Source organism: Triticum aestivum, chromosome 7B, assembly GCF_018294505.1.
Source record: "Triticum aestivum cultivar Chinese Spring chromosome 7B, IWGSC CS RefSeq v2.1, whole genome shotgun sequence".
Lineage (NCBI taxonomy): Eukaryota > Viridiplantae > Streptophyta > Magnoliopsida > Poales > Poaceae > Triticum > Triticum aestivum.
This window is the reverse complement of record NC_057813.1, coordinates 452,598,821-452,670,909: the sequence shown is the minus strand read 5'-3', so window position 1 is coordinate 452,670,909 and position 72,089 is coordinate 452,598,821.

The following is a 72,089-nucleotide window of genomic DNA, read 5'->3' as shown; positions in this document are numbered from 1 at the left end:
TGGATATTCAAGGAATTCAGACTAACAACATTGCAATCATGCTCATCATTCAAATATTTAGTGCCAAACATTTTAAAGATTTCTTTTTCTAGCACTTGAGCACAATTATCGTTTCCATCATACTCACGAAAGATATTAAAAAGGTGAAGCGTATGAGACAAACTCAACTCCATTTTTTGTAGTTTTCTTTTATAAACTAGACTAGTGCTAAAACAAGAAACAAAAAGATCCGATTGCAAGATCTAAAGATATACTTTCAAGCGCAAACCTCCCCGGCAACGGCGCCAGAAAAGAGCTTGATGTCTACTACACAACCTTCTTCTTGTAGACGTTGTTGGGCCTGCGAGTGCACAGGTTTGTAGGACAGTAGCAAATTTCCCTCAAGTGGATGACCTAAGGTTTATCAATCCGTAGGAGGCGTAGGATGAAGATGGTCTCTCTCAAACAACCCTACAACCAAATAACAAAGAGTCTCTTGTGTCCCCAACACACGCAATACAATGGTAAATTGTATAGGTGCACTAGTTCGGCGAAGAAATGAAGATACAAGTGCAAAATAGATAGTATATGTAGGTTTTTCTAATCTTAAAATATAAAAACAGAAAGGTAGCGAGCGATAAAAGTGAGTGTAAACGGTATTGCAATGATAGGAAACAAGGCCTAGGGTTCATACTTTCACTAGTGTAAGTTCTCTCAACAATAATAACATAGATAGAACATATGACAAGCCCTCAACATGCAACAAAGAGTCACTCCAAAGCCACTAATAGCGGAGAACAAACGTAAAGATTATGGTCGGGTACGAAACCACCACAAAGCTATTCTTTCGGATCGATTTATAAAAGAGTTCGTACTAGAATAACACCTTAAGACACAAATCAACCAAAACCCTAATGTCACCTAGATACTCCATTGTCACCTCAAGTATCCGTGGGCATGATTATACGATATGCATCACACAATCTCAGATTCATCCAACCAACATAAAAGTACTTCAAAGAGTGCCCCAAAGCTACTATCGGAGAGTCAAGAACGTGTGCCAACCCCTATGCATAGGTTCCCAAGTGTCACGAAACCCGCAAGTTGATCACCAAAACATACATCAAGTGGATCAATAGAATAACCCATTGTCACCACGGTTATCCCATGCAAGACATACATCAAGTGTTCATAAAAGACTCAATCCGATAAGATAACTTCAAAAGGGGAAACTCAATTCATCACAAGAGAGTAGAGGGGGAGAAACATCATAAGATCCAACTACAGTAGCAAAGCTCAGGATACATCAAGATCGTGCCATAGAGGAACACGAGAGAGAACATGAGAGAGAGAGAGAGATCAAACACATAGCTACTGGTACATACCCTCAGCCCCGAGGGTGAACTACTCTCTCCTTGTCATGGATAGCACCGGGATGATGAAGATGGCCTCCGGTGATGGGATCACCCTCCGGCAGGGTGCCGGAACAGGGTCCCGATTGGTTTTTGGTGGCTACAGAGGCTTGCGACGGCTGAACTCCCGATCTATTTTCTATTCTAGAAGTTTTAGGGTACGTAGGTATATATGGGTGCAGGGGGTACGTCGGTGGACCTCCGGGTTTCTCACGAGGTAGGGGGCGCGCCCAGGGGGGTTCCCTCCACCCTCGTGGGCAGCCCGGGACTCCCCTGGCGTGCACTCCAAGCCCATCAGGTTGGTTTCCTTCCAAAATTAACTTCTCCAGTTGATTTCGTTCCGTTTTGACTCCGTCTGATATTCCTTTTCCTTGAAACACTGAAATAGGCATAAAACAACAAATCTGGGCTGGGCCTCCGGTTAATAGGTTAGTCCCAAAAATAATATAAAAGTGGATAATAAAGCCCAATATTGCCTAAAACAGTAGATAAAGTAGCATGGAGCAATAAAAAATTATAGATACGTTGGAGACGTATCAGTCGGCTCCGCGGGTTGGCGGAGGAGGCGATCCCGGGTTTCGGCAAGTCTGCCATCTAGGATCCTACGGGCCCAGATGGCCTCGATATGCTCTAAGGGGGGCAAATTTCAATCTGAAGATGACGGACGAGTTGGTGGCCACCTTAGCAAGGTGGCCAAGGGGAATGGCCTCAAGCACAGAGAAATAACAACTGGAAGAACTGGGGGGGGGGGATGGAGTCCGCACCTGGCTTGAGGTTCCTGCCTGTCGCCCGAAGCTCGGTACGCTCGGGGACGGACATGGCCGGGAGGTCAGCCGGACGGGCCGCATCGAGGCGGGCATTGCGGCGGGAGGCAGTCCCCAGCGTCGAGTTGGAGCGGCTCCGCCGAGCGTATGACACCATCCATGGGGGGTGCGAGGTGACAAGAGTAGTCACGATGTTAGGCACCATCACAGACAATAGCCTCAGAGAGGCGAGGGGGGTCTTCAGCGGCCACCCAGAGAGGAGGTGGGGAGGCGACGAGCTCAGGGATGCCCACGGCCGGACCCTCTATGGGTGGAGGAGCAGCCGGGGTTGGCGGGTGTGGGCCGTCATCGCCATCGCCAGTGGGATCCGAGGGGGCGGTTCGGGAGGGGGCGAGGGCGGTGGGCACGACAGATCCATGCGCTGGGCGGAGTCGGCGGATGGGGAGCATGGAGATGAGGGCGGGAGGACGAGCAAGCCCACACTAGAGATGTCGCTGGATGCATCCGACATGGGTGGAGAAGCTGGCGGGGGGGGGGGCAACCGAAGAGCGGCCTGGAGGTAGGTGGCCGTCACTCGGGTGCGCCCGGACCCAAAGCCGCCATGGCCTGGAGGAGGGTTGGACGGCTCGCGGGAGGGGGAGTGGGAGTGCTCCGACAGCTCCTCCTCATCGTCCAGATCGTCATGGCGAGAAGGGCGTGGGCGTCGGTGTTGGGAGTCATTGAGGGAGTCCTGGATTAGGGGGTATCCGGACAGTCGGACTATATACTTTGGCCGGACTGTTGGACCGTGAAGGTACAAGACTCAAGACTTCGTCCCGTGTCCGGATGGGACTCTCCTTTGCGTGGAAGACAAGCTTGGCGATCCGGATATTATATTTCCTTCTTTGTAACTGACTCCATGTAAACCCTAGCCCTCTCCGGTGTCTATATAAACCGAATGGTTTAGTCCTTAGAGGGACAATCATAATCATCATAGGCTAGCTTCTAGGGTTTAGCCTCTACGATCTCGTGGTAGATCAACTCTTGTAATACCCATATCATCAATATCAATCAAGCAGGAAGTAGGGTTTTACCTCCATCGAGAGGGCCCGAACCTGGGTAAAACATCATGTCCCTTGCCTCCTGTTACCATTAGCCTTAGACGCACAGATTGGGACCCCCTACGCGAGATCCGCTGGTTTTGACACCGACATTGGTGCTTTCATTGAGAGTTCCTTTGTGTCCTCGCTGCAAGGCTCGATGGCCCGTATCGTTGTCAAGGATAACATCACCTCTGGGGAGCGCTGGCTGCAGGCCAAACTCTCCGACTAGGCGGCTTCATCATGGTCGCCCAATCGGCTGTCGCACCGATGATGACCTCTCGGGTCATCACGAATAGCCTCCACGTCAATTCGGAACTCGCCGAACAGATGGACCCAATGGAGCTCTCCTCCCTTAATGAGCTCTTGGATTGCATCGCTGCTTTGGGAGTCGCCACAGACTATGACCGAATTGGGCTTAAACCCGACCAAAGGGATATTAAATCCCCACCGGTCACCCATGAGATAGTGGTAGTGGAGGAGCCACGTACGGATTATCCCTCTATTTTGAGGACGAATTATGTCCGGATCACCGAGCTCCCTGAGCCGGACACCCGCTCACGGGAGGACATGGCCTAGACCCTGGACCTAGAGTCGGGTATCGGGCCGAAAAAATCGGGCAGCACCCCGGATCCTGAGCTATCAAGCCCGGAAGCTCCTCTGCCCCTGGGCTTTAGATCGGATCAGAGTCTAGACTCAGCTAAACCCACCCACCCTGACTTAAACTGTCTCTCCCATATCAAACAAGAGCCCCAAGAGACTGTACATCTCTACTGGGCCAGATTCCTCCTTGTGTTAAACAAGATCAAAGACTATCGTGAGGAAGACGCAATCTCACTTTTCTGCAAAAATTGCACGAACAAAGGGATCCTTAATGCTATAAGCCGCCGTGACATAGTACACTTTGCTGACCTAGCAGCCATAGTACAGAAGTACTGTGTGATGGAAAGCGCCTAGAAAACCCAAACAGAATTTTGGGATAGTCCGGCTCTCACTAAAACCTTTGTCCGAGCTAAACGGGTGAACTCTCGTAAGTCAGTCGATCCAATCCCCAAGAGATCAAAGCCCACCCCAAGGCATGGAGCCGTATTGGAAGAATGGATCAATGGGCCATGTAAACTCCACAGCACGCCGGACACTACACCAACACATAGCCTTAGAGCATGTTGGATACTTCGGCAGGTAGCAAAAAGTGGCGAGCATCTTCTTGTAAGCCATAAAGCAGAACAACATCCCGCCAAAGAAAACACTATGGTACTAACAGTCTTCGAGACTTTCGCCTCAAACAATAGGCGCAAGTGAGTTCATCGAAACTCCGCTGAAATCTGCCACGTGGCAAAAATAAATCCGTGGAATGACACTGCTATAACTTTTAGTGCCAGTGATGAACCTCAATTCCAGACAGTCCGGGCACCAGCCGCTTTGGTCCTTAGCCCAATCATGGATGACTTTTGACTCACTAAAGTACTCATGGATGGCAGAAGCGGATTAAACTTGATCTACGAAGAAACACTCAACAAGATGGAAATTGATAAAAGCCGCATTGAGCAAAGCGGCACAACCTTCAGGGGAATCATCCCTAGTCGGGAAGCACGGTGTGCGGGAAAAATCACACTCGATGTGGTATTCGGCACTCCGGAGAATTACAGGTCCGAAGAAATCACATTCCAAGTGGCTCCTTTCAGCAGCAGATACCACGCTCTTTTAGGGCGGGACGCGTTCACAAGCTTTCAAGCTATACCCCATTACGAGTACATGAAGCTTAAAATGCCCGGACCCAATGGAATCATCACTCTAGCCAGTGATCCAGATGTCGCACTTCACACCGAAAACAAAACCGCAGCACTAGCCCTGGAAGCATTATCCAAAGCTCTAGCAGCCGAAGAACTAACAACACTGTGCGCCACCGTGGATAGGGACGACGTGATACTCGACAAGCAACCCAAGTCCACCTCATTTAAACCCACAGACGAGATAGTTAAATTCCAGGTCCATCCAACGGACCCCACGAAGACAGCTTCCATCAGGACACAGTTGAGCCCCACAATGGACGCTGCACTCCGAGACTTCCTACGTGAGAATTGGGACATTTTCGCCTGGCACCCTTCAGACATGCCGGGCATCCCACGCAGACTGGCCGAACATAGCCTCAATATACTAAAAGGATACAAGCCCGTCAAACAGACTCTTAGGTGCTTCTCAGAGCCCAAACGACAAGCCATGGGAGAAGAGTTAGCCTAGCTACTTGAGGCCGGATTCATCAGAGATATCAAGCATCCGGATTGGCTAGCAAATCTGGTAATGATACCGAAGAAGGACAATCATGGCGCCTATGCGTCAACTTCAAAGACCTTAACAAGGCTTGCCCCAAGGATCCCTTCCTTCTCCCTCGCATCGACCAAATCATTGACGCCACCACAGGACATGACTCACTGTGCTTCCTCGACGCATACTCTGGATACCATCAAATAAAGATGGCAGAGTCCGACCAAGCTGCAACAGCCTTCATAACACCATATGGTCCTTTCTGCTTCAACACTATGTCTTTCGGGCTCAAAAACACCGGCGCAACCTATCAACACATGATTCGAACATGCCTGGAGAAGCAAATCGGCAAAACAGTGGAGGCATACGTGGACGACGTGGTCATAAAAACAAGACACGTCGAAACCCTAATAGATGACCTGAGGCTTACATTCGATAACCTCCAAACATACGACATCAAGCTAAACCCGGAAAAATGTGTTTTTGGTGTGCCCTCTGGGAAGTTGCTCGGCTTCATCGTTTCCAATAGAGGAATTGAAGTGAATCTGGCAAAAATCTGAGCTCTGTCGCAGTTGGCAATCCCAACAGACCTCAAGCATATCCAAAAACTAGCTGGATGCGTGGCTGCCTTAAGCCGCTTTATCTCCCGATTAGGAGAAAAGGCATTACCTCTTTACCGCCTTTTTCGGCGCACCGAACACTTCGTGAGGACGGATGCAGCCGCAGCCGGACTGGACGAAATAAAGACCTTATTGGCTAGTAATCCAGTCCTCACAGTGCCAAATACCGGCGAACCTATGCTATTGTATATAGCTGCAACACATCAAGTTGTAAACGCAGTGCTCGTCGTTGAACGAGAGGCTGACGGATACAAATTCCCGCTCCAGAAGCCGGTATATTACGTATCCACGGTCCTCACCCCATGCAAATCCCGATACCCACACTATCAAAATATAGCATACGCGGTCTTCATGGCATCCCGGAAGCTACGACACTACTTCCAAGAGTGTTCGATTACGGTGGCCTCCGAAGTACCACTCAACGACATAATAAATAACCGCGATGCTACGGGCCAGATTGCTAAATGGGCCATCGAGCTCCTTCCGTTCGACATAACATACAAACCACGGCGGGCCATTAAGTCACAAGTACTGGCTGACTTTGCCGCCGAATGGACAGAAGCTGAACTCCCTAAAGAGTACGGCGCATACTCTAACTGGATTATGCACTTCGACGGCTCTAAAATGCTGGCCGGATTGGGAGCAGGTGTAGTCCTGACGTCCCCCACCGGAGACACGGTCCAATATTTACTCCAAATATTATACACAGACTCCAACAACGCAGCCGAAGACGAGGCTCTGTTGCATGGTCTTCGGATGGCAGTCTCTATGGGCATTCAACGCCTGGAGGTGCGTGGGGATTCAAACCTCGCAATATCACAAATAAACGGAGACTTTGATGCCAAGGATCCAAAAATGGCGGCCTACCATAATGCTGTCCTCAAAATGTCAACTCGGTTCGAGGGGCTCGAATTCCACCATCTGGCTCGAGAAAACAATCAAGCGACGGATATCCTCGCCCGCATCAGCGCTAAACGCGACCCCGTCCCACCTAACATATTCCTAGAAAGGCTGTTCAAGCCATCCGTGGTATGGGAAGGGGAGTCCGGCAATACTAGCATGGATCCGAATACACCCCCAGATTCTGAACCATCAGACGTAATCGGAGGCCCCGCCATCGAAATAACACCCTCGGCCCATGAAATCATGGCTGTAATCGCCTCGTGGACTGAGCCTTTCTTGGCCTACCTGAATAGGCAAGAGCTCCCCGAGGACCAAAATGAAGCATGTTGCATCGTGCGGTGTTCCAAAGCCTACGAGGTCCATGAGGGGGAACTCTATAAGAAAAGTGCGACCGGAGTGCTCCAAAGATGCATCTCCGAAGAGGAAGGGCGGCAGCTCTTAGCTGAAATCCATGCCAGACTCGGCGGACACCACGCTGCGGCTCGGGCACTTGTCAGAAAGGCCTTCCGCACAGGCTTTTATTGGCCTACAGCCCAAGCATATGCACAAGACCTTGTCCAACAATGCGTCGGTTGCCAGCTCTTTGCCAATCAGAGCCACATGCCCCCTACCGCTCTCCAAACAATCCCCATCACTTGGCCCTTTGCGGTCTGGGGGCTGGATATGGTCGGACCCCTTAAGGGGGGAAGCCATAAGAAAAAATACTTATTGGTCATGGTGGACAAGTTCACCAAATGGATAGAAGCCAAACCAGTCAAAACGGCCGAATCCAGACCAGTGATAGACTTCATATCTGGGGTTGTACACCGATACGGCGTCTCCCATAGCATCATCACTAACAATGGCTCAAACTTCACAGCCGATGAAGTGAAAACTTGGTGCGGAAACATGGGGATCAAGCTCGATTACGCCTCCGTCTATCATCCCCAAACAAACGTCCAGGTCGAACGTGCAAATGATCTCATCATGAGCGGCATCAAACCCAGACTAGTGCGATCCTTGACAGAATCGGACACGCACTGGGTCGAGGAGCTCGACTCTTTACTCTGGGGGCTGTGGACCACGCCTAATCGCACCACCGGATAGACACCATTTTTTATGATGTATGATATATCTCCGTCGTATCTATAATTTTTGATTGTTCCATGCCAATATTATTCACTTTCATATACTTCTTGGCAACTTTTTATATTATTTTTGGGACTAACATATTGATCCAGTGCCCAGTGTCCGTTCCTGTCTGTTGCATGTTTTTTGTTTCACTGAGACCCAATATCAAGCAGAGTCCAAACGGGATAAAAACGGATGGAGATTTTTTTGGAATATTTATGATTTTTGGGAAGTAAAATCACGTGAAACGGTGTCCGAGGTGGTCACGAGGTAGGGGGCTCACCCTACCCCCCAGGCGCGCCCCTGGACCTCGTGGTCCACCCGTAAGGCGGTTGATGCTCTTCTTCTGGCGCAAGAAAGATAATTTTATGAGAAAGATCTGGGCGAAAGATTCACCCCAATCGGAGTTACGGATCTCCGGATATTTAAGAAACGGTGAAGGGGTAGAATCAGAGAACGCAAAAATAGAGAGATAGATCCAATCTCGGAGGGGCTCTCGCCCCTCCCACGCCATGGGAGCCAAGGACCAGAGGGGAAACCCTTCTCCCATCTAGGGAGGAGGTCAAGGAAGAAGAAGAAGAAGGGGGGCTCTCTCCCCCTTGCTTCCGGTGGCGCCGGAACGCCACCGGGGGCCATCATCATCACCGCGATCTTCACCAACACCGCCGTCATCTTCACCAACATCTCCATCACCTTCCCCCTTCTATCCAGCGGTCCACTCTCCCGCATCCCGCTGTACCCTCTACTTGAACATGGTGCTTTATGCTTCATATTATTACCCAATGATGTGTTGCCATCCTATGATGTCTGAGTAGATTTTCATTGTCCTATCGGTGATTGATGAATTGCTATGATTGGTTTGAGTTGCATGTTTTATTATTAGTGCTGTCCTATTGTGCCCTCCGTGTCGTGCAAGCGTGAGGGATTCCCGCTGTAGGGTTTGCAATATGTTTATGATTTGCTTATGGTGGGTGGCGTGAGTGACAGATGCACAAACCCGAGTAAGTAGGTTGTTTGCGTATGGGATAAAGGGGACTTGATGCTTTAATGCTATGGTTGGGTTTTACCTTAATGAATCTTTAGTAGTTGCGGATGCTTGCTAGAGTTCCAATCATAAGTGCATAGAATTCCAAGTAAGGGATGATGTGTTAGCTTATGCCTCTCCCTCAAATAGAATTGCAATAGCGATTACCGGTCTAGTAACATAGTCAATTGCTTAGGGACAATTCCACAACTCCTACCACCACTTTTCCACACTCGCTTTATTTACTTTATTGCATCTTTATCTAAACAGCCCCTAGTTTATATTTACTTGTTCTTTATTATCTAGCAAACCTATCCAACAACACCTACAAAGTACTTCTAGTTTCTTACTTGTTCTAGGTAAAGTAAACATTAAGCGTGCGTAGAGTTGTATCGGTGGTCGATAGAACTTTAGGGAATATTTGTTCTACCTTTAGCTCCTCGTTGGTTTCGACACTCTTACTTATTGAAAATTGTTGCCATCCCCTATACTTGTGGGTTATCAAGACCTTTTTCTGGCGCCGTTGCCGAGGAGTCATAGCGTGGGGTGAATATTCTCGCGTGTGCTTGTTTGCTTTATCACTAAGTAATTTTTATTTTCTGTTCTTAGTTGTTCTCTATCTTTAGTTATGGATATGGAACGCAAAATACCAAGAAAAAATTAGTTGTACTTGCTACTCATGAGGATGGGGTAACTCCTAAAACCCTCGATTCTCATTATGCGAAAGATATTGTGTACTACTTTGATAATCCTGAGAAAACCCCATTCAACTTTATAATGGGAGACACGTTGGATCAACGTGAATACTTTAGGGATTATCGCTCGACACAAAAAGGGAAACTATTATGGGATCAATTTATTATGTTGCGTTGGTATGCCTGGGCTCTATGCTTGAGATATGATATTACTTGTTGCTCTAGGATGGAGGCTCCACACCTTCCATTTTCATGCAAATTTAATGCTAATGAAACCTTAGCTTCTTATGCTAATGGTATATATGATTACTATGATGTGGAACAAATAGAAGAATTTGTTGCTTCTAAGGCTGCTTATGAAATTGAATCTTTGTTTGGAAAGTATGAAGCTTTAGATGATGATGTTTATAGGCCTGAAAATCTTGCTATACTTAGATATTGCTATGCAAATTATGAATACAATTACTATATTAATGCACTTATTAAGAAAGTCTCCGCTATCCAAGAAGAGATTAATATTTTGCAGGAATCTATGGAAGAAGAAGTTGATGAAACTGTGAGCTCATTGGATGAAAAAGATGAGGAGGAGAGCGAAGAACAAGAGGAGGAAGAGCGGATTGATCACCCGTGCCCACCTTCTAATGAGAGTAACCCTCCAACTCATACATTGTTTAATTCCCCTTCGTGCTTACCAAAGGATGACTGCTATGATGATTGCTATGATCCCATTGATTCTCTTGAAATATCCCTTTTTGATGATGCTTGTGGCCAAGATGCCAATATGAATTATGCTTATGGAGATGAACTTGCTATAGTTCCTTATGTTAAACATGAAATTGTTGCTATTGCAACCACGCATAATAGTCCTATTATCTTTTTGAATTCTCCCAACTGCACTATATCGGAGAAGTATGTGCTTATTAAGGATTATATTGATGGGTTGCCTTTTACCATTGCACATGATGGTTTTGATGAATGTAATATGCATGTGCTTTCTGCTCCTACTTGCAATTATTATGAGAGAGGAACTACATCTCCGCCTCTTTATGTTTCCAACACGATGAAATTGCAAGAAACTGCTTATACTATGCATTGGCCTTTACTATGTGTGCATGAATTGTTCTTTTATGACATGGCGATGCATAGGAAGAGAGTTAGACTTCGTCATTACATGATTTATGTTACTTTGTGCTCACTGCTAAATTACAAATCATTGTTAATTAAAATTGGCTTTGATATACCTTGGGATCCGGGTGGATTCACTACTTGAGCACTAAATGCCTAGCTTAATGGATTTAAAGAAAGCGCTGCCAGGGAGACAACCCGGAAGATTTAGAGAGTCATTTATTTCTGTTGAGTGCTTTTATATAGTTTAAAAGCAAAAATAAAATAAAGAGGGGAACCCAAAACTTTTCAAAAAGAAAAGTGAAAGTGAGCGAGACGAGCATTGTGAAAGTGGGGGACGTCCTTAAACTTGTTCAGGCCCATGGGAACTTTGTGAATCTTAATTACTGAAACTTTAAATCAAAAATAATTATCCACTTGTATAATTCCATTGTATTATAAAAATAATGTGCCAAGGTTTGCCTTTAGGATGTTTACAATGCTTGTTGGTTTGTACGGTGCTGGACAGAAACTTTGGCTGTAGTGCACGATTTTACATTTTTAACTGGAACGTCAATTGGTTCTGATTCTTTTTGCACTGTCTTGCTATACAACTTGTTTAGTTTTCCTAATTTTGGTAGAATTTTTGGGGTACCAGAAGTCTGGTGGATGTTCAGATTACTACAGACTGTTCTGTTTTTGACAGATTCTGTTTTTGATGCATAGGTTGCTTGTTTTGATGAATCTATCAATTTATATCAGTGGATTAAGCCATGGAAAAGTTATATTACAGTATACACAATGCAAAAACAAAATATGAATTGGTTTTCAACAGTACTTAGAGTGGTGATTTGCTTTATTATACTAACTGATCTTACCGAGTTTTCTGTTGAAGTTTTGTGTGGATGTAGTGTCTAATCGAGGATGTTTCGATATGAGAAGAAGGAAGAGAGGCAAGAGCTCAAGTTTGGGGATGCTCGAGGCACCCCAAGTAAATATTCAAGGAGACTCAAGCGTCTAAGCTTGGGGATGCTGGGGAGGCATCCCCTCTTTCTTCAACAAGTATCGGTATGTTTCAGATTCGTTTTGTTCATGCATTATGTGCAAGTCTTGGAGCGTCTTTTGCAATTAGGTTTTTATTTTTAGTTTATGCACCATGCTGGTATGAGATAATCCTTGGTTGATTTATATAATGCTCATTGCACTTCACTTAAATCTTTTGAGTATGGCTTTATAGAATGCTTCATGTGCTTCACTTATATCATTTGAAGTTTGGATTGCCTGTTTCTCTTCACATAGAAAACCGTCATTTGTAGAATGCTCTTTTGCTTCACTTATATTTGTTAGAGCGTGGCCATATCTTTTGTAGAAAGAATTAAACTCTGTTGCTTTACTTATATCTATTTAGAGAGATGACAGGAATTGGTCATTCACATGGTTAGTCATAAAATCCTACATAAACTTGTAGATCGCTGAATATGATATGTTTGATTCCTTGCAGTAGTTTTGCGATATAAAGATGGTGATATTAGATTTATGCTAGTGGGTGGTTGTGGATTGTAGAGACACTTGTGTTGAGGTTTGCAAGTCTCGTAGCATGTACGTATGGTAACCGTTGTGTGACAAATTTGAAGCATGGGGTGTTTCTTTGATTGTCTTCCTTATGAGTGGCGGTCGGGGATGAGCGATGGTCTTTTCCTACCAATCTACCCCCCTAGGGGCATGCATAGTAGTACTTTGCTTCAAGGGCTAATAAACTTTTGCAATAAGTATATGAGTTCTTTATGACTAATGTGAGTCCATGGATTATACGCACTTTTACCTTTCCACCATTGCTAGCCTCTGCGGTACCGTGCATTGCCCTTTCTCACCTCGAGAGTTGGTGCAAACTTTGCCAGTGCATCCAAACCCCGTGATACGATACTCTCTGTCACACACCGAAGAGGCTAGCAAAGGTGGAAAGGTAAAAGTGCGTATAATCCATGGAGTCCACATTAGTCAAAAGAGCTCATATACTTATTGCAAAAATTTAGAAGTCATCAAAAATCAAGTACTACGCGCATGCTCCTAGGGGGATAGATTGGTAGGAAAATATCATCGCTTGTCCCCGACCGCCACTCATAAGGATGCACAAGCAAGGTAAACTTCATGTTTCAAATTTGTTACACAACTTTAACCATACATGCATGCTACAGGATTTGCAAACTTCAACACAAGTATTTCTCAAATTCATAATCACCCAACTAGCATGACTTTGATATTATCACCTCCATATCTCAAAACAATTATCAAGCATCAAACTTATCTTAGTATTCAATTCACTCAAAAGAAAGTTTCACATATCTTGAACACCAAGTATATTAACATTAAGCAAATTACCATGCTATTTAAAGACTCTCAAAATAATCTAAGTGAAGCATGAGAGATCAAAGAGTTTGTTTACAACAAATCCACCACCGTGCTCTAAAAGATCTAAGTGAAGTACTAGAGCAAAAATTATCAAGCTCAAAAGATATAAGTGAAACACTATGAGCAGAATTATCAAGCTCAAAAGATATAAGTGAAGCACATAGAGTATTCTAACAAATTCCAATTTGTGTAAGGATCTCTCTCATTAAAGAATTTCAGATCTTGATACTTATTCAAACAGCAAGCAAAGCTAAAGGAAACTACAATGCAAGGATAGCACAACTCACGTGAAGAAGCAAAAACTTAGGCTCAACCGATACTAACCGATAGTTGTTGAAGAAGAAAGGTGGGATGCCTACCGGGGCATCCCCAAGCTTATATGCTTGAGACTTCTTGAAATATTATCTTGGGGTGCCTTGGGCATCCCCAAGCTTGAACTTTTGTGTCTCCTTAATTCCTCTCATATCATGGTTCTCTTTTTATCAAAAGCTTCATTCACAACAAACTCAACAAGAACTCGTGAGATAGGTTAGTATAAACCAATGCAAAACCTTATCATTTTCTACTATAACAAATCACTTAAATTATTATTCAACAATGCATACTAAATGCCTCTGTATATTTAATACTCCTATCCTCAAATAGAATCATTAAACAAGCAAACATATGCAAACAATGCAACCATAATTGCAATCTGTCAAAACAGTACAGTCTGTAAAGAATGCAAGAGTATCAATACTTCCCTGACTCCAAAAATTATGAACTAAAATTCCCACTGTAATAATTTTTTCAGAGATAAAAATGCAAAAATATTCAACATTAGACCACGCTCTGACTTTTCTAGGGAATTTTTTCAACAGCGGTAAACTTTCTGTTTTCAAACAGCAACATGTATACTAGCAAAATAAGCATGGCAAAGGCTATCCTTGACTTTTTTATTGAAACTAAAGAATCAAAACATTATTCTAACTAACAGAAAGCAAAAACTAACAAAAGAAAATGACGCTCCAAGCAAAACACATATCATGTGGTGAATAAAAATAGAGCTCCAAGTAAAGTTACCGATGAACGAGGACGAAAGAGGGGATGCCTTCCGGGGCATCCCCAAGCTGAGTTGCTTGGTTGTCCTTGAATATTACCTTGGGTTGCCTTGGGCATCCCCAAGCTTAGGCTCTTGCCACTCCTTATTCCATAGTCCATCAAATCCTTACCCAAAACTTGAAAACTTCAACCACACAAAACTCAACACAAAACTTTGTAAGCTCCGTTAGTATAAGAAAATAAAACAACCACTTAGGTACTGTAATGAACTCATTCTAAATTCATATTGGTGTAATATCTACTGTATTCTAACTTCTCTATGGTTCATACCACTTAATACTAGCCATAGATGCATCAAAATAAGCAAACAACACATAGAAAACAGAATCTGTCAAAAACAGAACAGTCTGTAGTGATCTGTATAAAACGTATACTTCTGGATACCCAAAAATTATGAAATAAATTGCTGGACCTGAGAAATTTGTCTATTAATCATCGGCAAAAAGAATCAACCTAAAAGCATGCTCCAGTAAAAAATGGCAGCTAATCTCATGAGTGCTAAAGTTTCTGTTTTTCACAGCAAGATCACATAAACTTCACCCAAGTCTTCCCAAAGGTTCTACTTGGCACTTTATTGAAACAAAAGCTATAAAACATGATTAATACAGTAGCATAATCATGTTGACACACAAAAACAGTAATGATAAATATTGGGTTGTCTCCCAACAAGCGCTTTTCTTTAATGCCTTTTTAGCTAGGCATGATGATGGCAATGATGCTCACATAAAAGATAAGAATTGAAACATAACGGGAGCATCATGAAGCATATGACTAGCACATTTAAGTCTAACCCACTTCCTATGCATAGGGATTTTGTGAGCAAACAACTTATGGGAACAATAATCAACTAGCATAGGAAGGTAAAACAAGCATAGCTTCAAGATTTTAAGAACATAGAGAGGAAACTTGACATTATTGCAATTCCTACAAGCATATGTTCCTCCCTCATAAAAAATTTAAGTAGCATCATGAATGAATTCAACAATATAACCATCACCTAAAGCATTCTTTTCATGATCTACAAGCATAGAAAATTTTCTACTCTCCACATAAGCAAACTTGTTCTTTATAGCATACGTATCATCACAATAATCATCATAAATAGGAGGCATGCTTTCATCATAGTAAATTTGCTCATCAAAGCTTGGGGGACAAAAAATATCATCTCCATCAAACATAGCTTCCCCAAGCTTGTGGCTTTGCATATCATTAGCATCATGTATATTCAAGGAATTCATACTAACAACATTGCAATCATGCTCATCATTCAAAGATTTAGTGCCAAACATTTTAGAGATTTCTTCTTCTAGCACTTGAGCACAATTATCCTTTCCATCATACTCACGAAAGATATTAAAAAGGTGAATCCAATGAGACAAACTCAACTCTATTTTTTGTAGTTTTCTTTTATAAACTAGACTAGTGCTAAAAAAAGAAACAAAAAGATTCGATTGCAAGATCTAAAGATATACCTTCAAGCACTCACCTCCCTGGCAACGGCGCCAGAAAAGAGCTTGATGTCTACTATACAACCTTCTTATTGTAGACGTTGTTGGGCCTGCAAGTGCACAGGTTTGTAGGACAGTAGCAAATTTCCCTCAAGTGGATGACCTAAGGTTTATCAACCGTAGGAGGCGTAGGATGAAGATGGTCTCTCTCAAGCAACCCTACAATCAAATAACAAAAAGTCTCTTGTGTACCCAACACACCCAATACAATGGTAAATTGTATAGGTGCACTAGTTCGGCGAAGAGATGAAGATACAAGTGCAGAATAGATAGTAGATATAGGTTTTTGTAATCTGAAATTATAAAAACAGCAAGGTAACGAGCGGTAAAAGTGAGCGTAAACGGTATTGCAATGATAGGAAACAAGGCCTAGGGTTCATACTTTCACTAGTGTAAGTTCTCTCAACAATAATAACATAGATAGAACATATGACAAGCCCTCAACATGCGACAAAGAGTCACTCCAAAGCCGCTAATAGCGGAGAACAAACATAGAGATTATGGTCGGGTACGAAACCACCACAAAGCTATTCTTTTGGATTGATCTATAAAAGAGTTCGTACTAGAATAACACCTTAAGACACAAATCAACCAAAACCCTAATGTCACCTAGATACTCCATTGTCACCTCAAGTATCCGTGGGCATGATTATACGATATGCATCACACAATCTCATATTCATCCAACCAACATAAAAGTACTTCAAAGAGTGCCCCAAAGCTACTACCGGAGAGTCAAGAACGTGTGCCAACCCCTATGCATAGGTTCCCAAGTGTCACGAAACCCGCAAGTTGATCACCAAAACATACATCAAGTGGATCAATAGAATAACCCATTGTCACCACGGTTATCCCACGCAAGACATACATCAAGTGTTCATAAAAGACTCAATCCGATAATATAACTTCAATAGGGGAAACTCAATTCATCACAAGAGAGTAGAGGGGGAGAAACATCATAAGATCCCACTACAATAGCAAAGCTCGGGATACATCAAGATCGTGCCATAGAGGAACACGAGAGAGAGAGATCAAACACATAGCTACTGGTACATACCCTCAGCCCCGAGGGTGAACTACTCCCTCCTTGTCATGGATAGCGCCGGGATGATGAAGATGGCCTCCGGTGATGGGATCCCCCTCTGGCAGGGTGCCAGAACAGGGTCCCGACTGGTTTTTGGTGGCTACAGAGGCTTGCGGCGGCGGAACTCCCGATCTATCTTCTGTTCTGGAAGTTTTAGGGTACGTAGGTATATATGGGTGCTGGGGGTACGTTGGTGGACCTCCGTGTTGCTCACGAGGTAGGGGGCGCGCCCTCCACCCTCGTGGGCAGCCCAGGACTCCCCTGGCGTGCACTCCAAGCCCATCATGTTGGTTTCCTTCCAAAATTAACTTCTCCAGTTGATTTCGTTCCGTTTTGACTCCGTCTGATATTCCTTTTCCTCAAAACACTGAAATAGGCATAAAACAGCAAATCTGGGTTGGGCCTCCGGTTAATAGGTTGGTCCCAAAAATTATATAAAAGTGGATAATAAAGCCCAATATTGCCTAAAACAGTAGATAAAGTAGCATGGAGCAATAAAAAAATTATAGATACGTTGGAGACGTATCACTTACTAACTGGTACATTTCCGTACAATTGAGACAAATGTTACCAGATGAGGCCTTCTGGAATTCCTCTAACTTGGCAACCGTGCCCTCAGCTAGGTCTTGCACTCCTCCAGCTCTCGAGACAATTGGGCATTCTTATCTACAAGGACTTGTGCATAAATTGATCCTTAAAACAGTTGTTCCAACAGTTTCAAGTCTCAGGGGCTACTGCTATACATGCTTATCAAATTTTATTACCCGTATATCTTTGGCATACTGGTCCGTCGCTCGGGCAAGCCCGCCTTGAGCAGCTCAGATGTATGCGTCTCCCGAATTGAAAGCATTAAATGCCTCTTCGGAAAAGATGTTGTTGCGAAGTACGGCCCGTCGGCGCCGGTGATTCATGGCGCTCTCTACTTCGGAATTCGTGGCGGAGAGCATATCCGCATCCTTTGTCGGAGGACAATTCGGCATCGGCCCTGTGTCCGCCTCCTCTCTCGAAACCGGTTGTGGAATCCGGCTGGTGGAGGCGTGATTGGCAGGATCTCCGGATATAGTCCGGCTACTCCTTTTTCTGCCAGGACACAAAGGACGCTGTTACATTTCAAACACAATAATCACAGAGCAGGTTTTTACCATACCTCTGTAGCGGCGTTTCGGCCCTAACTGCCTTCCTCTTAAGCCTGCCCGATCCGGACACCCTTTGCCGACGAGCCCCCAGGGGCTCGGCGCCGCGTTCCGACGGTCGTCTCTACAAAAAATACGATATTTCAGGCATGACATCAGAAAGGAGTCCTCTTCAAAGGATAGGGTTTTGGCCTTGCTTACACGCGATGAAGGCAGCAGTCCGGGATAGTCGGCGATAATAGCCACCGAGGCACCATCACAGCTGGCCTGATAAAATGTCCCATTGACAAGCTCCACAGTAATATCCAGATCTTCTTCAAGTCCGGCATCGAAGACCCTTCCGGGGTCCTCTAGCTGCGGGGAGGGGCTGCTAAACCCTTCTACGGCCCTCCTCAGTTCCTTCTCAGAAATGTTGAGGTAAATAATCATGACGAAGGACGCCATAATGAATGGAGCGGGGGGAAGAAGTGGTGACTTACCCAGCTTGGGGGGTTGTACATAGAAAACCCATCCCGCGGTTTAATATGAAGGAATTATTCTTCTTCTCCTTTATACAAATCGGATAATATCCTCGCCAGAGCAGTGGCAGAGTCCGGACCTTTATGACCACAGCAGGTGGCATCATCTTCCCCGTTGTAATGCCACATGGGCTTCCCCCTATATTGAAACGGCTGCACTCCCCACATTATGCATATTGCCATAACCTCGACTATTGTCGGCCCTGATTTGGCCAGTATCTTTATCCTACTCATCAGGAAGTGTACTTCTCTGGTATCCTCCTCTTGAGGGCCCTGAGGGCGCCAACTTCGGCATGCCTTCGGCGGAGCATTACTGAACTCCGGGAGACCAGCCCGGACTGGATCCGGAAGGGGAACGTCGTCAACATAAAACCACTCTGAGGGCCAGTTCTCAGGTGCCTTCCTGGGAGTACCGGACAAGTATCCGGTCTCGGCGACGCGCCATACTTCGGCTCCGCCCACTTGACATATGGATTCCCCCTGGTTGCGAGGGACGAGGCAGAACAACTTCTTCCATAACCCAAAGTGAGCCTCACAGCCTAGAAATAATTCACAAAGGGCAACGTATCCTGCTATATGCAGCACGGAGGTAGGGGTGAAGTTGTGCAACTGGAGGTCGTAGAACTCCAAGAGCCCGCGAAGGAACGGGTGGATTGGAAACCCGATGCCCCTTAGCAGATGCGGGATGAGGCATATTCGCTCCTCTGGGGATGGATTAGGAGATCTCTCTGCTTGCTCCCCGCCATTATAGGTGGCTAGTCCGGCTTGGACGGGGACCATGAACGCCGGAGGGAGAAACCCTTGGGTTTGTAACTCTATCAAACGGCTTTGAGGAACTGAACACTCTTCCCAGTCACCTGGCTTGAAGCGAAGGGAATGAGAAGAAGAGTCGCGGCGGCCGGCCATGTTGGAATGGTTTTTTCTGGAGCGCTCTGTTGGGTGCTCGCTCAAGGGGAAGAGGGTGAAGCTTGGATCTGAGAATACCCGTCTCTTCAAATAGACGGTTTGCCTGCCGTACCGGGGGTGGCAAATGCAAAAATTCCTCGGCTCCTTGTATTTACTCGACGCATGGAGATGGTCATTATTGAAGCACAGAAGCTGAGGAGTACAACATTGATGGGAAGCCGGACACTATTTGTTGCAACAGGTACTTTGGAGTATTCGGAGATGGAACCCGCCTTGCAATGCCGAAGACAGAACTACGCGCCGGACTCATCGTCATTGAAGCCTGGTTCAGGGGCTACTGAGGGAGTCCTGGATTAGGGGGTATCTGGACAGCCGGACTATATACTTTGGCCGGACTGTTGGACCGTGAAGATACAAGACTCAAGACTTCGTCCCGTGTCCGGATGGGACTCTCCTTTGCGTGGAAGACAAGCTTGGCGATCTGGATATTATATTTCCTTCTTTGTAACCGACTCCATGTAAACCCTAGCCCTCTCCGGTGTCTATATAAACCGGAGGATTTAGTCCTTAGAGGGACAATCATAATCATCATAGTCTAGCTTCTAGGGTTTAGCCTCTAGAATCTCGTGGTAGATCAAATCTTGTAATACCCATATCATCAATATCAATCAAGCAGGAAGTAGGGTTTTACCTCCATTAAGAGGGCCCGAACCTGGGTAAAACATTGTGTCCCTTGCCTCCTGTTACCATTAGCCTTAGACGCACAGATCGGGACCCCCTACCCGAGATCCACCGGTTTTGACACCGAAAGTCGTCGCCACCACCCCCCCCCCCATAGTGACCGTCATCAGAGAAGCGGGGGAGGCCGACATGGTTCGGCGGCTCGGGGCAGATCTTGAGGCCGAATCCCTGGTCGTTGAAGAAAACACGGATGGAGGCGCGAAGCTTGGAGGAGTCCAGGGATTGCACCTTGACCCGGACCTCATCCTCCTTGCGAAGCGAGAGCTCATCGATTACCACCACCTTGCTGAGGATCTTGGACATATTGCGGATTGCCCGCTCGGACCAGGCGATATCGGGGAGGCTGGTGAGGATCCAAGCCGTGTCCAGAACCACCACCGCCTTGGGATTCCACTTCAGCTCAGAGATGTCCACCACCAGTTGGTTGAGGACCAAGGTGATGTTGCCGCTGCGGGTGCAGTACACCATACTAATTGCGTCCGAGAAGACCACCGTCAAGGTGTTGGTGGAGGTGGGGGAAACCTGCCAGTCCCACTCGCACCGACAAAGGTGGTTGAGCTCAGCCTCGATCATCTCAGGAGATGTGACGCCCTCACCCACGACAGTGATGATCGCCATGAGCAAGGGGGTGGGCGGTGGGAAGTCCGACACATCAGTGTCGAAGAAGCCCCTGCCCTCAATGTCGTGGCCATACATCATGAGCTCCTCGGTCACCAGGCAGTCCGGGCAAAGGACCATGGGGTGACTGGAGTCATTGCAGAGGTAGCACATTGGTGGGTTGGGGCACGCGACCAAGAAGTGCCCACAGAGCCCACAATTGAAGCACGGGATGGAGTCCTGAGAGGTGCCGACGCCCACGGGGGCAGCCGCCGTGGCAGGGGGACGGGAGCAGTGGGAGGCCGGGCAGGGCCCTTCTTTTTCTTATTATTAGCGCCCTAGCGCACGCGGTTGCCATTGCCCCCATTTGCCGGCGAGAAGGAGGGTTGGTTTTGGGCGGTTGGTACCGACGAGAGACCGGGGCGTTGATAGATAGCTACTATTGGGGAATGTGGCATGCAATTTCAAAAAAATTCCAACGATCACGCAAGATCTGTCTAGGATATGCATAACAACGAGAGGGGAGTGTATCTTCATACCCTTGAAGATCGCAAAGCGGAAGCGTTTATCAACACGGTTGATGTAGTCGTACACCTTCACGATCCGTCCCGATCAAGTACCAAACGTACGACACCTCCGCATTCAGCACGCATTTAGCTCGATGACGTCCTCACCTTCTTGATCCAGCAAGACAGGGGAAGTAGTAGATGAGTTCCGGCAACACGACGGCGTGGTGACGGTGCTGGTGAAGAACAATCTCCGCAGGGCTTCACCTAAGCAGTACAGAAACTATGATGCAGGATAAACTAGAGGGGGCGAGGTTGCCGGAACACGGCTTGGTGTTTCTTGATGTGTCTTGGGTGCTATCCCTGCCCCTCTATTTATATGTTGGGCCTTGGGGGTCAAAACTTGGAGTAAAAGCCTCCACAAAGTCGGTTTCACCTGAAAGGCAAGAGTCCTTCTCGGACTCCAGGGTCAGACGCCAGGGTTCCCGGCGTCTGGACCCAGACGCCAGGCCCCTGGACGCTACAAAACCTCCTTTTGCGCTTTCCAAAAACCTTGTGGGCTTTCCCTCTTGGCCCAAATAAAGTGTTCACGTACCCAAACATTTCTGGAAACATCCGGAACCCCTTCTTGTGAATTCTGGAACCCTTCCAGAGACCAAACACTATTAACCCATATATCAATCTTTATGTCCGGACCATTCCATAGTTCCTCGTCATGTCTGTGATCACATTCGGGACTCCGAACAACAGTCTGTCACCAACATACATAACTCATATAATACTATATCATCAACGAACGTTAAGCGTGCGGACCCTACGGGTTCGAGAACTATGTAGACATGACCGAAACACCTCTCTGGTCAATAACAAATAGCAGAACCTGGATGCCCATATTGGCTCCTACATATTCTACGAAGATCTTTATCGGTAACTGTTATAACAACATACATTATTCCCTTTGTCATCGGTATGTTACTTGCCCGAGATTCGATCGTCGGTATCTTCATACCTAGTTCAATGTCGTTACCGGCAAGTCTCTTTACTCATTCCATAGTACATCATCCCATAACTAACTCATTAGTCACATTGCTTGCAAGGCTTATTATGATGTGCATTACCGAGAGGGCCTAGAGATACCTCTCCGATACTCGGAGTGACAAATCCTAATCTCGATCTATTCCAACCCAAAAAACACCATCGGAGACACATGTAGAGCATCTTTATAATCACCCATTTACGTTTTGACGTTTGATAGCACACAAGGTGTTCCTCTGGTATTCGGGAGTTGCATAATCTTATAGTCTGAGGAACATACATAAGTCATGAAGAAAGCAGTAGCAATGAAACTATAACGATCATAATGCTAAGCTAATGGATAGGTCATGTCCATCACATCATTCTCCTAATGATGGGATCCCGTTCATCAAATGACAACACATGTCTATGGTTAGGAAACTTAACCATCTTTGATTAACGAGCTAGTCAAGTAGAGGCATACTAGGAAAACTATGTTTTGTCTATGTATTCAACATGTATTAAGTTTCTGGTTAATACAATTCTAGCATGAATAATAAACATTTATCATGAAACAAGGAAATAAATTGTATCTTTATTATTGCCTTTAGGGCATATTTCCTTCAGTCTCCCACTTGCACCAGAGTCAATAATCTAGATTAGAAAGTAATGATTCTAACACCCATGGAGTTTTGGTGCTGATAATGTTTTGCTCGTGGAAGAGGCTTAGTCAACGGGTCTGCAACATTCAGATCCGTATGTATCTTGCAAATCTCTATGTCCCCTTGTGACACTTGATGGCGGATGGAATTGAAGCATCTCTTGATGTGCTTGGTTCTCTTGTGAAATCTGGATTCCTTTGCCAAGTCAATTGCACCAGTATTGTCACAAAAGATTTTCATTGGACCCGATGCACTAGGTATGACACCTAGATTGGATATGAACTCCTTCATCTAGACTCCTTCATTTGCTACTTCCGAAGCAGCAATGTACTCCGCTTCACACGTAGATCCTGCCACGAGGCTCTTCTTGGAACTGCACCAACCGACAGCTCCTCCATTCAATAAAAATACATATTCGGATTGCGACTTAGAGTCATGCGGATTAGTGTCAAAGCTTGCATCAATGTAACCATTTGCAACGAGCTCTTTGTAACCTCCATCAATGAGAAACATATCCTTAGTCCTTTTTAGGTATTTCAGGATGTTCTTAACCTTTGTCCAGTGCTCCACTCCGGGATTACTTTGGTACCTCCCTGCTATACTTATAGCAAGGCACACATCAGGTCTGGTACACAGCATTGCATACATGATAGAACCTATGGCTGAAGCATAGGGAATGACTTTCATTTTCTCTCTATCTTTTGCAATGGTCGGGCATTGGGTGTGACTCAACTTCACACCTTGTAACACAGGCAAGAACCCTTTCTTTGACTGATCCATTTTGAACTTCTTCAAAACTTTATCAAGGTATGTGCTTTGTGAAAGTCCAATTAAGCATCATGATCTATCTCTATAGATCTTGATGCCCAATATGTAAGCAGCTTCACCGAGGTCTTCAATCGAAAAACTCGTATTCAAGTATCCCTTTATGCTATCCAGAAATTCTATATCATTTCCAATCAACAATATGTCATCCACATATAATATTAGAAATGCTACAGAGGTCCCACTCACTTTCTTGTAAATATAGGCTTCTCCAAAATTTTGTATAAAACCATATGCTTTGATAACACTATCAAAGCGTTTATTCCAACTCCGAGAAGCTTGCACCTGTCCATAAATGGATCACTGGAGCTTGCACACTTTGTTAGCACCCTTTGGATCGACAAAACCTTCTGGTTGCATCATGTACAACTCTTCTTCCAGAAATCCATTCAGGAATGCATTTTTGACATCCATCTGCCAAATTTCATAACCATAAAATGCGGCAATTGCTAACATGATTCAGAGAGACTTAAGCATCACTACGTGTGAGAAAGTCTCATCATAGTCAACCCCTTGAACTTGTCGAAAACCTTTTTTGCAATAAGTCAAGCTTTGTAGACAGTAACATTACCGTCAGTGTCTGTCTTCTTCTTGAAGATCCATTTATTTTCTATGGCTTGCTGATAACCCGCAAGTATAGGGGATCAATTGTAGCCTCTTTCAACAAGTAAGAGTGTCGAACCCAACGAGGAGCTAAAGGTAGAACAAATATTCCCTCAAGTTCTATCGACCACCGATACAACTCTACGCACGCTTGGCGTTCGCTTTACCTAGAACAAGTATGAAACTAGAAGTACTTTGCAGGTGTGATAGGATAGGTTTGCGAGATAATAAAGAGATGTAAATAAAAAGTAGGGGCTGTTTAGATAAAGATACAACTAAGTTAGTTTTAGTAGAGAGCTTTTTGTCACGAGAAAGTTATTTGTCCCTAGGCAATCGATAACTAGACCGGTAATCACTATTGCAGTTTTATTTGAGGGAGAGGCATAATCTAACATACTTTCTCTTCTTGGATCATATGTACTTATGATTGGAACTCTAGCAAGCATCCGCAACCACTAAAGATCATTAAGGTAAAACCCAACCATAGCATTAAAGTATCAAGTCCTCTTTATTCCCATACGCCATGACCCACTTATCCGTGTTTGTGTTTCAGTCACTCATGCAACACAGACAATAAGCAAACCATGAACATATTGCAAACCCTACAACGGGGATCCCTCACGCTTGCGCGACACGGAGAGCACCATGGGACAGCACCAATAATAAAATATGCAACTCAAACCAATCACGATCATCAATTAACCCATAGGACAAAACAGATCTACTCAAACATCATAGGATAGCCATACATCGTTGGGAAATAATATATAGCGTTGATCACCATGTTTAATTAGAGATTACACTGTTGCATAGAGGGGGGAAGAGTTGGTGATGAGGGCGGTGAAGTTGTTGGTGTAGATCGCGGTGATGATGATGGCCCCGGCGGTGTTCCGGGGCCACCGGAAGCGAGGGGGAGAGCCCCCCCCCCCTTTTCTTCTTCCTTGACCTTCTCCCTAGATGGGAGAAGGGTTTCCCCTCTGGTCCATGACTTCCATGGCATGGAAGGGGCGAGAGCCCCTCCGAGATTGGATCTGTCTCTCTGTCTCTCTCTGTTTTCGCGTTCTCTGATTCTGCCCTTTCACCGTTTCTTATATATCCAGAGATCCGTAACTCCGATTGGATTGAAACCTTCGCCACGATTTTTTCCGGAAATTAGCTTTCTTGCAGCAAAGAAGAGTAGCAACCGCCTTACGAGGTGCCCACGAGGGTCAGGGGCGTGCCCCTTGCCTCTTGGTCCCCTCGGGCACCGTCTCGCGTTGATTCTTCTTCCCAAAAATCATAAATATTCCGAAAATATTCTCTGTCCGTTTTTATCATGTTTGGACTCCGTTTGATATGGCGTTTCTGCGAAACATAAAACATGCAACAAACAGGAACTGGCACTGGGCACTACATCAATATGTTAGTCCCAAAAATAGTATAAAAAGTTGCCAAAAGTATATGAAAGTTGTAGAATATTGGCATGGAACAATCAAAAATTATAGATATGACGGAGACGTATCAGCATCCCCAAGCTTAATTCCTGCTCGTCCTCGAGTAGGTAAATGATAAAACGATAATTTTTGATGTGGAATGCTACCTAGCATAATCTTGATCGTGTAATCTAATCATGGCATGAATATTAAGACACGAGTGATTCAAAGCAATAGTCCATCATTTGACATTAAGACGATAATACTTCAAGCGTACTAATAAAGTAATCATGTCTTTTCAAAACAACATGGCCAAAGAAAGTAATCCCTACAAAATCATATAGTCTGGCTATGCTCCATCTTCACCACACAAAGTATTTAAATCATGCACAACCCCGGTTTTAGCCAAGCAATTGTTTCATACTTTAGTATTCTCAAACTTTTTCAACTTTCACGCAATACATGAGCGTGAGCCATGGGTATAGCACTATAGGTGGAATAGAATATGATGGTGGGGGTTATGTGGAGAAGACAAAAAAGGAGAAAGTCTCACATCGACGCGACTAATCAACGGGCTATGGAGATGCCCATCAATTGATGCCAATGTGAGGAGTAGGGATTGACATGCAACGGATGCACTAAGAGCTATAAGTGTATGAAAGCTCAAACTGGAAACTAAGTGGGTGTGCATCCAACTTGCTTGCTCATGAAGACCTCGGGCGTTTGAGGAAGCCCATCATCGAAATATACAAGCCAAGTTCTACAATGAAAATTCCCACTAGTATATGAAAGTTAAAGCATAGGAGACTCTCTCTATGAAGAACATGGTGTTACTTTGAAGCACAAGTGTGGTAAAAGTATAGTAGCATTGCCCCTTCTCTCTTTTTCTCTCATTTTTTTATTTTTTTATTTTCACTTTTTTGGTGGGCTTCTTTGGCCTTTTTTTTATTTGGGCTTCTTTGGCCTCTTATTTTTCATAAAGTCCGGAGACTCATCCCAACTTGTGGGGGGATCATAGTCTCCATCATCCTTTCCTCACTGGGGCAGTGCTCTAATAATTATGATCATCACACTTTTATTTACTTACAACTCAATATTACAAGTCGATATATAGAACAAAGATATGACTCTATATGAATGCCTCTGACGGTGTACCAGGGTGTGCAATGATCTAGCGTAGCAATGACATCAAAAAATGGACAAGCCATGAAAACATCACGCTAGCTATCTTACGATCATGCAAAGCAATATGGCAATGAATGCTCAAGTCATGAATATGATGATGATGGAAGTTGCATGGCAATATATCTCGGAATGGCTATGGAAATGCCATGATAGGTAGGTATGGTGGCTGTTTTGAGGAAGATATAAGGAGGCATATGTGTGATTGAGCGTATCGTATCACGGGGTTCGGATGCACCACCGAAATTTGCACCAACTCTCGAGGTGAGAAAGAGCAATGCACGGCACCGAAGAGGCTAGCAATGATGGAAGGGTGAGAGTGTGTATAATCCATGGACTCAACATTAGTCATAAAGAACTCACATACTTATTGCAAAAATTTATTAGCCATCAAAACAAAGTACTACACGCATGCTCCTAGGGGAAGGGTTGGTAGGAGTTAACCATCGCGCGATCCCGACCTCCACACAAAGGATGACAATCAAAAAATAAATCATGCTCCGACTTCATCACATAACAGTTCACCATACGTGCATGCTTCGGGAATCACAAACATCAACACAAGTATTTCTATTAATCCACAGTCACTCACTAGCATGACTCTAATATCACCACCTTTATATCACAAAACTATTGCAAGGAATCAAACATATCATATTCAGTGATCTACAAGTTTTATGTAGGATTTTATGACTAACCATGTGAATGACCAATTCTTCTCATCTCTCTAAATTGATATAAGTGAAGCAAGAGAGTTTAATTCTTTCTACAAAAGATATGCCCACGCTCTAACAAATATAAGTGAAGCAAAAGAGCATTCTACAAATGGCGGTTTTCTATGTGAAAAGAAACAGGCAATCCAAACTTCAAAAGATATAAGTGAAGCACATGAAGCATTCTATAAAGCCATACTCAAAAGATATAAGTGAAGTGCAATGAGCATTCTGTAAATCAACCATGGACTATCTCATACCAGCATGGTGCATAAAAGAAAAGTGAAAACTAAATGCAAAAGACGCCCCAAGATTTGCACATATCTCATGAATGAAACGAATCGAAAAACATATCGATACTTGTTGAAGAAAGAGGGGATGCCTTCCAGGGCATCCCCAAGCTTAGACGCTTGAGTCTCCTTGAATATTTACTTGGGGTGCCTTGGGCATCCCCAAGATTGAGCTCTTGCCTCTCCTCCTTTTCCTCATATCAAGACCTTCTCGATCAAACACTTCATCCACACAAAACTTCAACAGAAAACTCGGTAAGATCCGTTAGTATAACAAAGAAAATCACTACTCTAAGTACTGTTGCAAACCAATTCATATTTTGTTTTTGCATTTTGTATACTGTAATATAACTTTTCCATGGCTCAATCATCTGATAGGAATTTATATTTTCATCAAAACAAGCAAACTATGCATCAAAAATAGAATCTGTCAAAAACAGAACAGTCTGTAGCAATATGGACATTCACCATACTTCTGGTACTCCAAAAGTTCTACCAAAATTAGAAAAAAAATTACAGCAAGACAGTGCAAAAAGTTTCAGAACCGTTTGACGTTCCAGTAAAAAATGTAAAATCGCGCACTACAACCAATGTTTCTGTCCTGCACCGCACAAACCAACAAGCATTGTAAACATCTTAAAGGCAAACCTTGGCACATTATTTTTATAATACAATGGAATTGTACAAGGGGATAATTATTTTTGATGAAAATTTTCTGTAATTAAGATTCACAAAGTTTCCTTGAGCATGAACAAAGTTGAAGGAGCTCTCCCACTTCAACAATGCTTGTCTCTCTCACTTTCACTTTCCTTTTTGAAAAGTTTTGGGTTCCCCTCTTTATTTTTTTGTTTTTAGACTATATAAAAGCACTCAACATAAATAAATGACTCTCTAAAACTTCCGGGTTGTCTCCCTGGCAGCGCTTTCATTAAAGCCATTAAGCTAGGCATATAGTGCTCAAGTAATGAATCCACCCGGATCCCAAGGTATATCAAAGCCAATTTTAATTAACAATGATTTGTAATTTAGTAGTGAGCACAAAGTAACATATATCATGCAACAACGAAGTCTAACTCTCTTCCTATGCATCGGCATGTCATAAAAGGACAATTCATGCACACATAGTAAAGGCCAATGCATAGTATAAGCAGTTTCTTGCAATTTTATCATATTGGAAACATAGAGAGGTGGAGATATAGTTCCTCTCTCATAATAATTGCAAGTAGGAGCAGCACGCACATGCATATTATATCTATCAAAATTATCATGTGCAACGGTAAAAGGTAACCCATCAATATAATCCTTAATAAGCACAAACTTCTCCGATGTAGTGTAGTTTGGAGAATTCAAAAAGATAATAGGACTATCATGCGTGGGTGCAATAGCAACAATCATGTTTAACATAAGGAACTATAGCAAGTTCATCTCCATAAGCATAATTCATATTGGCATCTTGTCCATAAGCATAGCAAACATCAAGTTCATCAAAAAGGGATATTTCAAATGAATTAAAGGGATCATAGCAATTATCATAGCAATCATCCTTTGGTAAGCACGAAGGGAAATCAAACAATGTATGAGTTGAAGAGTTACTGTCATTAGAAGGTGGGCACGGGTAGCTAATCCGCTCTTCCTCCTTTTGTTCTTCGCTCTCCTTATCATCTTTTTCATCCAATGAGCTCATAGTTTCATCAATTTCTTCTTCCATAGACTCCTATAAAATATTAGTCTCTTCTTGGACAGCGGAGACTTCCTCAATAAATGCATCAATATCGGCATTATATTCATAATTCTCATAACAATATTTAAGTATAGCAAAAATTTCAGATATGTAAACAGCATCATCAAGATTTTCACACTCTTTAAACAAAGATTCGACTTCATAAGCACCCATAAAAGCAACAAATTCTTCTATTTGTTCCACATCATAGTAATCATATATACCATTAGCATCAGAAGCTAAGGTTTCATTATCATTAAATTTGCATGAAAAGGGAAGGTGTGGAGCCTTCATCCTAGAGCAACAAGTATAATCATATCTCAAGCATAGTTGCCTAGCATACCAATACAACATATAAATTTGATCCCACAATAGTTTCCCTTTTTGTGTCAAGCGGTAATCGCTAAAGTATTCACGTTGATCCAACGTGTCTCCCATAACATAATTGAATGGGGTTTTCTCAGGATTATCAAAGTAGTACATAATATCTTTCACATAATGAGCATCGAGGGTTTTAGGAGGTTCCCCATCTCCATGAGTAGCAAGTACACCTAATTTTTTTGGTATTTCATGTTCCATATCCATAACTAAAGATAGAAAACAACTAAGAACAGCAAATAAAAATTACTTAGTGATAAAGCAAACAAGCACACACGAGAATATTCACCCCAGGCTATGACTCCCCGGCAACGGCGCCAGAAAAAGGTCTTGATAACCCACAAGTATAGGGGATCAAGTGTAGCCTCTTTCTATAAGTAAGAGTGTCGAACCCAACGAGGAGATAAAGGTAGAACAAATATTCCCTCAAGTTCTATCGACCACTGATACAACTCTACGCACGCTTGACGTTCGCTTTACCTAGAACAAGTATGAAACTAGAAGTACTTCGGAGGTGTGATAGGATAGGTTTGCGAGATAATAAAGAGCACGTAAATAAAAAGTAGGGGCTGTTTAGATGAAGATACAACTAAGTTAGTTTTAGTAGAGAGCTTTTTGTCACGAGAAATTTATTTGTCCCTAGGCAATCGATAACTAGACCGGTAATCAATATTGAAGTTTTATTTGAGGGAGAGGCATAAGCTAACATACTTTCTCTTCTTGGATCATATGCACTTATGATTGGAACTCTAGCAAGCATCCACAACTACTAAATATCATTAAGGTAAAACCCAACCATAGCATTAAAGTATCAAGTCCTCTTTATTCCCATACGCCATGACCCACTTATCCGTGTTTGTGTTTCAGTCACTCACGCAACACAGACAATAAGCAAACCATGAACATATTGCAAACCCTACAGCGGGGATCCCTCACACTTGCGTGATGCGTATAGCACCATGGGACAGCACCAATAATAAAATATGCAACTCAAACCAATCACGATCATCAATTAACCCATAGGACAAAACAGATCTACTCAAACATCATAGGATAGCCATACATCATTGGGAAATAATATATAGCATTGAGCACCATGTTTATGTAGAGATTACATCGGGTAAAAGAGGGGTTACACTGCTGCATAGAGGGGGGAAGAGTTGGTGATGAGGGCGGTGAAGTTGTTGGTGTAGATCGCGGTGATGATGATGGCCCCAGCGGTGTTCCGGCGCCACCGGAAGTGAGGGGGAGAGAGCCCTCCCTTCTTCTTCTTCCTTGACCTTCTCCCTATATGGGAGAAGGGTTTCCCCTCTAGTCCATGGCTTCCATGGCATGGGAGGGGCGAGAGCCCCTCTGAGATTGGATTTGTCTCTCTGTCTCTCTCTGTTTCTGCGTTCTTCGATTTTGCCCTTCCACCGTTTCTTATATATTCAGAGATCCGTAACTCCGATTGGATTGAAACCTTCGCTACGATTTTTTCTTCTGGAAATTAGCCTTCTTGCGGCAAAAGAAGAGTAGCAACCGCCTTACGGGGTGCCCACGAGGGTCAGGGTGCGCCCCCTGCCTCGTGGCCCCCTCGGGCACCGTCTCGTGTTGATTCTTCTTCCCAAAAATCATAAATATTCCAAAAATATTCTCCGTCCGTTTTTATCCCGTTTGGAATCCGTTTGATATGGGGTTTCTGCGAAACATAAAACATGCAACAAACAGGAACTGGCACTGGGCACCGGATCAATATGTTAGTCCCCAAAATAGTATAAAAAGTTGCCAAAAGTATATGAAAGTTGTAGAATATTGGCATGGAACAATCAAAAATTATAGATACGACGGAGACGTATCACTTGCCGATCATCGGGCAAATCCACCAAAGTCCACACTTTGTTCTCATACATGGATCCCATCTCATATTTCATGGCCTCAAGCCATTTTGCGGAATCTGGGCTCATCATCACTTACTCATAGTTCGTAGGTTCACCATGATCTAGTAACATGACTTCCAGAATAGGATTACCATACCACTCTGGTGCGGATATCACTCTAGAAGACCTACGAGGTTCGGTAGTAACTTGATTTTAAGTTTCATGATCATCATCATTAGCTTCCTCACTAATTGGTGTAGGAATCACTGGAACTGATTTCTGTGATGAACTACTTTACAATATGGGTGAAGTTACAATTACCTCATCAATTTCTACTTTCCTCCCACTCACTTCTTCGAGAGAAACTCCTTATCTAGAAAGCATCCATTCTTAGCAACAAAGATTTTGCCTTCGGATGTGATATAAGGTGTACCCAATAGTTTCCTTTGGGTATCCTATGAAGACGCACTTCTCCGATTTGGGTTCAAGCTTAGCAGGTTGAAGCTTTTTCACATAAGCATCACAGCCCCAAACTTTAAGAAACGACAACTTTGGTTTCTTGCCAAACCACAGTTCATAAGGCGTCGTCTCAACGGATTTTGATGGTGCCCTATTTAAAGTGAATGCAGCCGTCTCTAAAGCATAACCCCAAAACAATAGCGGTAAATCAGTAAGAGGCATCATAGATCACACCATGTCCAATAAAGTACGGTTACGATGTTCGGACACACCATTTCGCTATGGTGTTCCAGGTGGCATAAGTTGTCAAACTATTCCACATTGTTTTAAATGAAGACCCCAAACTCGTAACTCAAATATTCGCCTCCACGATCAGATCGTAGAAACTTTATTTTCTTGTTACGATGATTTTCTACTTCACTCTGAAATTCTTTGAACTTTTCAAATGTTTCAGACTTATGCTTCATTAAGTAGATATAACCATATCTGCTCAAATCATCTATGAAGGTAAGAAAATAACGATACCCACCACGAGCCTCAACACTCATTGGACCGCATACATCGGTATGTATTATTTCCAACAAGTCAGTAGCTCGTTCCATTGTTCCGGAGAATGGAGTTTTAGTCATCTTTCCCATCAGGCACAGTTAGCAAGCACCAAGTGATTCATAATCAAGTGATTACAAAAGCCCATCAACATGAAGTTTCTTCATGCGCTTTACACCGATATGACCTAAACGGCAGTGCCACAAATAAGTTGCACTATCATTATCAACTTTGCATCTTTTGGCTTCAATATTATGAACATGTGTATCATCACGATCGAGATTCAACAAAAATAGACCACTCACCAAGGGTGCATGACCATAAAAGATATTACTTATATAAATAGAACAACCATTATTCTCTGATTTAAATGAATAACCGTCTCGCATGAAACAAGATCCAGATATAATGTTCATGCTCAATGCCGGCACCAAATAACAATTATTCAGGTCTAAAACTAATACAGAAGGTAGATGTAGAGGTAGCGTGCCGACGGTGATCACATCGACCTTGGAACCATTTCCCATGTGCATCATCACCTCATCCTTAGCCAATCTTCGTTTAATCCATTGCCCCTGTTTCGAGTTGCAAATATGAGCAAAACCAGTATCAAGTACCAAGGCGCTACTACGAGCATTAGTAATTAAGGTACACATCAATAACATGTATATCAAATATACCTTTCACTTTGCCATCCTTCTTATCCGCCAAATACTTGGGGTAGTTCCGCTTCCAGTGACCAGTCCCTTTGAAGTAGAAGCACTCAGTTTTAGGCTTAGGTCCAGACTTGGGTTTCTTCTCCTAAGCAGCAACTTTCTTGCCGTTCTTCTTGGAGTTACCCTTCTTCCCTTTGCCCTTTTTCTTGAAACTAGTGGTCTTATTGACCATCAACACTTGATGCTCCTTCTTCACTTCCACCTCCCCAACTTTTAGCATTGCGAAGAGCTCGGGAATTGTCTTGTTCATCCCTTGCATATTATAATTCATCACAAAGCCTTTATAGCTTGATGGCAGTGATTGAAGAACTCTGTCAATGACACTATGATCAGGAAGATTAACTCCCAGCTGAGTCAAGTGGTTACGGTACCCAGACATTCTGAGTATGTGTTCACTGGCAGAACTATTCTCCTCCATTTTGTAGCTATAGAACTTGTTGGAGACTTCATATCTCTCAACTCGGGCATTTTCTTGAAATATTAACTTCAACTCCTGGAACATCTCATATGCTCCATGAAGTTCAAAACGTCTTTGAAGTCACATTTCTAAGCCGTAAAGCATGGCACACTAAACTATCGAGTAGTCATCAACACGCGTTTGCCAGGCATTCACAATGTCTGCAGTTGCTGGCGTGGGTGGTACACCTAACGGTGCTTCCAAGACGTAATTCTTCTATGCAACAATGAGGATAATGCTCAAGTTACGGACCTAGTCCGTGTAGTTGCTGCCATCATCTTTCAACTTAGCTTTCTCTAGGAATGCATTAAAATTCAAAGGAATGGTAGCACGGGCCATTGATCTACAATAACATAGACATGCAAAATAACTATCAGGACTAAGTTCATGATAAATTAAAGTTCAATTAATCGTATTACTTAAGAACTCCCACTTAGATAGACATCCCTCTAGTCATCTAAATGATCACGTGATCCAAATCAACTAAACCATGTCCGATCATCACGTGAGATGGAGTAGTTTTCAATGGTGAACATCACTATGTTGATCATATCTACTATATGATTCACATTCGACCTTTCGATCTCAGTGTTCCGAGGCCAATCTGCATATGCTAGGCTCGTCAAGTTTAACCCGAGTATTCTGCGTGTCCAAAACTGGCTTGCACCCGTTGTATGTGAACGCAGAGCTTATCACACCCGATCATCACATGGTGTCTCAGCACGACAAACTGTAGCAACGGTGCATACACAGGGAGAACACTTATACCTTGAAATTTAGTAAGGGATCATCTTATAATGCTACCGTCGTACTAAGCAAAATAAGATGCATAAAAGATAAACATCACATGCAGTCAAAGACATGATATGGCCATCATCATCTTGTGCTCATGATCTCCATCACCAAAGCATCGTCATGATCTCCATCGTCACCGACGCGACACCTTGATCTCCATCGTAGCATCGTTGTTGTCTCGCCAACTATTGTTACTATGACTATCGGCACTCCTTAGTGATAATGTAAAACAATTACATGGCGATTGCATTGCATACAATAAAGTGATAACCATATGGCTCCTGCCAGTTGCTGATAACTCTGTTACAAAACATGATCATCTCATACGATAATTTATATCACATCATGCCCATATCACATCACAGCAAGCCCTGCAAAAACAAGTTAGATGTCCTCTACTTTGTTGTTGCAATTTTTACATGGCTGCTACGGGCTTCTAGCAAGAACCATTCTTACCTACGCATCAAAAACCACAACGATTTTTCATCAAGTGTGTTGTTTTACCCTTCGACAAGGACCGACCGTAGTCAAACTTGATTCAACTAAAATTGGAGAAACAAACACTCGCCAGCCACCTATGTGCAAAGCACGTCGGTAGAACCAGTCTCATGAACGCGGTCATGTAATGTTGGTCCGGGCCGCTTCATCCAACAATACCGCCGAATCAAAGTATGACGTTGGTGGTAAGCAGTATGACTATTATTGCCCACAACACTTTGTGTTCTACTCGTGCATATAACATCTACGCATAAACATGGCTTGGATGCCACTGTTGGGGAACGTAGCATGCAATTTCCAAAAAAACTACGATCACGCAAGATCTATCTAGGAGATGCATAGCAACGAGAGGGGGAGTATATCTTCATACCTTGAAGATCGCAAAGCAAAAGCGTTTATCAACGCGGTTGATGTAGTCATACACCTTCATGATCCGTCCCAAACAAGTACTAAACGTACGGCACCTCCGTGTTTAGCACACGTTCAGCTCGATGATGTCCTCGCCTTCTTGATCCAACAAGACGGGCAAAGTAGTAGATGAGTTCCGGCAGCACGACGGCTGATGGTGTGGGTGAAGAACAATCTCCGCAGGGCTTCGCCTAAGCACTACGGAAACTATGATGGAGGATAAACTAGAGGGGACGGGGTTGCCGACACATGGCTTGGTGTTTCTTGATGTGTCTTGGGTGCTAGCCCTGCCCCTCTATTTATATGTTGAGCCTTGGGTCGAAACTTGGAGTAAAAGCCTCCACAAAGTCGGTTTCACCCGAAAGGCAAGAGTTCTTCTCGGTCTCCAGGGCCAGACGCCAGGGACCCTGGAGTCTGGCCCCTGGACTCTGCAAAACTTCCTTTTGCGCTTTCCACAAACCTTGCGGGCTTTCCCTTTTGTCCCAAATAAAGTGTTCTCATACCCAAACATGTTGGGAAACATCCGGAACCCCTTCCAATGAATTCCGGAACCCTTCTAGAGACCAAGCACTATTATCCCATATATCAACCTTTATCTTTGGACCATTCTGGAGTTCCTCTTCATGTCCGTGATCACATCTGGGACTCCGAACAACATTTGGTCACCAACATAAATAACTCATATAATACTATATCGTCAACGAACGTTAAGCGTGCGGACCCTACGGGTTCGAGAACTATGTAGACATGACCGAGACACCTCTCTGGTCAAGAACCAATAGCGGAACCTGGATGCCCATATTGGCTCCTACATATTCTACGAAGATCTTTATCGGTCGAACCGTTATGACAACATACATTATTCCCTTTGTCATTAGTATGTTACTTGCCCGAGATTCGATCGTGGTATCTTCATACCTAGTTCAATCTCGCTACCGGCAAGTCTCTTTACTTGTTCCATAATACATCATCCCATAACTAACTCATTAGTAACATTGCTTGCAAGGCTTATTATGATGTGCATTATCGAGAGGGCCCCGAGATACCTCTCCGATACTCAGAGTGACAAATCCTAATCTCGTTCTATGCCAACCCCAAAAAACACCTTCGGAGACACCTGTAGAGCATCTTTATAATCACCTGTTTATGTTGTGACGTTTGATAGCACACAAGGTGTTCCTCCGGTATTCGGGAGTTGCATAATCTCATAGTCTGAGGAACATGTATAAGTCATGAAGAAAGGAGTAGCAATGAAATTAGAACGATCGTAATGCTAAGCTAACAAATGGGTCATGTCCATCACATCATTCTCCTAATGATGTGATCCCGTTCATCAAATGACAACACATGTCTATGGTTAGGAAACTTAACCATCTTTGATTAACGAGCTAGTCAAGTAGAGGCATACTAGGGACACTATGTTTTGTCTATGTATTCACACATGTATTTAGTTTCCGGTTAATGCAATTCTAGCATGAATAATAAACATTTATCATGAAATAAGGAAATAAATAATAACTTTATTATTGCCTCTAGGGCATATTTCCTTCAGTTGTTTCTGTAGCCGGGGAGGGGAGGGGGAGCGGTCCCGGCGCCGGGAGGGGAGGGCCGGAGCCACCGTGAGGAGCGCCACTGCTCCTCAGCGGGTGATCGAGGCCGGTCTCGAGAGTCCTCGCGAGGGGAGGTGCTGTGCCCCGGCGAGCAGCGGTTGTCACGCTCAAAGGAGCGATGCTCCGAGCGTGGCGGTGAGCACCGGGAGTCACGGGATGGGGAGCGCCAGGGGGAGGCAAGTTGCTGGCGCTGGTCGGCCTCACGCCACAAGCCGTCCGAGGAGGTGCGCGAGGGGTCACGGCGGCCCTCCAAGCGGCGCTTGGGCCAGCTGGCTGCATCTCCCCAGTCACGGGAGGCAAAGTAAGTTTTTAAATACGCCCCACAACCTTCAGTTGTTTTAGAGTGCACTCCAACATTTTTTTTGAAGTTGGATACGTCAAACTGAGTTTTTAAATACCGCAGACTAAATCAACCAAGAGTTATATGTACATTAACCCTCTTTTCTTTTGAAAAAAAGTTCTATTGTTGTGACACCGTGGTTTTTTCCTTTCTTTCTTTTTCTGGATTTTATTGCATTTTGGATTTGAATTTGAGTTTTGAATCAACTCATTTGGACTTAATCACTTGGGCATTTCTTTGACTTAAACCCAAGTGACTCATCTCACTCTCAAACTCATCTCTCTCTCTCTCTCTCTATCTATCTATCTATCTATCTCTCTCTCTCTCTCTCTCTGTCTGACATATCAAAATATGGCCATGGGAATATTTTTCCTAAATGAAAAATATTCATTTTCTCTCAAAAATACCACTTCAGTCACTTATGCTCCAAAGCAACCCTCATTTTTCTTGCTCAGAAAAATCTGAGAAAATTCCTGAATATTCTTTGGACCTTGGCACACCTCCCTGTGAAAAAACATTTCATGGTTATTTGGAATATTATTGCTACAGAAAATCTTTTCTGTTCTGGCCAGAAAATGCATGTTGTGAAGGAAGTGCCTTTTTCCTTGATCCAATGGAGCTGAAATTTTTAGGGCTTCATTACCCTCCTAAGAAACCCTTAACCACCAAAACTTAGCTCCTAACTCTCTCTAGATTCTTCTCTGTTAAGCTCACAAGTTTCTGTCCAGAAACTTGCCAAGAGGCTACAGTCTCACCCAGTCGACCTGTGCTTAACTCAATTGCGTGGATCGACCTAGCCTTGCATGAACAACACCCCAAACATGAATTTAATGCGCTGTGTAGCGTGATGCCAGAGTTCACACACTGTCCACGCATGGACACGGTGCCAGGCAGCTAGTCAACGCGCTCTGGGTGCCGGCGACGCCTCTGTTTCGCCCGTGTGCGCACCCGAGGCCAAACCACTTCGCCGCGAAGCGCCTGCTGAGGGAGTCCTGGATCAGGGGGTATCTGGACAGCCGGACTATATACCTTGGCCGGACTGTTGGACCCTGAAGATACAAGACTCAAGACTTCGTCCCGTGTCCGGTTGGGACTCTCCTTTGCATGGAAGACAAGCTTGGCGATCCAGATATTATATTTCCTTCTTTGTAACTGACTCCATGTAAACCCTAGCCCTCTCCGATGTCTATATAAACCGGAGGGTTTAGTCCTTAGAGACAGAATCATAATCATCATAGGCTAGCTTCTAGGGTTTAGCCTCTACGATCTCGTGGTAGATCAACTCTTGTAATACCCATATCATCAATATCAATCAAGCAGGAGTAGGGTTTACCTCCATCGAGAGGGCCCGAACCTGGGTAAAACATCATGTCCCTTGCCTCCTGTTACCATTAGCCTTAGACACACAGATCGGGACCCCCTACCCGAGATCCGCCGGTTTTGACACTGACATTGGTGCCTTCATTGAGAGTTCCTCTGTGTCGTCGCTACAAGGCTTGATGGCTCCTTCAATCAACAACAACATGGTCCAGGGTGAGACTTTTCTCCCCGGTCAGATCTTCGTGTTCGGCGGCTTCGCACTGCGGGCCAATTCGCTTGGCCATCTGGAGCAGATCGACAGCTACGCCCCTGGCCGCCAGGTCAGGTTCGGAAACTTGAACTACACGGCCAATATCCGTGGAGACCTGATCTTTAACTGATTCGGGCCTGCGCCAAGAGCGCCGGACAGTCATGATGAGCACGGCTTAGACCTGCTGTCGTACAATGCTCGGGATATCGCTCCTGCAGGAGCCTCGGACCTAAATCCGGAGCAGATTGCATCGCCCGAGGACGGGTGGATGGACCCCGCCCCAAAGGCCGCACACTCATCGGCGGTAGAGCCGAACACAGATTTCACCCCAAGGAAGCCAGTGACACCGGACCCCCGGACTCATATCCGGCGGTAGGTCCCAGTTTGCGCACCCCCGAGCCCGCCGAATCTGGATGGGCTCCGATAATGGAGTTTACCGCTGCGGATATCTTTCAGTACTCGCCCTTTGGCGACATGCTGAACTCATTGAAGTCTCTCTCTTTGTCAGGAGAGTCTTGGCCGAACTATGTCCGGCTCAAAGGGGAAGAAGGCGACAAAGAAATCCATCGCCCACCCACCACCCACTTCATAGCCACTATCGATGATGTATCAAACATGCTTGACTTCGACTCCGATGATACCGATGGTATGGACATTGGCACAGGAGACGATTCAGAACCAACGGGGCGCTGGACTACCACCTCGTCATATGATATTTACATGGTGGAGACACCTAAAGAAGACGACGGCGACAAACCGGAGGATAGAACCCCCGGACAAAAGCCAAAACGACGGCGCAGACTCCGCTCCAAGTCCAGCAACAGTAAAAATAGCGATAACAACGCTAGAAAGATCGACACCCCAGTCAACTCTGAAGGCAACAACGACCATATGGACCCAGTAATGGAGCAGGAGGAGCCAACTCACGCCGAACACAGCTCGGAGCAGACGCCCGATCACAATGACCCCGAGGGACGAATTCATCAAACCGCCCCGAGACAAGAGCACAGTCCGGATGACGACGCATTCATCATCCCGAAAACACACTTGGAATGAGATAACCTCCACAGAAGGCTTATGGCCACTGCGAGAAGTCTAAAGAAGCAGAAGCAAAGGCTTAAGGCCGCACAGGAAACGCTCAATCGCAGATGGAATAAAGTGCTAGACATTGAAGAAAAATACGGCGACCATCGCCACACAAAGAGCTATCCAAAACGCAAGCTGCTGCCAGAATTTGACGATGAGGCCATTCCGCCAAAGAACAATACGGCCAGGAGGCCGAACAAACCACTTCGTAACCACAATAGAGCAGCTACCGACGCCGCACACGATTTATGCGAGCTCCTGGATAAAAAGGTCGGCGTAGCTAGGTCCATCTATGGATCTAAAGGACACACCCCAGCACAGGACTACGGTCACCAAAATGATCATACCGATCGGATACCAGTTCGGAATCAACACCGGACACAACAACAGCCGACGGCGTGCCACAACACGTCCAGATACAGAGGGGCTGCTCACCCCCTGTGCTTCATCGAAGAGGTGCTGGACCATGAATTTCCACAGGGTTTTAAACCTGTGAACATAGAGGCATACGACGGAATGAAAGACCCTGGGGTCTGGATTGAGGATTTTATCCTGCATATCCACATGGCTCGTGGGGACGACCTCCACGCCATCAAATACCTTCCCCTCAAGTTGAAGGGACCAACTAGACACTGGTTGAAAAGCCTCCCCAAAAATTCAATTGGAAGTTGGGAGGAACTCGAGGATGCTTTCAAGGCCAATTTTCAAGGGACCTATGTTCGGCCTCCGGATGCGGGCGATTTAAGTCACATAATTCAACAACCCGGAGAGTCTGCCCGCAAGCTTTGGAACAGATTCCTCACTAAGAAGAATCAAATTGTCGATTGTCCGGATGCCGAAGCCCTAGCGGCCTTCAAGCACAGCATCCGGGACGAGTGGCTTGCCAGACACCTCGGCCAAGAAAAACCGAGGACAATGGCAGCCTTAACAAGCCTTATGACCCGTTTTTGCGCAGGCGAAGATAGCTGGTTGGCCCGTAAAGGCACCAGCGACCCAAGTACATCCAAAATCAGGGATGGCAACGGGAGGCCACGGCGCAACAAAAACAAACATCAAGAGAAGGAAGAAAGTCCGGACAACACAACGGTCAACGCCGGATTCAGGGGATCTCGACCCGGTCCGCAAAAGAAGCCACTTAAAGGTGGCAAAGAAGGACCGTCCAGCCTGAACAAAGTCCTGGACAGACTGTGCCAAATTCACGGCACCCCCGAAAAACCTACGAACCACACTCACAGAGAATGCTGGGTCTTCAAGCAGGCCGGCAAATTAAACGCCGAACACAATGGAAGGGAAACACGAAGTGAAGATGAGGATGAGCCTCGCCAGCCGAACACTGGGGGACAGAAAAAATTCCCACCAGAGGTAAAAACAGTAAACATGATCCACACAACTCACATATCCACGAGAAGGCGCGAATGCGCTCTCAGAGACGCATACGCTATAGAGCCCGTCGCACCCGAACTTAACCACTGGTCGGCTTACCCGATCACTTTCGATCACAGGGACTACCCGACTAGTATTCGGCACGAAGGATCAGCTGCCTTAGTGGTCGACCCAATAATCGACGGATACCATCTTACTCACGTCCTCATGGACGGCGGCAGTAGTCTTAATCTAATATACCAAGACACTATCCGCATGATGGGGATAGACCCATCCAGAATCCACCACAGTAACAGCACCTTTGAAGGGGTGATACCAGGCATCGAAGCCCACTACAGGGGCTCCCTCGTACTGGAGGTAACATTCGGTTCCCCAGGCAACTCTGGAAGCGAAGAACTACTCTTGACCAACGCCCCCCCCCCCTCCAAAGTGGCTATCATGCATTGCTTGGGAGAACGGCCTTCGCACGCTTCAATGCAGTACTGCACTACGCCTACCTTAAACTCAAGATGCCTGGTCCACGTGGCATCATCACCGTTAATGGAAACACAGAGTGTTCCTTACGCGCGGAAGAATACGCGACGGCTCCAGCCGCCGAACTCTAAGTGGCCTCTAATACCTGAAAACATGACTGGTCGTTAAGACCACGGACACGGTTAGACGAGTCCGGCAGCCCAGATAAACCTTATCTAGGCGCCACACATGTAATCCCATAGAGGACACCAAGGGATATAGATAATTAATAAAGCCCAATTCTTGGCCTGACCTTATTAACAGGCCAATGTCTTACAATTTTACTATCCATTAGTGATAGCCAACTTTTCGCACGCTTACATCATACTCTTCTACATGAGTTTTTCTTTTTACAGACACCATTCGAGCGGCACCCTCCCAGGACACGACACAACGGAGACAAAGGCGCAGATGTGCAGCAGGGCCCCGCTCAAAGGTTTTTCTTTAGATTAAGCCCCTGTGTAAACCTTCTTTATTATCTCTTGTTGCTTACACATCCCATGGGTACTACACCCACAGAGGATACTCCCGTTATTGGCATTTCGCCACGACAGATGAATGCACGTACCTGGGAATACAGGGTTCATAATAAAGGGCGTTACTCAGCTCAGTATATGTTATAAAGTCCGAATACCTTCGGGAGTGTTCGGCGTCGCGAGTTTGGCCCTATATGCATCAACTCCGAATCATGTCTTTGGTCAAATGTTGGGTTTGCCCGGCTCCTGGGTTCGCCGCCTTACGTTCCGTTCTTATCTGCTAAGGCGGACAAAGGAGAACTACTGTGATTGTGCCCTGGTTATTCCAGATGAGCACCTCAGTAGAGAAAGTCGAAAACTGACTGTCGTGATATAGCGAGAGACTGTTCAACCACTCGAAGACTTATCGGAATCTTTAGGATTCTGCCGCATTAACGAAGGACCGTCTTCCGGTCATGTACACACGTGCCCATATTCGGATGCACGCAAAGGTACCAGGGGCTACATAGTAGCCCCACCGACAAACTCTTATGGCTAAGTGAAAGTGTTACATCTATATAGTCCGGTTGCCTAGTTCGACATGCGATCACCTCCTCAATGGACCAAGACGTTGGATCAAGTGTGATTACGCATATTTTTTTCACGAACACCCCTGCATTGTATGCGTGGGGGCTGAAGCCAATGATTGCTAACTTTCAGATTACACATATACATAAAAACGGCCGCATAGGAGGCACAATAATACTTTCGGGCAAAAAGTATAAATATAGCCTCATAATCAAAATAACATTGTTTTTACAATGACACGATTTGTCACTCGAACATGACATTCTTCGAGCATGGAGCCTCTACTAAGCGAGCACCTTCTGCTACCTGCTCCAAGATGTGCTCGGCCGGATCCTGGCCCCCCGCCGAATTCTGGGTCGCAATGATGGTGGCCTCCATATCTGTCCAGTATGCTTTAACACGGGCAAGAGCCATCCGGGCACCCTCTATGCACGCCGACCTCTTCATGGCATTGATCCGTGATACGACACCAAGGAATTGTTGCACTAAACCAAAATAATTGTCGGGCTTCGGCCCCTCCGGCCATAGATGGTCTAGTACAGACCGCATTGCAAGACCGGACAACCTGTGGAGCTCGGCCACAGCAGCCATCTTCTCACTCAAAGGCAATTTGCGCGTTGGAGCGCTGAACTGCGACCAGAACAACTTTTCCACTTCATCATCTTTTTGATCCTCAAAAAACTTGGCTACATCAGCCTACTCTTCGACAAATCCGCATAGGCGTCTGCAGGACTCCAGCGTCGATCCACAGGAGTGTACTTCGGATCTAAAAACTTCATCCGCAACAAATAGGGGTTTCCAGCCGCGATTTCTCCGGCCTGTCGAAGCTCCTCCCACGCATCCCTAAGGTCAGAACATGCCTCCTTGGCTGCATCTAAGGCCTTCTTCAGGTCAGCCTTATTCGCATGATTTTCTTTTTCAAGAAGCTTATAACGGTTGGCGACGTCTTTTAGCTCCACAGCCATTTCGGCTATTTTTCCTTCACTTCGGTGATGAGCAGCCTATTCGGCTCTCAACTCTTTGGCCGCCTTTAGGGAAGCCGCATTGCTATCCCGGGCCTGTTCGTTGGCTAGGGCAAGGTCCGCCCTCAGGGCTTCCACAGCAGCAGCACCGTCTGCAGTCCAAGCATATCGCATTAATATTATGCTCCTCTCAATTTTTTCCTATTAAAAATAATAAGGGATAGCAGAGCACACACCTTGTGACTCCTTAAGCCGCTCGTTCACCAATGTGATATCGGCATCAATAACCCCAATTTGCCTCCTTAGTTCGGCAACTTCAACGGATCGGTCGGTTGCTGGATCCTTGGACACCTACACATAAATACAGCACAGTCGTTACTTAACAATGTGATCCTCCGTTTGCTGCCGAGGGTTGGCAACCAGAGTCTCAGGGGCTACTATCCATATGGAGCACACCTAGCGTGTGCATCACAGCCAAAAAATTATGTATTTTTCATTACATACCTCAAAGCCTCTGAGCAGGCTCGTAAAGGCTTCATTCAAACCGCTTGTGGTGGATGAAATCTTCTCGAGCACCATGCTCATTAATGAATGGTGCTCCTTCGAGAGAGCAGCTTGCTCCAGAAGGCCCGTTAGTGTGTCCGGACGGACGCCGAACTGTGCCGGACCCTTCTCATCGCCCCCCGTGGGAGCCGAACGCTCCGGGCTCAGGGCGGCCGAAGGATTAGCTTCTGGCTTTGGCAGATCTGGACTCCTCCATGATGACACCCCGGGGTCGCCCGCCCCATGAGGCAGAGAGTTTGGTGGGGTCTCACTCTCCATCATCTCCGGAAGGAGATCCCCCAAAGACGAACTCTGTCGAGAAGAGCTGCTAGCTGGACTGCAAAGAATGGATCCTGGTTATTGTTCTTAGAGAAAGGCAGTACCTTCGTATTTACGATTGGGAAAACTTTGTTTTTGCTACTCTAGCTTTTACCAACTTTGCTTATGCCACTCTAGAATTTGACATATCACTTTTGCCATTCTCAGCTTTTGACAATTATCACAATTGCCATTCTGTGGCAAAAGCAATAATTGTTTATTTCAATTTTGCCACCCTTAGATTATGACAATGTATCATAATTGCCACTCTGAAAATTTTGCTTTTGCCACGAAATGGCAATTGTGATAATTGTCAAGAGCTGAGAATGGCAAAAGTGACATGTCAAATTCTAGAGTGGCATAAGCAAAATTGGCAAAAGCTAGAGTGGCAAAAACAAAGTTTTCCCTTTACGATTAACTTACAGCTCGGCTGAGGGCTAGCCCGTTGGTGGGCATGACACGGTGAGGACGCCCTTCGGGGCAGGGCCCCCTGGTGAAGCTTTCTTCCCCTGTTTGGGCACCTCCATCTCCAAGTCTCCGGAGGCGGCCCTCTTCTTCCCGCGAGGGGAAGAGGCCTTAGATTCCCCTTCCTGGCTATCCTCCCTTGGGGAGGTCGCAATTCCCCCAGTTTGGATGCGCAAGGTGTGAAGTTCTGCTTCCCTGTTCTTCCCTTTGTCTTTCCCTGAGGCCATTTTGCTTAGCACACGACCAAGCATCTTAGCTATGGTTGGACTTGGTGAGCCTTCGGGAAGTGGCGCTGGACACCTGATTCTCTCTGCCTTGCTGAGCCATTCCTGGCCACGGAGGATTTTCAGAATAATGACTATGACAAAAATAGACGAAGTGTTCGTTTTGTGGGTTACTTACTTGGGTATCTGGGCGATTGCAGGTAAGGCCCGCATTTTCGGTGGTATCCGGACACTTTACTTGTGGTCCGAAGAATAATTTACACATCCCTTCGAGCGTCAGGCCGAAGAAGTGCAGAATAGTCTGTGGACCTTCCGGATTGAACCCCCACATTCGGAGAGGCCGGCGTTTGCACGGCAACATCTGTCGGATTAGCATTACCTGAATTATGCTGACAAGGCTAATGTCCCTCTCAAGAAGCTCCCGAATACGGCTCTGTAGTATTGGTACATCACTAGCAGATCCCCAATCTCGTCCTACATTGGTCCATGATGCCAGTTGAGAAGGAGGGCCCGGACGGAAGTAGGGGGCATCCACCCACTTTGTGCCTCTGGGAGCCATGACGTAAAACCACCTCCGCTGCCATAGATCAGACACCTCGGGGAAGGAGTCCTCTGGCCATGGGACATCGGCATTCCTGCTTATTACAGCACCTCTGCATTCCGCGTGTCGCCCCTCAATCATCTTCGGCTTCACATTGAAGGTCTTGAGCCATAAGCCGAAGTGTGGAGTGACGTGGAGAAAAGCTTCGCACACAACGATGAACGACGAGATATGGAGGATAGCGTCTGGAGCTAGATCGTGAAAACCCAACCTGTAATAGAACATGAGCCCTCTCACAAAGGGATCAAGGGTGAAGCCTAGGCCGCAGAGGAAGTGAGAAACAAATACGATGCTCTCGTTGGGCTCGGGCGTAGGGATGACTTGCCCTGGAGCAGGAAGCCTGTGCTTGATGTCGGCGGTCAGATATCCGACCTCCCTAAGCTTCGCAATGTCCTCCTCTATGACCGAGGAGGCCACCCACCGGCCTTGAGGGTTGGATCCAGACATGATTGAGGATCTGAGGTGCTTGAGCTTGGATTTCGGGTGTTAGAACTCGAGAGACGAAAAGGCGCAAGAGTGGTGGAGAGAGGGATAGGCCTCGTCTCCTTTATAAAGGAGGTGAATATCAAGCGTCCTCAGCGTAACCACTCGGGACTTACCTAAAAACACAGAGTCATACCAACAAGCGTCATGGGGCTGCACGCTCCCGTATTGACGGAAAATCTCGCGATAAGGGGAACACAATCTCTGCTTGGGTAGGATGTGCCAATAAAACCGCCTCGCAGCGCGTATCGAGGCAGGCCAAGAAAAACTGGTTCGTGTTGGACCAGACCACGGCATAAGAGCTCACCGTGCAAAAATTGCCATCAGATCAGATTTATGAAGTGCTATGCTGTGAAGATCATCTTGCAGATCTGGACACGGTTCAAGTGTTCAATAACTACTTTGGAGTATTCGAATATGGAACCCGCCTTGCAATGCCGAAGACAGAATTGTGCACCGGACTCATCATCGTTGAAGCCTGGTTCAGGGGCTACTGAGGGAGTCCTGGATTATGGGGTATCCAGACAGCCGGACTATATACCTTGGCCGGACTGTTGGACCGTGAAGATACAAGACCCAAGACTTCGTCCCGTGTCCGGATGGGACTCTCCTTTGCGTGGAAGACAAGCTTGGCGATCCGGATATTATATTTCCTTCTTTGTAACCGACTCCATGTAAACCCTAACCCTCTCCGGTGTCTATATAAACCAGAGGGTTTAGTCCTTAGAGACAGAATCATAATCATCATAGGCTAGCTTCTAGGGTTTAGCCTCTACGATCTCGTGGTAGATCAACTCTTCTAATACCGATATCATCAATATCAATCAAGCAAGAAGTAGGGTTTTACCTCCATCGAGAGGGCCCGAACCTGGGTAAAACATCGTGTCCCTTGCCTCCTGTTACCATTAGCCTTGGACGCACAGATCGGGACCCCCTACCCGAGATCCGCCGGTTTTGACACCGACACCTGCTGCCTCGCCTTATCACCCTCGACCTGTCACTGCCGCTCACCGATAACGGAGCTTGCTGCAACGATCATGATCACGTCATGCCCGAGCGGACAGTGAGCCCATGCTCACTATTGTTGTCCCCTCCCTCGCCTGATACGTCTCCAACGTATCTATAATTTTTTATTGTTCCATGCTATTATATTATCATTCTTGATGTTTTACAATCATTTTATAGTCATTTTATATCATTTTTGTTACTAACCTATTGACATAGTGCCCGGTTCCAGTTGTTTTCTGCATGTTTTTTACATCGCAGGAAATCAATATCAAACAGAGTCCAAACGCAGCGAAACTCCTCGAGGATTTTTTTGGTCTAGAAGAAAGCCAATGGGCCAAGGAAGCACCTAGGGGGCTGCTCGAGGGGAGCAGCACCCACCAGGGCACGCCAGGAGGCCCAGGCACGCCCAGGTGGGTGCTGCCCACCTCGGGTGCCCCCTAAACCGCCTCTTTGCTCTATAAATACCACAATATTCCAGAAACCCTAGTGGGGTCGATGAAATACTAATCCAGCCGCCGCAGAGTCCAGAACCACCAGATCCAATCTAGACACCGTCATGGAGGAGTTCACAACTTCCATTGGTGCCTCTCCTATGATGCGTGGGTAGTTCTTTGTAGACCTATGGGTCCGTAGTTAGTAGCTAGATGGCTTCCTCTCTCTCCCTCTCTTGATTATTAATACAATGGTCTCTTGGAGATCCATATGATGTAAGTCTTTTTGCGGTGTGTTTGTTGGGATCCGATGAAATTTGAGTTTATGATCAGATCTATGTTTTTATCCAAGAAAGTTATGTGAGTCTTCTTTGATCTCTTATATGCGTGACTGCTTATAGCCTCGTATTTCTTCTCCGATATTTGAGTTTTGTTTGGTCAACTTGATCTATTTATCTTGCAATGGGAAGAGGTGCTTGGTAGTGGGTTCGATCTTATGGTGCTTGATCCCAATGACAGAAGGGGAACCGACATGTATGTATCGTTGGTACTAAGGATAACAAGATGAGATCTATATCTCCGCAATAGATAAACGGATCTCGTCTACAACATGTCATTGTTCTTATTGCATTACTCCGTTTTTCCATGAACTTAATACACTAGATGCATGCTGGATAGCGGTCGATATGTGGAGTAATAGTAGTAGATGCAGGGAGGAGTCGGTCTACTAATCTTGGACGTGATGCCTATATAATGATCATTGCCTGGATATCGTCATGATTATTTGAAGTTCTATCAATTGCCCAACAGTAATTGTTTTCCCACTGTTTGCTATTTTTCTTGAGAGAAGCCACTAGCGAAACCTACAACCCCTGGGTCTCTTTTCATCATATTTGCCTTTGCGATTTATTTTCCCTTGCATTTATTTTCAGACCTATTAAACCAAAAATACAAAAATACCTTGTTGCAATTTATTTGTTCCGCGATCTATTTATCCTATGTACCACTTTTACCTCATGTTTTTTGCCTATCTTGAGGCGCCGTACCCGGAAGGGATTGATAACCCCTTTAACACGTCGGGTTGCGAGTATTTTTTATTTATGTGCAGGTGTTTTTACGTGGTGTGAGGAGGTTATCCTACTGGTTCGATAACCTTGGTCTTGTCAATGAGGGAAATACCTACCGTCTCTATACTGCATCATCCCTTCCTCTTTGGGGAAATACCGATGTAGTTCTAGCAGACATCAAAAGGAATTTCTGGCGCCGTTGCCGGGGAGGATCTTCAACATCAACCAGCTTCCTAATCACAAATCTCATCTCCTTGCAATTTACATTATTTGTCATTTGCCTCCCGTTTTCCTCTCCCCACTTCACAAAAATTTGTCGTTTATTCGCCCTCTTTTTCGTTCGCCGCTTACTCGTCAGATCTGTTTTTTGGGTGCAATCTTGTTTTTCACCTTTGTCGTTATGGATTTTTCTTCTATTGTGTGCACCCCCGAGAACGAGGTTCTCAACTTTAAAAAAAGGGGAGGAGAGAATTTAAAAGATGCTTGCTAAAGGATTTGCAATGCTCATAACAGATCTATCCGTAAGCAATCTACCGTTGTTCTTCTTCGTTATTTTTATGTGGGCATCACCACTTGTGTCAGGACCCCGACTCAATGCCACATCGATCTAGCATGTATCACCTCATATCACTTTGCGGCCTCACGCACGGTATTCCCACGGGTGTCGCCTTACCTTTGCCCGGGACCGTTTGCGCCTTTTGGCACACGTATATGACAGTGTCGCTAGCATCCATATGATAAGGAGCCCGGGCTGACATGGCTAGTCGTAAACCCAAAGTGGCACAGACTTACAGGGACAGGCATCCATGACCCAGCATCGAACGTGTCGGTCATCAGTGAGTGAATCCAGGCTGTAGCACTGGGCTAGCAGGACTCCGGTGAACCGGGCTGTAGCGGGCTAACAGGACTCCGGTATTCATCGCGTGACATTTCCCTGAAGGGACAGACACAGGAACGAAGAAGGACACATGCCGGCCAGCCTAAGTGTTCCGGAGCAGTAGCAAGCTACCATGGCTCGGTGGAAACACTAGGAGACATTTCCCAGTAAGAGAGGCTACTAAGGATAAACAACTAGATAGTCAGATCCCACACATACCAAGCATTTCAATCATACACACAATATGCTCGATATGTGCGAATACAACAAGGCATCACAACATGACTCTACGACACAAGTAGGTATTCATTAGGCTCCGAGGAGCAGGATATTACAAACATGAGTCTCATGACCCAACATTCAGAGCATACAGATCAAAGCACAAGCGGAAGCTATCATGTATGAGTACAGACATCTATAAATGAAAAAGGCTGAGAAGCCTGACTATCTACCAGATCCTGCCGAGGCACAAGATCGTAGCTTAGGTAACAAGCTAAACGTCGAAGTCCACGTGGAACTACTAGCGAGACCGAAGTCTCTCTGCAAAATATAAAATAGGCAAACATGAGTACAAATGTACCCAGCAAGACTTACATCAGAACTAACTACATATGCATCATTATCAACAAAGGGGATGGTGGAGTTTAACTGCAGCAAGCTAGCTTTGACTCGGTGGCTAACCTAAACTACGACTGCAAGTAACTCTTTTGAGGTGGCGCACACGAGTCCACATATTCACCAACCAATACACCACTATGGAACTGCTCCCGTCTCCCTACAAGAACGCCATCCATAGCACTCACGCTTATCTTGCGTATTTTAGAGTATCCACTTTCACTTGTCTATGAACTGATATAAGCAACCCAGAAGTCCTTTTCCGCGGACACGGCTATTCGAATAGATGATGTTAACCCTGCAGGGGTGTACTTCTTCATACATGTTTCCACCACTTAGCGTCTGCACACGACATGTGCTCGGCAGACTTCAAGCGAAAGCCGACGTGGGTGTAGACCACGACCTACCTAAACACTCAAGTCTCTAGTCCAGGTTTATCGCCTATTCGGGTTCCATCCATGAGGAGATCCGACCGGAGTTTCGCTCACAGCCCCAAACGATGTGAACAGGGTTCCATGACACCAAACGGGTGCCCGGTATACCCGGCCACGTGCCTACCGCATCATAGCCCACCCCTCCGGTCAGCGCTGTGCACGGCCTCCAGCATACTACAAACACCAGAAACTACTTGCAACTCCTGGACAGAGGACTTGGGTGAATAAGAAGTCGAGCGGGGTCATATTTCAGGGCCCAGTGTATGGTAGTAGCTGAATCATGGATCACAAACACAGAACTCAGTTCCTAAGGACAGCTTCAATGAGACAACCCACCATGTACTCCTACATGGCCTCTCACCGCTACCTTTACCAAATCGTGTTCACACACTTAGCTCACACACAGTAGGACATGTTCACACGCCTCTGATTCATCCCCGATGAATCAGACCTGACTCAACTCTAAGCAGTAGCAGGCATGACAAACAAGCATGAATGAGTAGGCACATCAGGGCTCAAACAACTCCTACTCATGCTAGTGGGTTTCATCTATTTACTGTGGCAATGACAGGTCATGCAGAGGATAAAGGGGTTTAGCTACCGCAACAAGTAACAGATGAATCGTTGTTGTCCTAATGCAGTAAAAGAGAGCAGGAGCGAGAGAGTGGGATTGTATCGGAATGAACAAGGGGGTTTTGCTTGCCTGGCACTTCTGAAGATAACATTGAGTCTTCATCAGTGTCAACGATCACATCGTCGGTACAACATCTACCGAGGGGGAACAACACCGGCAAACACAGAAGAAACACGATCAATGCAATGCACAATATGATGCATGCTATGACATGGCAATATGAATGTGTTTTGGGCTAATGCACCTAGCTATGATTTAAATGAAGTTGGTTTGAATACATGATTCAAAATCCAACTCCATATATGATTATTTAAATGCCCTTTATTTGTTTTGTCCAAAACAGAGGACAAATATTGTTCAAACATGCATGAGAATGGTGTAGATGGATTCCTTGAATTTTTCTGATAATTTTTCATATATAAATTATTTAATTTGGAGTTACGGTTGAATTTCTATGATTTTTAGAAGTTTTGGACATTTTCTGAAAATAATAAAGCATTTAAGATTTATTTAAATTCCAGAAAGGAATTATTGCATCAGCATGACCTCATAGTGACGTCAGCAGGTCAACGGGCGGCCCAGGTCAAACCTGACGTGTGGGGTCCACACGTCAGTGACACAACTAACTAACCGTGTTAACTAGTGTTAGGTTAAGCACTAATCTAGGTTAATTAGCACTAACTAAACCTAACTAATAACTAACAGGGATGGGTCCACATGTCAGCGACTAAGTGGGTTAACTAAAAGTTAGTTAGCGCTAAGCTAAAATTAGCAGGGCTCTGGGCCCACCTGTCAGTGACACAGGGGTTAATTAGCAGGGTCATTAGCCCCTAACGACGGCGCCACGTCAGCACGTCGGAGACCAGCCGACGGCGACCACAGAACACGGCGGGGGCACGCAGGACTTGCGCTAGGGGCGTCGGATTGGCGCGCTGAGGGCACCAGGGCATAGCCCTCGCTCTTGCGCATCCAGAGAGCCAAATGGGAGGGGTTGGGCTGGATCGAGCTCGCCGGAGTCGAGCTCGTGGCGGCGGCCGGCGTTCGGGAGCAGCCTAGTATGGTGCTAGAGGGCACGGGAGGCGGAGCTACTGGTAGCTGCAGGTTCGTGGAGGCGCGCTAAGCACACTGGTGTGCTCAGATACGGGCTGTAGTGCCCATGGCCTCGTCTGCACCATCACCGGCGGCGAGGAGCTCGCGGCTTTGGTGGAAAAGGCGGCTGGAGGAGGAGAACTTCGGCGGGGAGAGAGGGGTTCAGAGCGGGGGCTCACTGTGAGGTTGCAGAGCAGGTCGGCATGCTCGGGGAGGCGGCGGAGACGGCGAATCGACAGACGGCGTCCGGTGGCCGTGCGTGGAGAAGACGGGTCGCTGGCGAGGCAGCAAGGCATCCGACGACGCGTGTCTCAATGGAGAGGTAGCAGGGAACTAGGCGGAGCCGATGGACTCTCTAGTAGGGCGAAATGACGGCGGTGGCTGCGGTGGTAGTGGACGGCGGCGGCGGCAGCGGTCGGGCGAGAGAGGGAGAGATCCAGGGAAGGGGGTGAGAGCGCGGGAGAGTGAGGGAGAGAGGCAGGGAGGTGCGTGGCGCCATCTAGACGCGTCGGGGAGAAGGCGGCAAGCAGGACGTGGCCCTGCGTGTGCTGGCGTGCAGCGAGCACACGCCTCGCGTCCTTCTGGCGCGAGGTGGGAGACGACTGGCACTATGGGCCAGTGGGCTGCACAGTGTTGGGCCAGCGGGGGCGCCAGATGGGCTGCAGGTGAGTTAGGTAGGTTTCCGTTCTTTTTTTTATTATCAGCTATCTGTTTTTAGTTAATATTCTGCCACTATTTTGAATTCAAACAAATTCAAACAATGTCAAAAACTCCGCTGAATATTTTTATTTGCTAGATGGACTTTTCCAAAAGCTCATAAAATATTTCAGGGGTATTTGAAATTATATTCTAATTATATGAATATAATTCAAATTCAAATAGCTAATGATTTAAATTCAAAGTCCCAAAAATAAATCCTTTTAAAATGTTCATTATTTTTGGTTTGGATCAAAAACCCTTGCCAAAAATATTAAACATCTAAGAAGAGCATTTTGGAACAATGAATGAGATTTTAGGGTTTTTGCCCTTCTTTTACTTAAGTTTTTGAGGCTTCCAAATTTCCTCAGTTCAAGTTTCAAAAATTTAAACATGATGCAAACACTAGGCAGCACCAGAAGCTAGGGATGTGACAACTCACCCCCACTAAATAAGAATCTCGTCTCGAGATTCAAGCGTAGGGTAAGATGAAGGGGAAACGCAAACTAGTATAATCTTCACGATCCAGGGTGCACTTAAAATGGACGTTGATTCAATCACCATCTTTGTCTTGTCGTCTTGCTCTGAGAACTCCAGCCAATATGACAACGAGAGGAGAAGGGGACTCTAGAAGGATCGATCTTCTCGAAGATCGAACAACTCAGGATCAACTCATGGGACGAGACATTGACACATCTCTCGAGCTGAGACACGAAGCACACATCTAGAGGGATGGAGTGAAACGGATGACGAAGGTTCACTAGGTAGGCAATAATTCCACACCTAAGAGGGTGGTGAACGGTTGTCAACGTAGCGAGGAGTTGAGTTGCCATGACACCACAACGAGGCACCTTAAGAATGGTGACTCGTAGATATATCCCCTTAAGTGGCAAAAAGAATTACCTTTGATGCAGAGATCATTGAAACTCTTTAAACCAGCCTAAGGCAATTCTCGAGCGATCGTTTGGAGGGGGTCGGTAGAATGGCATACTCGGACTTGGATGATGTGGATTACCTTGTTGAAGACAACGTAATGGATGAATTTGCTTACCACCGGGAATGGAAGAGACCCATGGTAGAATGGCACATTGGCGGTGCAAGCTGGGAACAAAATGCAAATGCTGGGAATGATTCTGATAACTGGGGAAGAACCCAACAATAGAGAGTGAATTCACTGTTTGAAAGGTCATAGCATAACCGAGGAAACTGAGAGCATCCCAATTAGTGTCGATGATAACACCTAGCGCTTGTGCGTGCTCTCAAGAACTTGAGCATTTCCATAATCATCAAGATTTTACCAATATCCGTGTCAAGGATCCTGGCAACACAACTTGCCACCATGATGAATACTGACGGACGATGCGGATGCAAACAAGATAACACCTTCTCAGATTTCATCTTAGCGAGGCCAAGGGGCAAATCTGGACGATCAACCGAGAGACATTTAGCACTCCGCTTCTAATGTTCTCCTTGATGTACTAGCGTATCCCATTCATTGAAATGGTCTGGTATCTAGAACATCAAGTAAAGGTCGGACTTCGAAAACACAAAAATCCATAAGGAACAACTACTAGAATAAGTTCTACGAGATCCTTATGGGGAGGTGGCCAACTTCCTCAATCAAGATATTATAATAGCAGGTCTTCCGGCGGGGTGTGTTGGCCACGACATCCACTTTACCGGTTATCGCGAGACCAATATTATAGTTCTTGGGAAATGTTCCAACCCATCATATCTGCCTGAGATTCATATCTGGTTGGTGTCAGGATATTCTAGACTCATCGAGTCTAGGAAGAAAAACGAAAGTTTGCAACACAAATCGACGAGATGACGTTGCGAGATTCTCGGGGAATGAACTACGATAGTAAGCTCCAAAACATGAGCTGGTTCTGCTACAAACATGTGAGCACACTGTCCCAGACAAGCATGGCCACGTAGTAATCTTATAATTAAACACTACCGAGTTCAGGTGGGGAACCATCATCGAGGATATCGAAGTCTTTACGCAAGTCCATGGATTAGATCCCAAGCATAGACTTCTTTTCCTTGAACAAGTCAATCAGTGGCTTAGTGTGCTAGGGACACATATAGAATGAAGGTTGCAAGCCTCCAGACTACAGAATACTTCGCACGTGTGCATGACTGATTTGGGATGATTCCAAGGAAACAAAACAATCTTCCTCGAATTCATGGCGGCAACTTACATCAGATGCACATGACTTAGAGGAAGTCACTACTTTCATCCAAACATAGACTTCATGAACGGAGCACGAAGACATTGCTTATAAAATTTTCAACACTAGGTTGATGTTCAACATGATTCATGGGGGGAGACAAAATTCTACTGATGGGCTCAACAGCAACTCATCGGAATTTCCATATTACTGGACTTCCACCATCATGTGAACACGGTGATAGCATTGGTCAGACCAAAGATGTAATGGTGTATGCTCGAGGGATCAACCACGAGTAAGACAACATTACGAGCATCGTTGGTACTGATTTGATTTGACGATAGCCCACACTCAAATCAAAGGATTGATAAGACAATAGGTCCAGCAACTGATCATAGGGACCAATCGATGAAGATATCATCTTTCTTCAACACACTCTACACAAGAATATCCCTTTGGAACGAACTAAGTTAGGCAAGCTTTTATCTTCCAATTCTCCAAGTTGTTGTCTAGCTTAACCAACTAGCTCAGGGATATCCAACACAGATTCTTGGAGAAAGGGTGGTTCACAAGAAACCAACTTGATCACGAGCTCAACATAACAGTCAGGGGACAACCTGGTAATACTTCCGAGAAGATATTCGGAAAATCACAAACCACCGGTATGTTACTAAGCTCGAGAACAATCTCGCTTTTGAGGGCAAGACGATATGATCAAATGAGTGAGGACTTGAAATAATTCCTAATTCATTGGGCGAGGAGTGCACCAGAATAGGGACTAGGTAGCACAATCAGTCTTAGAAGGATGATTCAAAAACCAACACGCTAAGAATGAAATTATTGTCCTTTAACTACCAAGCAACGAGGTTGCTAGGAGTATTGATTTCACACGTCATGATTCATTTGTCGGCATTCCGGTTACAATAACACAGGAACCGAAGAATGAACAATGATGGCAAGAAGTATCACTGTACCAAGAGTTCATAGGATGGTGTGCAATTCCTATAACAGTCCCAATATAAAGATGGTAATACTCCAAGGTAGAGCAGAACAAAAGCTGGATTAGCAATTTGATCTGCGGAGTACGACTGCTTTGACCCAATCCTGGAAATGGACAAGGTACTGGAGTTTGTTTCTCCCAGTCATTCCGGAATAGAATGGCTTGACGGACCACAAGAGTAATAGGAATGCACGCATACTCTTGACTATCAAATGATAGACGAGGGTTAGAAGACAACTAAGAGGGACAACTCAAAGGAACATATAACTTTCTGAGTTGTGGATGCATAGATTAGTATGTCGAACCAAGTTCAACATAATTCTTCCGGATAACCCATGCAGAAAGGTTGAGCTGGCAGAGTCACAATATAGCATGGAGAACTCATCGAGAGCACTCTTGTTATCATCTTTTGGTTCAGAAGAACTCCTGCCAAGAATGGTTCATGGTATTTGGAAGAACGATATACCACGGACCTCGAGGACTATCGCAAAGGTTACTAATATCCTAAAGGAACTAGCAACACTATCAACATGATGTAAGTAGGGTGAATCTCGGGTTCAAGAACCCAGAAATAGAATGCCTACTAACTAAATGGCATCACGGGATGCTTTCGATAATGACGGCCAGAATCATCACACTGGAAACACAGATCATGGCTAGACCACTAGATGATCCCCTAAGCACTTAGGGTCATAATAGGAACTCCAACATATATGTAAAGGCAATAGAATACCTCAACTCAGCAATTAGTGTGATTAACCTGGCCCAAAGGAACATAAAAACCAGAGGGGAAGGACTTGCAAGTGCATCAGATTGTTTAGAAACCTGGGATGACTCGGACAGCATAACGGCTATAAATGCTCAAAAAGATTTGAGACATGCTACAAAAATGGTGGCATAGCCACTCAGAAGCACAATATCAAGGTCTCGAGATCAATAATTAACATACAGAGGTAGAAACTGAACTGCGACTTAATTCCAACAATTCTATAAGTCTACGGATTAGTAACACGTGATCCTGATAGAAAGAAGAGATAGCCTAGTTCTTAATCCCCGTAGAAGAGAAGAGGTTGACTCAGATCAGAAGGCCATGAGGTATAAGGAGTAAAAAGAGCCTTACGTTCCATCCCACAATCAATTCCCTTATATAACTAAAGAATTTCTAGACTCAACTTCGACCAGTTTGGCTTGGTAATCCTATAGGCAGTCAAGCTCTGATACCAACGCTGTCAGGACCCCGACTCAATGCCACATCGATCTAGCATGTATCACCTCATATCACTTTGCGGCCTCACGCACGGTATTCCCACGGGTGTCACCTTACCTTTGCCCGGGACCGTTTGCGCCTTTTGGCACACGTATATGACAGTGTCGCTAGCATCCGTATGATAAGGAGCCCGGGCTGACATGGCTAGTCGTAAACCCAAAGTGGCACAGACTTACAGGGACAGGCATCCATGACCCAGCATCGAACGTGTCGGTCATCAGCGAGTGAATCCAGGCTGTAGCACTGGGCTAGCAGGACTCCGGTGAACCGGGCTGTAGCGGGCTAACAGGACTCCGGTATTCATCGCGTGACATTTCCCCGAAGGGACAGACACAGGAACGAAGAAGGACACATGCTGGCCAGCCTAAGTGTTCCGGAGCAGTAGCAAGCTACCATGGCTCGATGGAAACACTAGGAGACATTTCCCGGTAAGAGAGGCTACTAAGGATAAACAACTAGATAGTCAGATCCCACACATACCAAGCATTTCAATCAAACACACAATATGCTCGATATGTGTGAATACAACAAGGCATCACAACATGACTCTACGACACAAGTAGGTATTCATTAGGCTCCGAGGAGCAGGATATTACAAACATGAGTCTCATGACACAACATTCAGAGCATACAGATCAAAGCACAAGCGGAAGCTATCATGTCTGAGTACAGACATCTATAAATAAAAAAGACTGAGAAGCCTGACTATCTACCAGATCCTGCCGAGGCACAAGATCGTAGCTTAGGTAACAAGCTAAACGTCGAAGTCCACGTGGAACTACTAGCGAGACCGAAGTCTCTCTGCAAAACATAAAATAGGCAAACGTGAGTACAAATGTACCCAGCAAGACTTACATCAGAACTAACTACATATGCATCATTATCAACAAAGGGGATGGTGGAGTTTAACTGCAGCAAGCCAGCTTTGACTCGGTGGCTAACCTAAACTACAACTGCAAGTAACTCTTTTGAGGTGGCGCACACGAGTCCACATATTCACCAACCAATACACCACTATGGAACCGCTCCCGTCTCCCTACGAGAACGCCATCCATAGCACTCATGCTTATCTTGCGTATTTTAGAGTATCCACTTTCACTTGTCTATGAACTGATATAAGCAACCCAGAAGTCCTTTTCCGCGGACACGGCTATTCGAATAGATGATGTTAACCCTGCAGGGGTGTACTTCTTCATACATGTTTCCACCACTTAGCGTCTGCACACGACATGTGCTCGGCAGACTTCAAGCGAAAGCCGACGTGGGTGTAGACCACGACCTACCTAAACACTCAAGTCTCTAGTCCAGGTTTATCGCCTATTCGGGTTCCATCCATGAGGAGATCCGGCCGGAGTTTCGCTCACAGCCCCAAACGATGTGAACAGGGTTCCGTGACACCAAACGGGCGCCCGGTATACCCGGCCACGTGCCTACCGCATCACAGCCCACCCCTCCGGTCAGCGCTGTGCACGGCCTCCAGCATACTACAAACACCAGAAACTACTTGCAACTCCTGGACAGAGGACTTGGGTGAATAAGAAGTCGAGCGGGGTCATATTTCAGGGCCCAATATATGGTAGTAGCTGAATCATGGATCACAAACACAGAACTCAGTTCCTAAGGACGGCTTCAATGAGACAACCCACCATGTACTCCTACATGGCCTCTCACCGCTACCTTTACCAAATCCTGTTCACACACTTAGCTCACACACAGTAGGACATGTTCACACGCCTCTGATTCATCCCCGATGAATCAGACCTGACTCAACTCTAAGCAGTAGCAGGCATGACAAACAAGCATGAATGAGTAGGCACATCAGGGCTCAAACAACTCCTACTCATGCTAGTGGGTTTCATCTATTTACTGTGGCAATGACAGGTCATGCAGAGGATAAAGGGGTTCAGCTACCGCAGCAAGTAACAGATGAATCGTTGTTGTCCTAATGCAGTAAAAGAGAGCAGGAGCGAGAGAGTGGGATTGTATCGGAATGAACAAGGGGGTTTTGCTTGCCTGGCACTTCTGAAGATAACATTGAGTCTTCATCAGTGTCAACGATCACATCGTCGGTACAACGTCTACCGAGGGGGAACAACACCGGCAAACACAGAAGAAACACGATCAATGCAATGCACAATATGATGCATGCTATGACATGGCAATATGAATGTGTTTTGGGCTAATGCACCTAGCTATGATTTAAATGAAGTTGGTTTGAATACATGATTCAAAATCCAACTCCATATATGATTATTTAAATGCCCTTTATTTGTTTTGTCCAAAACAGAGGACAAATATTGTTCAAACATGCATGAAAATGGTACAGATGGATTCCTTGAATTTTTCTGATAATTTTTCATATATAAATTATTTAATTTGGAGTTACGGTTGAATTTCTATGATTTTTAGAAGTTTTGGACATTTTCTGAAAATAATAAATCATCTAAGATTTATTTAAATTCCAGAAAGGAATTATTGCGTCAGCATGACCTCATAGTGACGTCAGCAGGTCAACGGGCGGCCCAGGTCAAACCTGACGTGTGGGGTCCACACGTCAGTGACACAACTAACTAACCGTGTTAACTAGTGTTAGGTTAAGCACTAATCTAGGTTAATTAGCACTAACTAAACCTAACTAATAACTAACAGGGATGGGTCCACATGTCAGCGACTAAGTGGGTTAACTAAAAGTTAGTTAGCGCTAAGCTAAAATTAGTAGGGCTCTGGGCCCACCTGTCAGTGACACAGGGGTTAATTAGCAGGGTCATTAGCCCCTAACGACGGCGCCACGTCAGCACGTTGGAGACCAGCCGACGGCGACCACAGAACACGGCGGGGGCACGCCGGACTTGCGCTAGGGGCGTCGGATTGGCGCGCTGAGGGCACCAGGGCATAGCCCTCGCTCTTGCGCATCCAGAGAGCCAAATGGGAGGGGTTGGGGTGGATCGAGCTCGCCGGAGTCGAGCTCGTGGCGGCGGCCGGCGTTCGGGAGCAGCCGAGTATGGTGCTAGAGGGCACGGGAGGCGGAGCTACTGGTAGCTGCAGGTTCGTGGAGGCGCGCTGAGCACACTGGTGTGCTCAGATACGGGCTGTAGTGCCCATGGCCTCGTCTGCACCATCACCGGTGGCGAGGAGCTCGCGGCTTTGGTGGAAAAGGCGGCTGGAGGAGGAGAACTTCGGCGGGGAGAGAGGGGTTCGGAGCGGGGGCTCACTGTGAGGTTGCAGAGCAGGTCGGCGTGCTCGGGGAGGCGGCGGAGACGGCGAATCGACAGACGGCGTCCGGCGGCCGTGCGTGGAGAAGACGGGTCGCTGGCGAGGCAGCAGGGCATCCGACGACGCGTGTCTCAACGGAGAGGTAGCAGGGAACTAGGCGGAGCCGATGGACTCTCTAGTAGGGCGAAACGACGGCGGTGGCTGCGGTGGTAGTGGACGGCGGCGGCGGCAGCGGTCGTGCGAGAGAGGGAGAGATCCAGGGAAGGGGGTGAGAGCGTGGGAGAGTGAGGGAGAGAGGCAGGGAGAAGGCGGCAAGTAGGACGTGGCCCTGCGCGTGCTGGCGTGCGGCGAGCACACGCCTCGCGTCCTTCTGGCGCGAGGTGGGAGACGACTGGCACTGTGGGCCAGTGGGCTGCACAGTGCTGGGCCATCAGGGGCGCCAGATGGGCTGCAGGTGAGTTAGGTAGGTTTCCGTTCTTTTTTTATTATCTGCTATCTGTTTTTAGTTAATATTCTGCCACTGTTTTGAATTCAAACAAATTCAAACAATGTCAAAAACTCCTCTGAATATTTTTATTTGCTAGATGGACTTTTCCAAAAGCTCATAAAATATTTCAGGGGTATTTGAAATTATATTCTAATTATATGAATATAATTCAAATTCAAATAGCTAATGATTTAAATTCAAAGTCCCAAAAATAAATCCTTTTAAAATGTTCATTATTTTTGGTTTGGATCAAAAACCCTTGCCAAAAATATTAAACATCTAAGAAGAGCATTTTGGAACAATGAATGAGATTTTAGGGTTTTTGCCCTTCTTTTACTTAAGTTTTTGAGGCTTCCAAATTTCCTCAGTTCAAGTTTCAAAATTTTAAACATGATGCAAACACTAGGCAGCACCAGAAGCTAGGGATGTGACAACTTGGTATAGATTCGTCCTTGATACGATTACCAGTGGGAATTTCTTGATGTGTCCTTCTCTTGATGCTTTTAATGCTTTGGGAAATTTAGTGAGTTCACCACCACTCGTGATCAATGAAACAATATTAACTCTCGAGCATGTTATGGAAAGACTAGATGTTATTGAAAAGAAAATGCTCACCGTAGAACATATTGAAAACTTGGATAGAAAAAATGCAAAGTTATGCTACTAAAGTTGGGTCAAAAGCAGGAGATGTTTTTAAGTTGCTAAAAGAAAAAGGAGCTATAATTCATGAAAGAATCGAAGAGAGACCGTCTAGAATTGATAAACTAGAAGAACTTTTTTTCTAATCTAGGTACGGCTTTTGCTTCCACTAAAACTCCCATAAAAATTAGCAAGACTACTCAAGTCACTAAAAACAAAGGATGAAGTTCTAGCAATGATAAAGGAGATCTTAAGATGATTAGAATCCATCCTAACTTTATTGAAGTCATAAGAGATCCTTTTTGCAACAATAAATTTTTCAATCTCATTCCTAGAAGTATTGTCATGAAGAATTTATACGCAAAATCCTTAAAGAATCCCAAGTGCTCGATCAAGGAAGTGGATGAAGAAGATAAAACTTAGATCCTACGTGTTATGCCTAGCTAGGGGCGTAAAACGATAGCGCTTGTTGGGAGGCAACCCGATGAATAAAATTTATTTTTGCCTTTTGCTTTGTGTTCTTGAGTGTTAGCATAATTATGCTACTGCTATGATTTATCTTTTTGTGTGTTTTTATTAGTGTTTGTGTCAAGAAAGGCCTTTGGAAGACTTGGGTGAAAGTTTATATGATCTTGCTGAAAAACAGAAACTTTTGCGCTCACGAGATTATTTGTCATTTTTAGCATAAGAGTGCTTTTAAGTTGATTATTTTTGAAGAGGATTAATAGACAAATTCCTCAAGTCCACAAATTTATTTCATAATTTTTGGAGTTACATAAGTATTCGAAATTTTCAGATTGATACAGACTATTCTGTTTTTGACAGATTCTGTTTTCTTTGTGTTGTGTGCTTGTTTTGATGATTCTATGGTTTTCTTTGATGAGTTTTTGCCATATAAAAGTTGGAATACAGTAGATATAATGCAAAAGAAAATAAGAATAGGTTTTCTATAGTACCTATAGTAGTGGTTTGGTTTCTTATACTAACGGATCTCGCAAAGGTTTTGTTTGAGTTTTGTGTGATTGAAGTTTTAAAGTTTTGGGTTATCTTATGATGGATGAAGGAATAAGGATAAGCAAAAGGCTAAGTTTGGGGATGCCCGAGGTACCCCAAGATAATATTCAAATAAGTAGCAAGCAACTAAGCTTGGGGATGCCCCCGAGTGGCACCCCCGCTTTCTTCTAACAACCATCGGTATTTTATTTGAAACTATATTTTTATTCGTCACATGATATGAGTTTTGCTTGGAGCGTCTTGTATGATATGAGTCTTTGCTTGTTTTGCTTTGTGTTTTAAGTGTTGAATCCTTGCTGGACACACCCTTTTGAGAGAGACAAAAATTATGCTATGCTTGCTCCTATGCTTCACTTAAATTTTTAGAGCCATGGATTTGCTCTAGTACTTCACTTATATGTTTTTGAGCACGGTGTGCTTGTTAATTTTGAAGAAATGCTCTCATGCTTCACTTAGATTTATTTGGGAGTTAGTAATTTTTTAAGAAATTCTCTCTTGCTTCACTTAGATTATTTTGAGAGAAAGAAAAAAATTATGCTCATGATCTTCACTTATATTTGTTTGAGCTTATCAAAAGCAACATATGAAAATAGTCCCAACGTGATAGATATACAAGGAGGATATAATATAAACTTTCATGAAGATCATTGGACAAAATAAACTTGATTCTTAGTAATGGTTTTGAGATATGATGATATGATATGTGAGTCATGTTGATGAGTAATTGTGCTTTAGTAAGAATGTTGATGTTAAGGTTTGTGATTCCCTATGCAAGCACGAAAGTAAATAGTTGTGCAATGAAATTTATATCCTACTTATGGTGCATTATTCGGTTTTACTTATGCTTAATGCTTGGGTACGAAATTTTTCGCTTTTTGGTTGGTTGCTTCTCAATCTTTTTGCTAGCCTTCATTTTGCACTAAGTATGATCACTACTTGTGCATCCAAAATCCTTTAAACCAGTTATGCCATATGAGTCCACTATATCTACTTATATGAGGTATTTCCATGCCGTTTTAAGCAAATTTGCATGTGCCATCTCTATTTTTCAAAATAAATTTCTCTTTTGTGTGCTCTACCGCTCGCGAGGCGGTGAGGGGTGGCCAAAATTTTCCATGCTAGATGTGTTACTCTCATGATGAGTGTTTATTCACTTGTCATTGCATGAGAGTACGACAAAGGTATTAGGGATGCCCAGTCCCGAAATGAAAAATGAATTTACTTTATGTTATCAAATAATAAATTCCTTGGAAAATGTTGGTATGGAGGGCACCCATGGATACGGACAAGCCATGGAAAGTGAAAGTAAAGGTGGAAAAAGGAATAAACGTTATTTTCTGTTTGGGAACCGCCTATGACGTATCTAGCATGGAAAGTGTTGGGAGCTCTAAGTTGTTTTCGTTGGTGGGAAAAGTATGCCTCTCAAAAATGTTTTTATCTCTCAATTTAAGCTTTGAGCTCTGGCACCTCTACAAATCACTACTTCCCTCCGCGAAGGGCCTTTCTTTTACTTATGCAATTTTTATTTTGAATTTGAGTCTCCATCTTCTCTTATAAAGCACCAACTAAGAGGCACTATGATCATATTTGAGCATTGGGTGTGGCTAATATTCGAGTGTGTTTCATGAATGGATCAATGGTTGAGCATAATGGGCTATGGATAACTTGCTTTAGTGTTGATATTTTGAAAGACATGGTTGCTTGTTGGTATGCTTGAGTATTAAAGTCTTCATGTCAAAACTAGACTATTGCTTTGAACCATATAAAAGTCCAAATGTACATGTTATAAAGAAAAGAATATGTGATGAACACGATAGGCAACATTCCACATAAAAAATTCTGTTTTTATCATTTACCTACTCGAGGACGAGCAGGAATTAAGCTTGGGGATGCTAATACGTCTCCAACGTATCTATAATTTTTTATTGTTCCGTGTTGTTATATTATCATTCTTGGATGTTTTACAATCATTCATTCTTGGATGTTTTACAATCATTTTATAGTCATTTCATATCATTTTTTGGTACTAACCTATTGACATAGTGCCCAGTGTCAGTTGTTGCTTTCTCCATGTTTTTTACATCGCAAGAAATCAATATCAAACGGAGTCCAAACGCAGCGGAAATTTTTGTGGATTTTTTTAGCCAGAAGACATCCAGTGGGCCAGAAAAGCACCTGGGGGGTGCTCCGAGGGGAGCACAACAAACTAGGGCGCGCCTGGGTGCCCACCTCGGGTGCCCCCTGAACCGCCTCTTTGCTCTATAAATACCCCCAATATTCCAGAAACCCTAGGAGAGTCGACGAAAATCAATTCCAGCCGCTGAAGAGTCTAGAAACACCAGATCCAATCTAGACACCATCACGGAGGGGTTCATCGTGTCCATTGGTGCCTCTCCGATGATGCGTGAGTAGTTCTGAGTAGTTCTTTGTAGACCTACGGGTCTGTATTTAGTAGCTAGATGGTTTCCTCTCTCTCTCTCTCTCTCTCTCTCTCTCTCTCTCTCTTGATTATCAATACAATGGTCTCTTGGAGATCCATATGATGTAAGTCTTTTTGTGGTGTCTTTGTTGGGATCCGATGAACTTTGAGCTTATGATCAGATCTATGTTTTTATCCATGAAAGTTATTTGAGTCTTGTTTGATCTCTTATATATGTGATTGATTATAGCCTCGTATTTCTTCTCCGATATTTGGGTTTTGTTTGGCCAACTTGGTCTATTTGTCTTGCAATGGGAAGAGGTGCTTTGTGATGGGTTCGATCTTACGGTGCTTGATCCCAGTGACAGAAAGGGAAATGACACGTATGTATCGTTGCTACTAAGGATAACAAGATGGGATGTATTTCTACATAAATAGATCTTGTCTACATCATGTCATTGTTCTTATTGCATTACTCCGTTTTTCCATGAACTTAATACACTAGATGCATGTTGGATAGCGGTCTATGTGTGGAGTAATAGTAGTAGATGCAGGCAGGAGTCGGTCTACTAATCTTGGACGTGATGCCTATATAATGATCATTGCCTGGATATCGTCATGATTATTTGAAGTTCTATCAATTGCCCAACAGTAATTGTTTTCCCACCGTTTGCTATTTTTCTCGAGAGAAGCCACTAGTGAAACCTACGGGCCTCGGGTCTCTTTTCATCATATTTGCCTTTGCGATCTATTTTCCTTTGCATTTATTTTCAGATCTATTAAACCAAAAATACAAAAATACCTTACTGCAATTTATTTGTTCCGCGATCTATTTATCCTATCTACCACTTTTACCTGACGTTATTTTGCCTATCTTGAGGCGCCATATCCAAAAGGGGTTAACAACCCCTTTAACACTCCGGATTGCGAGTATTTGTTATTTGTGTGCAGGTGTTGTTTACGTGGTGTGAGGAGGTTCTCCTACTGGTTCGATAACCTTGGTCTCATCACTGAGGAAAATACCTACCATCGCTATACTGCATCATCCCTTCTTCTTTGGGGAAATACCGACGTAGTTCTAGTAGACATAAAAGGAATTTTTGGCGTTGTTGCCGGGGAGGATCAAGTCAAGATAGTCTCCCGGCTCCGTGCCAGCAAGTTGTGGTTGGGAACAATGGAAATCCATATGGCAATCACTCCAAACTATCGGACTTTCAGAGGACTAAGCCTCCCAGTTTCAGTCAAGTTGTCGATCCTTTAGAAGCCGATGATTGGTTGCAGACTATTGAGAGGAAGCTTGAAATTGCCCGCACTGAAGAAGCCGGCAAGGTTCCATTTGCTACACATTATCTTGAAGGATCTGCCGCTATATGGTGGGATAATTCTAAAGCTATGTGGCCTGCGAACAATGAGATCACTTGGGATAAATTCAAAGACAATTTTCGCAAGTAACACATTCCCGCCGGTATCATGAAAGTCAAGCAGCATGAGTTCCTTGATCTCACTCAAGGAAACTTGTCAGTGAGTGATTACCTGCATAAATTCAATCACTTGGCTCATTATTCCCTCTATGATATGGCCACTGAAGAGAGGAAGACTGATTGATTCCTTGGAGGACTCAACTAGCACCTCTGATGCACACTCAGCATGTTCGATTTTCCCAACTTTCAGACTTTGGTGAACAAGGCCCTCATTGCAGAAAGGGAGCACAAGCTCGTTCACGACAATAAACCCTCTTATAATGACCATAAACGCAAGCTCGAGCCTAAGAAGGATGGACAGCCAGTGCAGAAGGCTCGTACCTGGCAGCAGCCTCAGTTTGAGTTTAAACCAACCTGGCAGCAGAATGCCAACAAGACCAACAACCAAGTCAAGAACATCGTGACCAATCCTGATCGGGAAGAATACCAGCACAGCAACGCATGTTTCTCTTGTGGGCAGACCAGACACTATGCAAAATAGTGTCCCAAAAACAACAAGCTAATGCACCCCTCAAGTCTCAAGTTAACCACGTGGAATCATACACTGAGGAGGAGCTGATCCAACCAGGTGCATCATCTCTCCACCGAAGAAGCCCAAGAAAACCGCAAAGTGGTCATCGGTATGTTTCCTATTAATAACATACCCACAGTAACTTTATTCGGCTCAGGGGCTTCCCATTCCTTTATTTCAGGGAGTTTTGTTGCACAAAAGAAGTTTTCTTGCTCTATTCTAGAGAAAAGAATGATGGTGCAATCCCCGGGATTCATGCTCAAAACAAATTTGGTATGCCGTGACTTGTAAGTATGGATTCTTGGAGTCATGTTCCCTGTCACACTGGTAGTCATTGAATCCGAAAGGCTGGATGTCATTTTGGGAATCGATTGGTTGACAAAGCATCATGTCTGCATAAATGTCCAACAAGGGAAGTTACATTAACAAATCCGGCAAGACAGAGAGCAAGGTTTGTGGCTCGTAGAACCGTGCCTAAAAAGGAAATGGGTTTTGCAGCGATATCCTCAGATGTGGAATTAATACCAGTGGTCAGTGAGTTTCCAGATGTATTCCCCGAAGAATTACCAGGAATGCCACCAGACCGGGAACTTGAGTTTTCCATTGATCTTGTGCCAGGAATGACACCCATATACAAGAAATATTACCGGATGCCTTCATCCGAGTTGGTTGAGCTAAAGAAACAACTCGATGAAATGCTCAAGAAAGGATACCTCCGCCCCAGTTCTTCGCCCTGGGGGTCACCTACCATATTTGTGAACAAGAAGGATGGTAGTATTCAGATGTGCATAGACTATCGTCAGCTCAACGATGTTACTAGCAAGAACAAGTACCCGCTCCCCAGAATTGATGATTTGTTCGATCAACTGCACGAAGCTCAAATCTTTTCCAAGATTGATTTAAGGACCGGGTATCATCAACTCAAGATCAGGAAAGAAGATATTCCTAAGGCCACAATCACCACTCGTTATGGTCTATATGAATACACAATTATGTCATTCGGGCCGACCAATGCTCCTGCCTTCTTCATGCATATGATGAACAAAGTGTTCATGGACTTCTTGGACAACTTTGTGGTGGTCATTATCGATGATATTCTCATATACTCCAAAGGAGAAGAAGAGCATAAACAACATCTCAGAGCAGTATTGCAAAGGCTTCATGACCACCAGTTATATGCAAAATTTAGTAAGCGTGAATTCTGGCTTAAGCAGTTCAGATTTTTGGGGCACATACTCTCTGCCGAAGGAATAGGTGTGGATCCAAGCAATATTAAGGATGTGCTTAAATGGCCAGCACCCACGTCAGTGATTGAAATCAGAAGTTTTCTAGGGCTTGTTGTTATTATCGTCCATTCATTGAAGGTTTCTCCAAGATTGCTAAGCCCATGACAGAATTTCTCAAGAAAGACCAAAAGTTCATACGGTCAGAAGATTGTGAGAAGAGCTTTAACGAATTAAAGACTTGTTTGACCTCACCACCCGTGTTAACACTCCCAGACATTTATCGAAGCTTTGATGTATACTGTGATGCATCTCGAAAGGGCCTAGGATGCGTACTCGTGCAAGATGACAAGGTTGTGGCTTATGCATCCCAACAGCTACGACCACACGAAGGAAATTATCCTACTCATGACTTGGAACTAGCAGCCGTTGTGCGTGCACTAAAAATTTGGAGGCACTATCTCATTGGCAAGCGGTGCCAAATATTCACCGATCACAAAAGTCTCAAGTACATATTTACTCAACCTGATTTGAATCTTCGACAAAGAAGATGGCTTGGGTTGGTCAAGGTTTATGACCTTGGGATAAACTATCACCTGGGTAAAGCTAACGTGGTCGCAGATGCTCTCAGCCGCAAGCCAGCCACAGTCAATGCATTAATGACATCTTTGCCTCCCGAGCTACAAGAAGAGATGGCCCAACTCAATATGATTATTGTGGAGGCTAACTGCACCAATGTGATGGCAGTCACTCCCACTCTTGAAGAAGAAATATGCAAAGCTCAGTCAGGAGATACGTTCCTGCAACACCAAGTCACGCGGATAAAAGATGACAAGACTCAAGATTTCCTGATGGATGAGTAGGGTACCCTACGATTTTGAGGATGAATATGTGTACCCAAAGTGGAAGAGTTGAGGAAAAAGATATTGACAAACACTACAAAAAATACACTTCCGTGATGATACGTGTTTGTCACCGTAGGTCGCGTTTTTTGTCATGCATGTACATCCATGAAAATTTTATGACAGAATCAAGATAGTCATACCTATGCTGTCGTAGAAGTGTTCCATGACATTACCAAAATTATCATCACGGAAGTGTCCACTTCCATGACGATAAATCGCACGTCACAGAAGTGCTTTCGTCAAGGGTGACTGACACGTGGCATCCACTGTAACGGAACGCCTTTAAGCTATCGGGTCGGGTTTTGGATCCGATAACCCGTTAATAGCCCCGACCAATGGGAAATTTCGTGTAAAATTCTTATTAGCCGGACGAAACACGTGTCAGCTCGTTAGTGGGTCAGATAGGCGCCTATGATATGTCGACACGTGCCACGGCCCACCACCGGCCCATTTAGCTTACAAAGTCGGCCCGTTTGACTTGGTCAAAAGTTAATGGGCTGGCCCATGAAAAGCCTGTTAACAGTCTCTTCACAAATAGCCCATTTTACGACCCGTTAACTCACGGCCCGTTAGGCCCTAAAGGAAATCGGCCCAACAACATCATGTGGGCCGTCGAATATAACACCATCCCATTTCACTTTCGGCCCATGTATGGCCCACGATGTCTTTCGGCCCATATGAGGCCTTCGTATCTTTCGGCCCTTTACAGGCCCACGGTGACTCTAGCCCGTAATGAACAGTAATTTTCTTTGTACCCATTAACGGCCCGTGATTTACATGGGCCGTTTCCAGCCCGTGTTAGCTTTCGGCCTATTGACGGCCCATACGTTCTTGGGCTCCTTTTCGGCCCTCGATTACTTCCAGCATGTTACTGGCCTGTTCCCCTAATGGGCCAAATTCGGCCCATGGCAAGAGTCGGCCCGTTACTGGCATGTTCCCCTAATGGGCCAAATTTAGCCCATGGCAAGAGTCGGCCCGTTACTGGCATGTTACCCTAATGGGCCAAATTCGGCCCATGGAAAGAGTCAGCCCGTTTCTGGCCTGTTAACCCATTGTGCCGTTTCCAGCCCGTCCTATATTCTGGCCCATTAACGACCCGTTATGCTTGTGACAAAATTAAGCCGTTGCTATCCTATGGCCTGTTAACGGCCGGTTACCGTGCTGGGCCGATACCAATTACGCTCGATTATGGCCCATGTAGACCCATTTATCCGACGTCCCGAGGCCCACCGATTACAGGCCCATTTATCGACGGCCTGAGGCCCAACGATTACAGGCCCATTTATCGATGGCCCGTAGGAGACCAATGGATCTTACGGCCCGTATATGGCCCATGGTAGTTGCGACCACTAGCAAACCAGGGAAAAAGAAGGCTAGGAAATAAATAGGGCCGAAACTAACGCTAGGCTATTAAGGCGATTGCACATATTACATCCACTCGGCATCAAAGATCGCCACCAGTGCAAATATAGGGAACACCCTACACTATACAAAAATGGCTTGCTGTTTTCTTCAGCCGGTGGCTGCACATTAAGAATAAATTTTGTATCGCACCAAAACAAATTACAACTATATAACAAAGGAAGGTTGGCATAAAACTAATAGTCTAGCAGATAAATGCACCACCAGAAGTTCAGAAGCTCAGTTCATTTGACCTGACTGTTACATTTTCATGTTGTATTGTCCGATAGAGCACCATAACACTCGCCTTCATTTCCCCTAGGCTCCTGAATAACATAGCAAATGTCTGATAGTCTGGTTTCAAAACC